General features: G+C 32.2%; 1 protein-coding gene across 1 annotated transcript; it reads left to right on the top strand.

The window, feature by feature from the left end:
* Window positions 1–21,026: 21,026 nt before the first annotated feature.
* On the top strand, window positions 21,027–52,939 carry LOC129989265 (proline-rich protein 12-like). The gene is made up of 11 exons (XM_056097671.1): window positions 21,027–21,077; window positions 23,934–23,964; window positions 24,980–25,026; window positions 31,990–32,122; window positions 32,212–32,247; window positions 33,627–33,652; window positions 35,899–35,989; window positions 38,509–38,534; window positions 43,000–43,149; window positions 48,233–48,487; window positions 52,598–52,939. The coding sequence occupies exons 1-11, from the start codon at window positions 21,027–21,029 to the stop codon at window positions 52,937–52,939; spliced, it is 1,188 nt and encodes a 395-aa protein (XP_055953646.1).
* Window positions 52,940–72,089: the final 19,150 nt, after the last annotated feature.

Genomic DNA, 72,089 nt, shown 5'->3' with positions numbered 1-72,089 from the left:
CGAATGTCAGTCAAAGTGGGTGTTAGACCGGTATTTCTGAAGTACGAGACATTCGATGTATCACTGGACTAAAGTTCGATTAAAACATGTTTTTATCTATTTGATAGCCATTCTAATACTAAAATGTCAATCATAGGTGTCGTTTTCCTTACACTGTACGTCAATGGAATACCAAAACAAAAAGTTTTTCTTGCCCTTGATTATCATTTTGAAAATTATTAAATCATTATTGGATATGTGTTTTTTGACCCGAGAAATAGGATACCAGATTTCAGATTAAAAAAAGAGGAATGTATGCTTAATTAAACTGACCATTACTGTTTTACAAGTAAATCCGACCTGATAGAATTGTCTAAATATTTTTCCTGGTTTCATTAAGTAAAAATCTAAGAAATAGACAAAATGCAGTTCTTTGACTTCAGATGATTGTAATTTTTGCCATCTATGTATAATGAAAGAACTGGAATTATTACTCTTAATATTTGTATTCGTTTTTAGTTCGTATTTTCATCTATCAGATTCCTTTTTTTTAGCCGCCTCGCAAAAATTAAATGTAAAAACTTTTTGAAAATTCTCAATAAAAAAGGTGATTAATTATTAGATTGAGATTCAAGGAGCTGCACTTAAACATATTCTCCGTTTAAATGTCACAGTTTTACATACACTAGAAAGGAGGTATTTAAAAAATCTATGTGTATAAAGATAAATGTTTTTTAACGTTTTTTTAAATGCAAATCTAAAATTTTTATCCGATCTTAATGAAACTCTGCTCACTTTTTTTTCAAAATAAAAAGGCAGACTATTGTTGAATTTTAAGTGTATAAAGATTTATCTTCTGAAAATGTTTTATAAAAAATATTAAAAATTTTTGAAAATTCAAAAAATACCTTTTTAATTACTCTAATTTCATTTCCGTATAATTTAATCTACTCTTAATGAAACAATTTTAATTGAATAAATTTTTAATATTTTTTATGCAGTCTGTAAAAATGCTTTTATTATATCAGTCAAGATTTATAACAACATTTTCTTTCATTCCTAATTTCATGATTACGTCATATCGTACAGTCGCGTACTTTTACCAGTATTAAAATTATGATAAAAAAATTGATTTTTCGCTTTCTCGTACACGGAATTTACAAAGTATTGTAACTGTCGAAAGATTCGACCACAAGGTTTTTACTAATCTCCGCATTTAAAAACTTTTCTAGTCCGTAAAACACATTTTTGGACTTACATCTATCTACGAACACTACAGCTAAACAAAAAATTTTTGAGCTATAAAAATGAAATTTGGTGTGTGATCTTTATATCAAATTTGCAGGTTTTTGTCAAATTTTAAACGAAAATTTATTTACAGTACTTTGTTTGACATCTGTCTGAGAACAAATGAATATGATAATAAACGTAAGATCTAGATTTTCAAATCTGGAATTGCAGTTTAGCATCTGCACTATAAATCTTTAACAAATTTTGAGTCATATCCGTCAACGGATTAACCGATTGTTTGTCTGCACATTTCTGTGCATGTAAATGCGATAACTCAAACGAAACAATTTCAATCGATGGAATTTAGTTGTTGATCTTCTTTCTGAAAATGTAGTCAAATTCCGATTTCAGTCAGTCGAGAAGAAGTGTCAAAAATGCTGACATCAATTTTCTTCTATAGACTGCGAAGTACAAAGCTCATATGTGCTCAGGACATTTACAAAGGGCTCTTCGATTTCTAGGGTTGAGCATAATAGTTGATTATAACAATTCAGTAGAATGAAGTCCATTTATCCATAAAGAAATGTTTGTATATCTGGAACCTCTTTCCATCTACCTCAACACAGTTCAGGGGGATTTTTTTTTTCCTCGGTGGAAGGAATGGAATAGAAGTCGCTACTTTCATTAGAAATCTTAAACTAAAAATCTTAAAATAATATTCATAAATATTAGTATAATAAGCAAAATCGTAATTTTTGTGAGAATGCAAGTTTTTTTTAAAAATCATTTATCGTTTTTACGCATAATGGTTTGTGCATACCTCAATTGCAATAGATACAGTGATATTCAATTTTTTCTGCACATTTCATGCACACCATTTTCGTGCAAGTGACGCACATTTTCATTACAAAAATAAAATAAAAAATAATATTCATAAATATTAGTATAATAAGCAAAATCGTAATTTTTGCGAAAACGCGTTTTTTAATCATTTATCGTTTTTACGCAATATATTTTGTACATACCTCGTTTGCAATGGATACAGTGATATTCAATTTTTTCTGTACATTTTCCTCACACCATTTTCGTGCAAGTGACGCACATTTTCATTACAAAAATAAAATAAAAAATAATATTCATAAATATTAGTATAATAAGCAAAATCGTAATTTTTGCGAAAACGCGTTTTTTAATCATTTATCGTTTTTACGCAATATATTTTGTACATACCTCGTTTGCAATGGATACAGTGATATTCAATTTTTTCTGTACATTTTCCTCACACCATTTTCGTGCAAGCGACGTACATTTCTTTAACTGCATTTTCATTACATTTTTTAATTTAGAATCGAAAATCGAATAATTTTTTGAATGAACATATAAGCAAATGTTCTCTAACGAAACACTTAGACACAACAATTTCAGAATAATTGATTCTTTTCCGCTGTGAACCTAATAACACTGCATTCAAGGTCAAATAAATGTGCGAAAGTACAGCAAACGATAATCCTAAAACAGCTATTTATAATGATAAATTGCCTTGGTATCGAAACGACCCCACCGGACGCTCTAGGTATATTTAGTTGTTAAATCTCCCCTAATTAACCTAGAACCAGAAACTCTTTTCTACATGGAAAATAATTAAAAGTCACGAAATTTTTTTAAATTCCTTGCTAAAATGCGGAAAGGAGAACCAACTAAACAGGCTCCGGTGTCCAATATACACCGACGGACTTTCTAGTGTTAATTGTCCCAAATCCTTTCTTATATTCCAATAGCATTTGTGAGAAAACCATATTAAAAATCAGCCATTTGGACTTCATGAGGTACAAAAGATTCAGTATTCGAGTTTCATTAACATAGATTTTTACTTATCAAGCATATAAAGAAAATTCATTTTTTATCATTAAAAACTTTTGGCCCGACATTTTAAATTTCTGCGTTTTAAACTTGCATGAGTGTGTGTGCATATCACAAAAGCGCAACGATCTAGGTGAATGCAATTTGGTATATTGTCAATGTTTAGATATGCACCGAAATCTTAGCCGGTTCTTCTGGAGGAAGTCTGTGTATATGAATACGATAACTGGAATGGGGCTAATGATACCAGGATTCCTATCTAGAGCGTTGTTCCTCCCAATTTTGATACCTGTCCAAGCTTCAAATGGTTTAAGTAATTAATTAGTTGAAAGAAGATTATAGAAATTAGATTCTAGCTTCGCATGAATTCACTATATAGAAATGAAGTAAAGGCCTGGCAAATAAAAAAAAGGAGGTAGAGGTTGTTATTTTAACTGTTATTTCATAAGAATATAACTTTGAGATTACGCAAAACGATGGATTTAGATTAACTCTAATCGAAGGAACGAAGACGCAGATTAAATAAAGGTGTTTATTTGATTTCAGAATTTAATCTACCCGCTAAACATACAAGGGAAATCTTTCAATAAATCTTACTTTATTTATCTAAATCATTCAGGTATTTTATCTGTCTTAGTCACAGGCACATAACTGTACATACAGAATGGACGATCAACCAGCTCACAAATTTAGTCCAAAATTTGATACAGAACTTCTGCTGACAAAAATTTTATATTATATATATTGCTCTTTGAGTTTTTCATATCTCGCATTCACAAACACACGGACAGATAGTTATATAGTTATAGTTAGCCTTATGACCAATGATTTTTTTATAAGATTTGCTAGAAGTCTGATTTTAATGTAAACGACACTTATTAAATTTGATTCATTTTCGCTCGGTTTGTTTTTGAATTATTAAATCGAAAGACGAACATGATTTCAAAAGTAGGTAGATTTTCTTCGATCTCTCCTTGAATCTTTTGGGAATTGTCATTAATGTTTGGATATAGTATTTTAACTCATCCAGAATGAAGCCTTTTTTTGCAACAAATCCTTCAGCCATTTACCTGTGTTATAATTTTGTGACATTCCATCTTTTCTTTTGATCAATCTAATTATGGGTATGCAAAAATAACATTTAAAAATTCAGCTAAATAGTTGAAATTTAATATTTCATTTTGAGATCGTGATTAGAGATGCTTATCGAATTTCAGACAAAATCGTTGAATATTCAAAAGTCGTAAAACGCTCTTGGGTTTCTTAACACTACAAAATAAATAGTAAAGGTAAAGACATGTTGCTGGTGCTTGCAATAAAATAGAGGGCGAACACTTCAACCGGCTTCAGAATTTCCTAATCTCATTTTTTGCTTATGATTATTAAAGGTGCTCAGAAAATTGGATACTGCAACAATGTACCTTTTCTTGTAAGAAAGGTAGAGAGAAGAGGTGGGTCTACCAGATTAGGCATTCCAACCTGTACCTTCGTCGTGACATATATCTTCTTCCTTTGATTTTAGTCCAAATGCTGGAAAAGCTTTCAGCCAAAAGTGAACATGTGCACTTTAACGTTCTAATATTGTTAGTTAAATATGAAAGGATCCAGTGACATACGCCAGATGTTCCTTTCAATTATTGAAATAATGAAGATTATTAAGCAAGACGAAAATTGCCTCATTGCGTAGTAGCTTCTGCTTTAAAATGTTTTTGATTTTCGATATCCTTTCCATATTAGGGTTCGGTTCTGAAGTAATATTAGAAGATGATAATGCCATAATATTTTTACCACGTTCCACTCCACTATTCTTTTCGGCTGTTTCTTGTTTAGTTTGGAGAACGGATTGAAGACAGGATTTTGTGGATGATCCATTGCTTATACGTACAGTAAAACTAACGAACTTCTGAGTCTAACTAACCGACTGGGTCGATTAAAAAAAGTATTATGGGGTTAATTGCCAAATAAATTTGTAACGAATATTATTAACTATAAAATATTAGAAAAATATTACATTTGCTCTTAACACCCTAGTTCACTTAGTTACTGAATTTTTACATGCAGGCTAATGTTATTTAGTTATTGCATTAGATTATGCTTTTTAATATTAGCTGGTTATTATAGTACGCTATTAAAGGTGTTAAGATATTTTAATTTCTCTAATTTCATTTAAAAATTATTACTACTTTACTCATTTTCAGGCAAAATGCGAAGAAATCCAATTTTACATCAAAAATTTCTTACTAATTTTAAAATTCTAAGAACACTTCTGAATAAAATCTAAGATTATAAAGCTGCACAGTGTACTCTCGTTTAAACTTGTTTGAATTCGCTTTAATAATATATCCAACCGATAATGACAGAATCCATTTGTGAAGTATGCTCTGAATTCTTTGGAATTTGGTCTTGGTAGAAATGAGTAAGTGAAAATTTAGAAATCTGGTTTTCTTGTTTGTCGTTTTTTTTTTTACGTTATAGAAAAATAGTGAGATCTTGCAAAAATAGGGTGCGGTTATTTTTTCACTGTATGGAAATGCTTTGTGAATCAAAATTGGACAATCTTTAAAAAATAAACTTTTTACCGTCTGTTGAATTTTAGCACAAAGAAAAAACTCGAATAACATAACTCGGTAGTGCATGTGTAAAGTAAACAACTAAAATAATTCTGATTTTTTTTTTATATGATACGCTTAAGATATTTTTAAAATTAGTAAAAAAAAGATGTACGGAAATAAACTTAATTTCTCCAAAAGGGTCATTTTTACATTACTTTAAAATTCTCGAAAGTTTTGCTCACGATCGGAATTTTTGAGGGGAAAAGTAAAGAATTTGAAAACGAATTCATTGAAATTGTGATTACAGTTTAGAAAAAATTATTATTGAGAACCTAACACCCAAGTAGTAATGACGGGCTATAAATCTGGCACATTAAGGCCAGGATGACTGCTTTATAGAGGGTTTTGAATCATTTTTCCATGATTTATGTCGAACTGCTCAAATTACGAATAGAAAATAGTCTAACAAACATTATATCATTTAGGATACGACTTGTAGGTACCCAAGGTTTTTCAGATGGAATGTGGGCCGTAAGAATCATTGTCGACCCCTCGCTCTGATTAGACATTTAAGGCAGGACTCGTAGCTATTGTCTTACACGAGTCTTGCCTTAAATGTCTTCTCCTGCCTGAGTCGACGACGATTTAGTACGAGTCTGCCTTCAATGTAAAATTATTTCATAACAGTTGAAATATTAATTACATTTTTAACCAGTTATTCATTAGAATTTAATTCTCATAACTGCGGATAACATTTGGCCCTAAAGCGAAACAACTTGGATACAAGTTATTGGTTATTTCACACAAAAACTGTGCAATTAATTACAATACCTTTTTAACCTGTAATGCTCGTTTCGATTCATTTCTATCAACACCAGTGTTTCGTAAGAATGAAGCACATGTAAACAAAGGCATATTTACGAATAGGCGGGCCGCAGTGTCCTGGTAGTAAAGTTTCGGAGCAGGTGGGATTCAGCCTCGAAACCCGATTCCGCCGAAGAATTGGCGTGTAAGGAGTCTGGTGCACACTAAATCCGTCGGTTCTAACGTTCTCCTGCTGGTTGGTGTAGAAGTTTGGAGAAGGAGGTGCCAGCTCAGGTGTCATATTCGTCATCTAACTGCGGTTCAAAATGACGAAGTTCGTCACAAAATAACCCTAGTATTGCTTTAAAACGGGACGTTAATGTAACTAAACTAAACTTGAGAATAGGCAGTTACCAAGATTCTTCTTGGTGGAAAGGAGGAGAAGCTGATAGTCGATTGAAAATTGGTTGAATGAATCGCCAAATAAATTTTAAACAAATTCTGTTAATGTTAAAATATTAAAATAATACTGAATTTTGCTAAATCTAATTGATTAGGTTTCCATCACTCAACGCTCTCTTAGTTATTGAAATATATCTAATTTACGTCACTTTATGATTAGTATATTATGCAAGTTATTAGTAGTTAATTATTACATTACCTTTACGTGTAAACTGTAGAACTATATCAAAACCAGCGGGTATCTTCTCCCCAAACTTTCTCGCATATATTCTAATAAAGGTGTTATCCTAGACAGCGCCTTAGATGACATTGGCGTACAATAACCACGAAATATTAACCTCTGGCGTGATTTTAGTATTTTTACTGAATCTGTCGTGTCATCCTTGGTTATTTGAATCCCTGGCATACGGTTAATAGTATCCGAATTTCGAATTTGATAGATTTAAATCATTGCGTTTTCAAATATTACGTTTATATCTTTTGAAAGTATAAACCTATAAACGTTCTTTTCATAGTTGGATTTAGCTCAATATTTGACAGGCGTCAACAATTTAGATATTGAATCTGTGCACCGAATTTTATTCATCTAGCCTTCTTCGTTTTATAGTTGTCATGTTAACTTATATTCGTGTATTAGTATAAATTGTATTCCAGCATTCGTTCTTCTCACAGTATTTTGATTAAAATTTGATAGAAGTCTACACATTTGGTGTAATGATCATATACCGAATTTCATCTGTCTAGATCAAAGTGTTTTCGAGTTATCTTTATCACAGACAGACGGACACCTTCCAGAAATATGTTTCTCAAACTCAGGGAGGTTTAGAACTTTGAAATTCGTCAAAATCTCGGCTTAGAATTTTTGTGACGATTACTATATCACACATACGAGAAAGTAAAAAGGCGAAGTTGCGCTGTCAGGAAAGTTAATGTGTCATTAGAAAATAGTTCACTCAGTGACGTTGTCAATGGCATTGTGATACTATGGGATTTGACTTGTATAGAGTTCATTCATACTATGAATGGAACAAGCGTGTGGCTTTTAAAATGAAAGTTTTCAATGTTTAGAACAGTTTCATGCTTAATGCATTCATTTCTGTGATTCAGACCTTAAGATGCTTAAGCCTTTACTGTATTTTAATTGTAATAGAGATGAACTTGCCTCATTAAATAGTAGGTTTGAATCACGGGTGATTCACATTATGGACAACGGATAATGCAAAGAAGTTTGAATTGAACATAGGTGTGTTTCATATTCATTTAATTCTACACTGAATAGCAGCTTTTCCTATCATTCAAATATGGGCTACATGGCATTTAACTGATTAAAATAATTTTATAAAAAAAATCTTGAACATTAGGATTTTTTTTCTTTTATAAATGATAACATCAAAATTGAACGCAATCAGTATGCCCGATGAATCAGCTGGTCACCAAACATTGCTTATAAATTTGTAAATGCATACAACTTTTCATGGAATTGTAGAAATAATATAAAATGAACTGATATCATTAACAAGCTGTTTAATTTAAATACCTGGTGAAATACGAAATAAATTTGGCCAATTTATTAAAGGAGGGACCACGTAACTTGTAATGCCTAGGATCAGCAAATAATGGAATCCTCTCTTGCCTTTCAGTGAAATTCAATTTTTTTAATCACTGATTTTTCATTTTTCTTCAATTTTTAATGCGAGATTAGACAGGGAACACATGTATTTTATAGAAAAAGTAGAGTGTGGTTCTATTCGGCGTGTTCTAGTTTGCGATAAAATTTCTATTGTAGCTACACCTGCTACTGTTATGAAATTCGGATTCGTGATGTTTAACGATTACATCCATTTCTTTAAACGAATATCTGTTTACTAATAGAAAATGTAAGAAATGCGTTTGGCCAATCCTGATCATAACGAGAAACTGACGCTGAATTAAGACCAGCGGGAGAGGTTACATCAAAACTTTCTCGCATACTCTCTAATAAAGGTGTTATATCAAAGAATGCCATGCATGGCCTTGGCGTACAATAGTTACGAAATATGAACCTGTGGCTTGACTTTAGCATTTTCACTGAATCAGTCGTGTGTTTTGGCGATGAATCCCTGGCGAACGGTGAATAGTGTCCGAAAATCGAATTTGTGCAATATTCAAATTATTCCCGAGCAACTGAAACGAAAAGTTGACACAAAACTTACATGAAATTTGGTATGTGGTTTTGTGACTAGTTTTAAGGCATTGTATCTTTGAGTAATCCCATCTACAGTCTTCTGAAATATCGCGTTACACAGCGGCAGACGGTCGATCTCAAAATTTGATTTAGTTCAAAATTTCATGTGTGTCTACAATATAGTGACATCCGTGTCTCGAATTATATCGACCCAGCTATTTTCGTTTTGCATTTATCGTGATAACTTATATCCGAACAGCAGGACAGACAACTTTCACCGAACGAATTTAGATCAAAATTTGATAAAAATCTGAAAATTTGGAGCTAAGCCAGTATACCAAATTTCATCCGTCTACCTCAAAGCATTTTTGAATTATCTTTGGCATAGACAGGATACATACAAACATAATACCAAAAATGTATATTTCGAATTCGAAAAGGACTGAAACATGGAGATGAGTCAAAAGCTCGAGTTCGAATTTTTTTGATGACTGCAATTCTTTCACTCTACCTCGTATATGAGAAAGTAATAATTAATAACGATTACTTTCATAACTACAAATTGTTACTCCTAAATTAAACAGAACATACTTGAGAAGACGCGGAACTATCCGAAGCAAATCTATTGCTGCTTTTTATTATTGTCTTTTTTTATGATATTATTTTACTTCTGTGAATTGCATTGTTATTAATATAATTATTTTCCATATCTCGCGAGGCGAGCACTCTTCTCCCAGCATGCTACTGGAAGAATGTGAATACTGGCTTTTGTGACATGTATGCCATGTTCATACTACAAAATGCTAAAACTTTTAGGAAGTAAGACTGACTTTCTGCGATGGATTGGACTGGCTTTTGCTGTAATCGAGAATTTTCGTAGAATTTTAAAAGGAGAAATTGCTTTGTTTAATATTCTTCAATGAACGAACTCCGTGCTTTTTCTCGACTTCTTTTGTGGACGTTTTGTGAAGAATTTTGACTTTTTTTATGAACTCAATCATCTGAATTTTATTTGAAACACCTGGGCCTTCTAGAATATGCTCTACTCTTAATAAAATGTTTGTATGTATTTTTTTGCTCTGCTATCAGAATCAGATTGGTTTTAATTGTATTTAAATTTGGAAGAAAAGCACTTCGCTATTCTCCTGCAAAAGAAAAAGGAGATATTTCGGTGGCCAATCAAAGCCTCCCACGAACCCACATCTCTCACATCCAGACGCCGTTTTTATGAGCCGGCATGCGACTTCTGTGTGGTTTCAATGCTGTGTGGTTTGTGTTCGGTTATTCCCCATTACATACGCGAACATTAACGATTCGCTGATATTTGCTAGTGTCTCCTGTATACATTTTCTGCTTCCAACTCATCTTGCACACCGTACCGAATAATTTTTTCCATTCAAATGATTGTTTTCTGTTAAGTTCCCTTATAAAAGTTTGAATTTTTTAGCAAAAATAGTTCATTTAAGAGAACGTTTATAGATTGAACTAAACAACAATGTAAATCCCATTTTTTTGCTAGTTATTAAGCAAACCATACTATTGTAAGGTCAGATTTAATTGCAGGTAGGTTTAAGTATTAAATTGCAAGTTCAGTTGCCTTTATTTAATTTAAAACGTAACCGTGTAGCGTCAGAAGCATTCACTTAAATTATCGGAGCACTTTTTTAAGAAAAACATGGTGAAGACATACTTCAACGATATTTCTGTGTTTAAGATTATTCGAAATTAGTAATAGGTTGGCAATATTTGAAATAAACATTAATAATTTTTGAAAATTGGCATTTAATAGCATAAATTCTTAAAAAATTTCAAATTGGCTACACCAAAAACTTATACCACCATTAACTTCATAATTTTCTCTAGGGAAAGAACTATAAGTGTGTGGTTATAATAATAAATAAGATTTTAGGACAAATCGAAGATTTATCATGAAATTTTTAGTAAATGTATGTCGTTATTATTCAAACAATAGGTTATATGAACATACATGCACTAAATTTATGTTGATTGCTATCACATTATTAAAAAATCACCACACAAGAATAATTTTGGACTCTTTTTCCTTTTATTCTGGCCATCATTGTTTAGCAGCACGCTGCCTTGCTACCGCACACACACTCGCTCACGATACACTGAAGTGTTTTTCCTTTTGCCGCAAGAGAGCAGCACAAGTGACAGGTCGGAACATTATAAATTAAAAAAAAATATTCACTCAATCTAAATTCTTTTACTTTGTTCCCTAGAAAATAGTAGAAAGACAAAATTAGCAAAACTTCATAGTAATATGATAATTATATTTTGAGTTATCTGACTTGAAGTCAGCAAAAAATAAATAAAAATATATTTGGAGAAAAATGCATTTAAAGATAGAGTTAATAATAAATTATGTGTATACATGCTTTTTAGGTTATAACTTCTTTCTTCTCAACTTGTAATAATTTTCCTTTTTAATCATCTCTTCTGGCAATTTTTGCATTTCGCAGTGAATGCCGTCTACATTCATTTATTCTGCATTTGTCGAGCTAGGGAAATGCTCTAACAGCTACGTATAATTAGAACATGAAAAAAAAAACTTTGAAAGGGTTAAATTATAAGGCCAAAAGAAATTAATTTTCAAAATGTATGTTTTTTTGAAATTCTTTGAAAGACTTGGACATAAAAATCCCTTTGAAATTACTTTTACATAGACACCCCTTTTTTGAAAATGTATGAATAACAAAGAAGAAACAAGAATAAAATGTCAAGAACAACAAAAAAGAAAATAAAACTGGCAGTGCTAATAACGCCTAATATTGTTTAGCGAAGTCACTGGAATTGTTGCGAAATCGACTCGTGATTTATTTCAGCTTCCGATTACTTTAAAATCTGCGTTTTTATTCTCGTTACTTTGATGTGATAAATTACAATTTATTATAAGGTATGTATCAAATTAAACCAAGTTACTCATTATTTATGATTTTTATTATTCAGCTTCCCTTGAAATGTTGTGGCTTTCGTTTTAAGATGAAGTATTTTAACTGTTGCATTGACGCCATCGATGAAAATTAATCACAGTTCTATGAAAAAAAAATCTGCTTCGCGATTAAAAAATGTTTGCATTGTTTTAGCTCATGAATTTTGCTAGAATCCCGTTTGTTATTTCAGATTATTCCAGCTGTCTGTTTTCGAAATCCAAATGATCTAACAAATGGGGTGGCGAATTGCTTCAGTTGCAATAAGGGTGTGGGAAAATAATCATTCCAGAAGCTTTGCAGTGTCTAATTCTAAACATAGCATACAGTTTATGCAATCATTATCGACTGCATTTTTGAATCATATTTAATAAGACCTTACTGTCAGCTTTCTGCTGACTTGTAATTTCATCAAAAGAAATTCTCTAGACAATTTTTTTGCTACTAATTTTTATTATTTTTCCTTTAATTTGGAGTTAATTATTATGACGATTTAGACTTTTACCTCGCCATGATGATTTAGACTTTTATTGCTTTTAGATAATTATCTTAACTAATTTATAATTTTTAAATTGGGGGGAAATTTAAGTACATAAATTTTTTTTTTGAACCGAGATATACAATAAAAGTATTTTATAACTCATATTGTATTTTTAATGTTTAAATGAATCCAAAACATAGTTCTTGTTAAGAAAATTTTTTTAAAGTGTTTTAAAATTAAAAAAAAAAATGCAGTATATATGGCGAACCTTTATGGATCATGTTGTGTTGTCATTATTTCTGTTGTTGCAGATTAGATGACAAATATCTTATATTAGGATTGTAAAGTGTTACTTTTAGCAGAATGAGTGCTGAATTTGAGTCAGCTGCCAAACGGTTTCTAAGCGAGTCTTCAATGTTATTTATCTCTGAAAATAATGACTGGCAGGCATAGGTAGATTGATTCTTCAATCAAGAATTTTTCAGCAAGATTTTCTCAGTTCAAAGAATTATCTGAAGTTTATTATGTACCCCGATGTGATATCAGTCTAATTCAATATGTATTTAAAAATTTATTGAAAGAGAGGAAAAGTTGGAATAGTTTGAAACAGAAAGATTAACAAGCAATATCAGTAAAATTGACAGTAACGAAATTTTAGAAACATGGAATTCGATTCCAGATACATTTAACTGTTTGAAGAAGCTGGACTCGTGCTATTTTAACCATATTTTCATCTACCTATGCCTACCTATCTTGTTGCAATAATAATCCCCCCCCCCCATCGGTGGAATTGCAATGCAAAAAAAAAAAAAAAAAAAAAAAAAAAAATCCGTTTCACCAATGAATACATCGTTACAGAATCTGCTGCTCAGTTGTCTACTGCTAGTTCAGTCACAAAACTAATTTTGAAAATCAAAATTGTTACCTCATCTGAGGCTGCGTATTTTGATGATTTGCTTGCGGGAAGAGAGATAGAGATTTGCAGCGCCATCTGTCGACATCTTATTGAACTAAAACTGTAATCTTTCTGATGCTGCGTGCTTTGATTTGCATGAGGGAGAGACAAAGATTTGCAGCGCCGTCTATCGACAACTTTTTGAACAAAAACCGAAAATTGTGGAAGAAATAGTGCTTGGAATTGAATAGTAGGTACATTTGGAATGTTCAGTTCATCCAAAGCAGACATTTCACAAGTATAGCAGTCACTATTAATAGTATATTCATATCTTCACTAGCTTGTTATTCGTGTTTTTGCCGAAATCGTGACACGTTAGCTTGTTTTCATTTAGTTATTTACGAAAATTACGTTCTTAAGCAAAGTAATAACAGTTTTAAGATGAAAACTGTCGTTTTCAATCGGTCAAACGAAGAAAGGCAATACGGATTGATATTTTCTAACGTAAGACTCCATCAAACAAATTGCTGATGGCATTTCACTTTCTTTAACGATTGAAGAATGTGCATTTAATTTTCTATTTTGAATAGAATTGAAAGTCTCTCTTTTTTTTCCTTTTCTGCTCCATTTAACACAATCTTAAAAGTAAATGTTTTCATTCTGGTCACTGTGTTGAATCATAAGCTCCGTTCATGTATGAAAAACTTAAAAAAGTAGGTTACGAATAAATCATTATAAAAAAAGGAAAAACAATAATAATAATAATAATAATAAAAAAAACTGAAGTAAAAATTCCAAAAAACAATTGTTTCATAACATTTAATTTTATAAGTAATTAGCCTGGCTTATTAATATCTTATTATTTGTTTCCCAAAGGCAAAATGAATACTATTGATCGTTTTGAGAAAATATTCTTATGGTCTGTTAGAATAAGAAATAAACATAAAACTAAGTTTTAAAAGGATACAAGATGAAAAGATGACTTTAAGTGTTATTTAGGAAAGCTAAGCTCTCCATTGATTTAGTAATTAGTGGAGAAATATTGAATTTTAAGAAAAAGTGAAAAATTACCTATCAAATAAAGAAAAGATATTTTAAGTCACAGAAGCTCTTTTATTGCATTTATTTTTCTAGAAAATGTGATGATGATGTTCCATATTTATTTAATTGCATAGACATGTGTTAAAAATGACATTTTCTCAGGTTTAGTCTTTCTGCGGGAGTTAATCTATCAGTTTGAGCTTTTGTAAGTATGATATCAAAACGTTGAAGGAAAATTCATTCCATACATGCATAATGTATTTGTGCAAGTAAAATATTTTTTATGAGGCTATGTGTGTATGTGCCAAATATGTTGTTGAAAAAGCAGGTATAAATTATTTTATTAAAAATTGATCGACAATTAAAAACAAGTAATTATTTGTGTGTTGTAATATCCGAAATTATTACTTAAAAACTTGAAATTTAGATTCTTTAGAAACGGAATAAGACTTATAGGCTGTTTTTTAGTACGTAATAAAAATAAGAAGATTTAAAAGTTTTAATAAACCCTTATTACATTTTTAATTCCTCTAACAGAAGTTTTATCACATGCAACTCAAATATACTTTAATTGAATTTTCATTCCTCGTTACTGAAAAAAAAAACAATTTGAAGTGCATTTTAGGTTACATTAAATAAGCTTTCTACATTTAAAAAGGTAGAAACAGTTAGTTAGTGAACATACATGAAAATTACTTCTCTGTTCCAGTTTCAATGCAGAACCGATTCATTCAGATGGACCTAAAATTCTCTAAGGAATTTTCATTTCTTGTAACTCGAAAAAAAAAGCTTGTAATACATTTTAGCTTATATTAAGGCCTTGAAGAGCATAACAATTTATGATGATAAATTTTAGATCATTTTTGACCACTTCAATTTCTAATATTTGAATGTTACTGTTATGAGGAATTCTTGTCGGAATAATTTCACCACATGTAGACTTAAGGATACTTATAACTAGGCCTCCGCCAGGTTGATTTGTGTGAATAGCAAAAGGTCTTCGTTGAGTTGAGAAGGCGATCTTCTGAATTATGAAAATTCTCCTTAAAGATCCAAAATTCTGTTGTAGAGAATGGGGAAATGTTAAGCCAAATTTGCTTATTTTTGAGACTTCTGCAATTTCATTGAATAAATGCCATGAAGAAAACGTCAAACACATTCAGAATAGAGAGATAGGAAGAGAGAGAAAACTGTGAGGAAAGAAAAGGTTTAAAATGAAGGAAAAGAGAAAAACTAGGTGAAAGAAACAAAGGAAAATTAAAGAGGAAACGAAAACTATAAAAAATGGAAAGATTAAGAAACAAATTTTTCACTGTAAATACTTGCATCCAACTGCATTGGGGGACAGTTAGATTTGGCAAGGATTTAAGTGCTGTTTTGATTGGCGAGTCAGATTTTTCACCCTGATTAAATAAGTTACAAAAATTTTCCAAGAAGAGTCTCAGCTGTTTTTTCAAATATTTCGAAGAGAAATTTTGATTGCAGTACCATTTTTTTTCATTAATAGCTTGAATCATAGATTCTATTTTGTCATTAAGGTTTTTTCGATCTCGATAATTAGCGCATTTGCTTTGACGCCTGAAGAATATTTTGTGGATGTTGATCGATTTAAAATTCTATGCTCCTCATCTGTTGTTATGTGACTTTGACACTTTAGCTTCAATATTTGCTGTTCGTTAATGTATAAGGGACAAACCTTCGCCGTAGCTGGATGCGCACCTTGACAATTGATACATTTTTGCTGATTCGGACATTCACCATCATGAGAGGTGCCTCATATGTGCCATACTTTTGTTTGTCGCAAGTGTTAGACGGGTAGACAAAACTGAAAAATTTTGCATAATGCCTTGGACGGTCAACAAAAGGTTGGAAGTTTTGATTTGTGAGCAAAATTTTCATTGAATCTGGCAAGAAGCTAAAAGAATGGTGATAAAGACAGGTGAAATTGAAAAAAAAATTAATTTTGTTTTTAAAATAGACGCATTTTAGTGATTTCTATATCATTTTTTACTTACTTCTTCTACTAAATTTCTTCAAGTGGTACTTTGGTAGGCATATCAAATAAAAGAAAACGAGACATTATGTTCTCCCATATTGCGTCCGTTTTAACAGGTACATATATTTATGGCTCTTTCCAAGTTTAACGGTTTTGAAGCACAAATCGGATCTTGTTTCGTAGAAATCATTTGTCCGAGCCGGGTAAATTTTGTATTTGAAATACATGAGTGTAGGTTAATTTTTTTCCGTACTATATTCTTGCAGTGGAAAAGGATTCATTTGGCGAATATTAAACTTAGCCTCAAGATTAGATATAATATTTCCTCGAATTGTTTTTGGCCGAATCTTAGAACAAGTTCGTTTGTGGGTTTAATACTTTTAAAAATATTTAATAACTTGTGGATGCATGTTAAATTTATCAGTGACTGAATTTAATGAAAGTAAATCATAATCAAGATCCTTTACAGTCATAATTCTGTGGTTGAAAAAAAAGCTGATACATCTAAATTTGAAAAAAAAGGGGGGGGATAGATCTTGCATGTTTCTTTAAAAAATAAATAGGAAACAATCCAGAAGTAAAAAGAAAAACAGCAATAATACCTTTTGGAAAATCACGTGAAATAATATTGATCAAAATTTCTTATTATAATTTGTCATTATGTTCTCTATGGAGAGTAGCAAGATGAATGATTCTGAATCAAATTATAATGTTTCGCAAAATAAAATTTTGTGATGCACTAAATTCAAAAACCATTCATTCCACAATATTCTAAGATTATTTGAAGGATTACAGAAGAAAATTATCTTTTCAACAGTTGTATCTTTTGGACACCTTTTGTTTACATTTTGATTATAGGTATTAAAATTAAAAATCTCAGCAATATTTTAAAAACCCCTTACTACTTTCTTCAGATCTTGCTTTATCTATCAAAGTTTAAAGACAATTTTATTGAAAACTTTCAACAGCTTATTTCTACTATTAAACAGCCATAAAGGTTTAATTTGGGTTTTTTTATCTGTTTAATAGCAGGAATGAATTGTTGAAAGTTTTCAATAAATTTGTCTTAAAAGTTTGATTTAGTTTTTCTTTGGCGTAAGAATCCAGCTTGGCTAAATTACGCCACTTCTACTGTATGGTGGGCATCATTTAAGCCTTTGCAATTCTCATATTCAAAATATTTTTCAATTTTTAAGAAAATGCCATGGAAAAAAATTAGATGGACTTTCTAACTTTAATTAACAAAACAATCCAACATAAGCGTTGAGAAATCGTCATGATTATTAGAAGTTAAAATAAGTTATAATTTTTAAATCATAAAAAGATGCGAAAAAGGTTCAAATGTGAAAGATGCGAAATAAAGATTACGCTTAGAATTTTGGCGTCAAATGATGAGAAAGTGGACGATATTAAATAGCCAAAAACACCTTTCTTTTTTAGGTTTACTTTAAATTTATAAAAGTAGCTTGTTTCCAAAGATCTCGTCATTGCTTATTCTGTGCGTTATTGCTTGAGAGTTTTATGCTTATGTTATTTAGAGATTTATTCTGATTACTATTTAAAAATTAAAAATGTAAGTATTATTAAATTTCTGTGTTCCCATAGATAATAAATTAATTCATTAAAGAAATATATTAGCTTTTCATGCTCGATTTTTTTAATTAGTGAAAGACAATTTTGTAAAATTTATTGCATCTTCTCCGATTCTTTTAACTCTATGCATTTTACTTAAATTGTATTGGTGATTTATTAACTTTCTATAAATCTAATATAAACATTTAAAAAATTAGTCCTGTTGTCGGATTAAAGTGATATTATTCTAAATGTTAATTTTTAACACACTCTCATGTATATCGAAAATTGCCTACATTTTTGCTTCCGATTGCTAATTGCCTTTTAAATATCTCGAAATCATATGAATTGATAGCAACAACGTATGAAGTACGAATTCTGATTTTTCAGTAAAATCGTAAATTTTTGATCAGCGCAACGATTATTTTCGTATGCCGTGAAAATCAATGCGATGCATATTATAGTATATCTTTATCCGTTCATTTTAAACAGTTTTGATTTTATGGAGCGTTTCCTAATGTTTTATTATGATGTTGATTATTGTATTGTTTTGTTGCTTCTTGTATTTATTGTAATGTTTTATATCGTATGCTTTGAAGTGAGAGGGGTGTAACATAACCGAAAGTTTAAGTCAAAAGAAACAAAATCTGAAACGTTCAAATTATCCTTGCTCATATAAAATATTTACAATTCAAAGATTTCTGATACTCTTTATCCATTTTTTCAACGTCTCCTGTTCTGAAAATTTAACACAGCTATTGCGACAATTAAAATGCCTTAATATCTAAATTTTAATGTGTTTAAATTCCATTGTCTGCGGAAGATTACAACAGGACTTAAACGAACAAATTTTTGAATTCAGCCTGTAGAAATGAATCTCGTAATTTCTATTCTTTGTTTCCGATTCAATGAAAATAATCCGGTTCTTTCCCGTTTATATTTATAAGACATCAACTCGGGTTAAGAAATTTTCTGCAAAAAGGATGAGATAATTTAAGCATAAATTAAATAGAAAATCCCTAGGTTCGACTTTACAATATGTAGCATAGGATAATCCTTTTAATGATCAATGGTGGATAATTTATGAGGATTCCTTCGAATAGCTTTGTGAATTTCGGATTTCATTACTGTGTAGGCGATGTATGCAGACTTGTGCTTATTGGATTACTTAACACAACCATTTGGAGAATACCGAACTGATTCCTCCTGGTTCAGTCCTATTTCAAAGAATTTAATTATGTCTTTTGTAGAAAGTATATACAGTTGCTTCTTAATTATTAATTTTCTGCAAAGAGGGTAATTGGATGCGCATTGCAGCTGATCGAAAATCAAAATGCTTAGTTTCAGCGAGCAGAAATATGCTCCCATGATAGCATTGAGACATTTGAAACCAGTTTTTTGAATCTAAGTATTATTTATGGTTAAGAGGGGAGAAGATCAGCAATTGATTGCAAAGACGATAAACAAAAAATAAGTTCAAAGAAATGGTTAATTCGAAATTTAATAAAGATTCTTTAATTCGATCATTTTTCTTGTTCTTTCAATTTTTAATAACCATAATGTGGAGTCATTGTCAATAACTCAGATTAATGATACTGAATTCCGGATCAAATGTTTATTATCTATTAATATTAGTAAGTTAAAATATAGCAATTAAAATTTTAATAATAGTTATATTTTTTATTACTCGCTTATTAATTCTGTATCATCTATTAAAACTATCAGAAATTAAAGATATTTTTTCTGTTATTCTTACTTTAAAAATAATTTTCCACATATTTTTAGATCTAGTTTTTCATAATTTGAATTTCTGAAAATCCGACAATTTTTTGTGGTTGTGTTAGCTTCGAATGAACCAAGTTCCTTTACATTTAACGATCTCAATGCCTTGATGGATGTCTGATTCGATAGTGATTAGATATTGGTACTTCTGATCACTATCTAGTAAAAAATGCTTACTTATTTGCTTTTTTAATTGTAGCAGAGAAGAAAATAACTAATTAGATATCATGTATGAATAGCTGGTGATTCACGTGTTGAGAAAAGTGTTAAAACAAGGAGTTTTAAACAAAACATAGGTTTTTATCTACTCGAAGCAAATTCTACATTGACCGAGAACTTTTGATGTCACGTGAATGGGAAACACGTAATCAACATGTTTAAACCAAAATGAGAAAACGTTCTCATGTTGTTAAAGTGTCAATCCTTGTTGTGGATGAACCCTCTGCACTCTGAAAAGTAGTTGGATGCATAACTGTGCACTTAATACAAGAACCTGTTTATTGTTCGAAAAAGTAAATTATTATACAATTATTTTAAGTTGAATTTCCCCGAAAAATGAATCTACGTTTTTTCACCGTTCTGTAGGCATTTTTAACAATCAAAATAGAAAAAGAAAGAGTTAAAATGTTATACCGTCGGGAATGTTTCCCGAGAGGAGTCATCCGAGTTCAAAGGGTTAATATATGAACATGCAGGCATTATGCAAGATTGACCCCTAAACCTTGAGCTTCCAAATATGTTGGGGGCTATTTGTGTCAAGTGGTAAAATTTTAGGTTCTGGCCAGAAGGTTCGAATTTTGAATACTGATTCTATAAAAGATTCATCACATAATATTATGTGTACGGTGTATGTTTTTCTTGTATCATGGATCAAGTGCCCTCTCACTGGTATGGTGAGGGTTCTCAGAGGGAAAATCGTGGTTCAAAATTATATGGTCTGCCCCCCAAGCAATTCTTGTGTTGCTCCTTTAACTTTACTAAATTCCAAAACTGTTGGAAGCTTTTTAGTAACGGGTAAACATTTTATTCGGATATTTAATAAAATTCTCGGTCAAAGCTAAAGAATAAACTTTTCATTAGGTCGGTTTTTAAACAATTTTTTTTATTAAAATATTTTTGAAATGAAAAGCAATATTTACCTATATTGAAATATCAGATGTTTAGTTCTGATGATGACTGCTCTTGTTTTGAATTAAAATCAGAGAAAATATACGTATTGTTACTGCTTGAGTCTTTACATTTTCTTCACGCAAAGAAATGATCAATGTGGAGGGCTTCCACTATCTACAAGGACACGGTGGTCTGATGGTAATATCGCAGCTTCGGAACCGGAGGGCTTCAACCTCGAGACACGATTCCACAGAAGAACTGTCGTGCAAGCGGGTCTGGTGCACGTTAAATCCTTCGGGGCCAAACGTCCTCCCGCTGGTGCGATGTGGAAATTTAGAGAGGGAAGGTGCCAGCTTGGGCGTCGATCTCGTCATCTGACCGAGGTTCGAATATCTAGGTCCGCCCTAAAATAGCTCTAGCTTTGCTTTAAAAACGTGATACAACTAAACTGTACTTATTGCTTTGGCCGAGATCCGATTGGGGGAGGTTCAAACTCGATTGGAATGAGCGTTTTTGAAAGTGCCTACAATTTTTTAACTAAGCAAGATGAAAAATTTTACTCGGTTTTTAATCAAAAAATGATTTTTTTTTCTTCTAACAATTTATCATTAGTTTGAACGCAGGTACTTCTGCATCTAACTGCAGTAATGCATAAAATTGATTATCCTTTTAATGCTTTCAAATATCATATTTCTTAACAAATTTATACTGGAAACTAGATTAAAAATGTTTTTATTAAATCAAATTGTTCCAGTGCTAATTTCTACTTGACGTTCGGAATATTTAAAATTGATTCAAAGGAAAATCTATAAAACTGAATGTTTACATTGCTTTAAAATCGCAGTGCGAAGGAATTTTCTCAAACAAATAATTGCAAGATTTGAAATAAGGTATTAGAAATCAAAAAGTCAGTTCGGTAGCCCTCCTGTAACGATGTTTATTTTTGTTGCTTACTAATCGCATACGTGTTTATAGTTTGTGCGTAAATGCTTCAAAGTAAAAGTTCTCCTTTCATTAAACGTCAATGAAGGCATGCTAACTTTGTTTGAAATTAGATTTTTGGAATCATTTTCATAATGTACTAAAACATATACGCTGGGATCATTTTAATGCAACACTTTTTGTAAAATCGATGTTCAGCAGTTCTGATTTCTTCTTCCCTCTTGAAGTACTTTTTTTTGGAATATAATTAAAAAATTAATTTCTTTTTAACCAAATTGTTACAGAAGCAAAGCCAGAAACTAATCAAGTCGCCTTTTGTAATAAAATCTGTCATGCCGCAAATTTTTAATTAGGAGGTTGATAGTAACAATGTTCTACAATTCGGATGGGAACAGTTGGAATGGGACCGATGAGTTTATGGAATTATGTAAGAAATTTGACTGAATTAGGCCGCCTTTTTTGTTTTCTAAACTGCTGAAAATCTTAGTGCCGAAACCTAATTTTATGTGTATTCGTTGAAATACCGTAACAATCGTTTGGATACTATTTGATTTATTATAATTTTGTTTCCTACCTTTCATTTGCTGCTTTGAAATAAATATTGCATTATAGGAAAAGGTCAAATAAAAAATACTCTTCTGAATATTACCAATGAAGGAAATGCCTTAAGAACAAGATATGTCGACACTTGCTAATATCTAATGTGTATTTGACTGTACGGAAAATTTGAACAATACATTCTTTTGGAACTTTTTCGAAGGTTTAATAGAAAATAAGCTTTATGAACACGAATGTTTTTTTTGAGCTAAAATATAAAGAAAAAATTTCTGCTTTTTAATTTTTAATTTAATGTTAATTTCTATTAGACCCCTTCACTGAGCATATATAATATATAAAATCCTCAAAATAAAATGGGAAAACCAATAACGCTACCCTCCCCAGCTGTTGCATCTATTTTGCCAATTTTTATTTAATATGAAATTAAGAATGAATGAATAAACTTTTGTGAATAAAAAGTAATCAAGATTCTTATAAAGGTCGTGCGAAATCATATGAAATGAATTATGGCTTTCTCTCAACCATCGTTCGATTCCGAATTTCAAAGACATTCTTTCAATATTCATTCTCTACGCTGCAGAAATCTTGAGAGCTCTACAGTCATAACGACTCAATAAAATATCTAATGCCTGGATTTCAATTTTCGTTTGATATGAAATTTCTTGATTCCTACGTAAGGGATCAAGTCATTTGGACTCTCCATTCCCATTTTCGAAAGATATTTCAAATACAACTTAGACAGTTCCCCGATTTCAACTTTCGGGCGATTTCGACGGTTTTACTTCACACATCCATTTTCAATTTTGCCATTTTTCTCCCATTTTCGTCGCCAATTGTTTCAATTTCTCTCAAAACTAGGAAGTGGTGGATGGCTGATCTTGAAGTGTCTAGGGGCCATGAGCTATCATACAAAATAAAATTTGAAACAGGCCATAGTGGCTGGCAAATTCTGGTGCATTATTTCACCATAGAACATGTGTAGTTAAGTTTTCGTTTTTTTCCCTCGATTGTTTCCAGAATTGCCGGGTGATGGAAGATAAAGGACGTTTTACATCTAGATTTCATGAACTATTGTATGGAACAAAAATTGCCAAATAGAATTAGTGGTTGTGTCTGTGTGTTCGGTTCAATTGTTTTCCATATTTTAAATATATAGATTTTTTTAACTCCTCAATTTTTTAAAATTATCTAGGAGATGGTATTTCACTGATGGAATAAAAATTTCATTAAATTATTCGGTTTAGAGTTTAGAAAATTCTCTGGAAATACAATGTATTGTCATGAAAATAAATGGAAATACAGAATGTTAAAACTCTAGCACAGCAGGGATCAGAAATGTTTGTTACACAATTTCATTTTCGCAAATCATCCAAGTTAAATAATTGTATAACTTCATTTTAATATATTTTTTTCTATCAATATCATTGAATCCCCAAATAAAATTATTTTTAAGATTTAAAAGTTCCCGAAATTTTCAGTAAAAACAAGATTCTTTTAAAAAAATTAAATTACAGCTGTTATTTATAATGTTTAATGCTTTCTTTCCCTTTTTAGATGGACCCAAACACTCCTGGCTCGTCTAAAAGTAAGTAATTGGTTCATATTTGTTAATTTTTGTGCAAGTTTTGGGAATTTGTCATTTATTATAACTATTCACTACGGCTCCCTTTAATGACTTCTAAAATAAACGTTTGCATTCCGCCGTGATTGTCAAGAGTTTGACTGACCAGATTCTTTGGTCCGGATCTTGATTATAATCGAATTAGATGAATTATTTGCGAATGAGAACAGAGCGAAGTTTGGCGACGGGGTGAAGTAATTATCATGCGGCATTACTCATTCATTAGATCCATTTTATTAGGCATCATCTAACTTCTTCGCTAAACGATATCCCAATGCAGCGGCTGCCAACCTTTTTTTGGCAGTGTGGAGCGCTGGTATACAATAAATAAATAAATTAAGGACCACTAACTAAAGATACAAGAAAAATACTTCAAACGCATATGCAAGTATGCAATTTCCTTTTTTCTGACCTTTTAGAAGGTTTTAACCACTAGTTTCACATGCGAGTTGCTTGCTCTTATTTCCCCTACTCTCCACGTATTAACACCGAAAATACTTTGTGTAAAATTTCATTGTATAGTTATATAATTTTAGAAAACTTTCACATGCTTTTTATCTCCTGTTGGGTTGGAAACACGTACATAATACGATTCTGAATGGATGTGTGCCAACGATTGCGGAACTTTTTAATTAAAATCATTGTTAGGCGCTAATCGTTGCGACATTTCGTATGTTGCCCATTTTCTGTTGCTAAGTTTCTTCGTTTTTCTATTGTTATAATTTCTCTTTCTTCTATACAATCTTCTCATCAAGGCTATTTTAAATGTTTCTCAAGCATACCTTACTTGTGAATCCCGTTTGCATTTGTGACGGAGGGGTCATAATTTTCATAAGATCATAATTTTCAACGTCAACTAGGATTTTAAGTATGGCAATTGGATTTCATTAGCAGTTACTTAAGAATTATTATAAAGACGATTATTTCTATTTTATATTATAATTTCATATTTCTTAATGTATATTTTTTTTATTTATAGATGGAAATGGAGGAAAAAAATCTCCCAGGAAGGAGGAACGTAAAAAGGTATGACGATCTGTTCAAATTGCTCCATTTTTCTCTATCCTTTATTTTGCGTGGAGTAGATTTGAATGAAGAATGAGGGCAGGTTGAGGAGGGGAGCTTAATGCTGAAACAATCTTGTTTGTATAATAATAAAAAAACAGGCGAAAAAAGAGTAATAGCAATTTGTTTGGTTGCTTATGGCTGTCGTATCATTTTTGAAGTGGACGTCATTAAAAAGGAGATCTCACAATTTGTATATCCTGTTCCATTAGCCAGGTGAACTCGGAGAAGGTCACACTCCTCTGTCTGATGGGCGAATTTCGATTCATATGTTGATTTTTGACTTTCTTCTATAAGAAGTATAGAGACGCATCGTAATCATGGAAAAGATTCGTTATCCTGAATTGAATTCAACCATGAAAAATAAAGAAGACTCATTAAATCTGTTATTTTATTCCTGGCTTGTTTATTACTTTCTCATACAAAATATTGTGATTGTCAAAAAATTCGCGCTGGAATTTTTGACAGATCTCCGTTTTTTGAACCTCTTTGAATTCGAAGTATATATTTTTGGAAAATGTCTATGATGAAAATAAAAAAACATCTTGAGCACGGCGATCGAAATTTCGTTTATGGTCTTTGCACCAGATTTGTAGATTGATATTAAATTTTGAGCAAACTCTATTCAAAGGAAATCTGTCTACCTGTCTGTCCGAATATAAGTTAAAGTAACTGCAGAATGAAAAGACCTAGATGGATAAAATTCAGTAAAAAGGTTTAACATGTATAATGTAAACACCTATTAAATCTCGAGCCAAATTCAGCAAGGTTTTGAACAACTGTTGCTATGTACTTTCAGAAGTATTTAAAAGCGATATCTCAAGAACGCAATCAATTAAATATATCAAATTTTGTATTTGATATATATATTTAATTGGTGATTTTGATAATATATTGATGAATATATATTGTAAGTATATTGGTGGTTCAGAGTCAAATTTCGATTTCAATAGGTTGGGAGAAAAAAAGAGCGCACCACAAACACAAATTCGTATTTACCTATATTCAGTGATTAATATGTACAAAAGTCTACCGCTACCCCTGGTAGACTTTTGTATATATTGATCTCCGCATATAGCTGAAGTGAAATATATAATTTTAAAGTTATTTCGCTTTTTTAAAAACAGACATATTTGATCCTTTAATTGCGATTTTGATTCCAAAGAAGGACAAATCCGGCTTTCAATTCTTTGGAAGAAACCACGCCTTCCTTTTCTAGATGTTGATCTAAGCGGTTTCTTACCAAGTCTTCAAGGAATGAAGACGGTGATGGCCCAGGTGTAAGGTCTCAGGCCGGAGGGCTTCAGGTACGAGACCCGATTCCTCCGAATAACCGTCGTGTAAGTGGATTTGGTGCACGTTAAATCCATCCTGGCCAAACTTCCCCCCCTCCGGCTGGAAAAAAAAACTATCTTTTTTTTATATTACTACACCATGGGAAAATTTCTATTTGGCGAGATATACAGGGGAGAAAAATTAATATAATTGGTTCATATCTTTAGCTTTCGCATAAGTCACAGGAAATGACAAAGAATGAATTACAGTACGCTCCCGAGTATCCGGTTCGATTTGTCCAGCTTCCTTACTATCCGGCCAAGTTTTCTTCTATCGTAATTAAATGAGACAGGCGTGGCATGCCTTGGCAATATTGACAAGGCATTAGTTTTCTGCTCCGAGCGAGTAGTATCGAGTCTGTGAGCATCTGTTGCGATCCTCCTACGTGTTCCTGATTATAACTGTATAGTATGTACAGTATTCATAAATTGTCCTTGGGGTATATTTAATGTTTCGTAAGTGTATTACAGTGAAGATCACAGAACTTAGGTTAAAATGTGTAAAATTTATCTTTTAATTTACTTTTTCTGCAATAAATTTTTGAAGCATGCTGTGCTGTATATAAACATATATAAACTACCAGTACAGAACCTTATATTGAAATTCGTGCTGCTTCTTCCCACTGCTTCTATGATTCACCTTGCAACGTTCAAATTCTACGTGGCTTGAGACAAATGGAGGGCTTAATAAGAAATGAGAAAATGTCGCGTAGCAGTGAATTTTGGCATAAAAACTTTGTCTTCAGGTATTCGTGGGCAAAGAACTCCGGCCTCTCCGCCTTTTTTGTTATCTGGTCGACCCTTCCGTCACATTAAGTTGAATACTCGAGTCTACTGTATTTTTCATTTATACGATTTTTAAATTTCTCTCGTCTGTTTGATATTTTACTATTATGTTATTAGCTATTAAGTACTTGGCTTGAATCAAAAAGTATTCTTTTAAAATCCGACTATAACCTGCCATTCCACATTTCTCTGCAAATCGTACAATAAAAAAATACCCGAAATTATTTGAAAAAGGAATTTTTACGTCCTAATCATTGACCTAATTTTCCTGAAATGTCAGGCTGATAATTTGCAATAACTTGATGCGCATGCAAAAAAGATTGGATTTTTAAAAAAAATGTCTATTTTTTTAACAAGTTACGAATCTGAGCTCTGAAACTAAAATATCATTTAACAGAGAATAGAAGAAATACAGAAAATAATAATCTTTAAAAAACGCTTCTATTGGTGAAGCTTTCTTTTGTGTTCAAATTTCTTGCACGGCATTTTGAAATTTCAAAACGTCAGATGGTAGTCTGAATGCTTTAGGGATACACGAGTCATTAAAGATTGAACCCTGTGTACCGTCAAAAACATGCAACAAGAATGAAATGCATCTTCTCACGATTTTAGTTATCATTAAGTAGGTAAAAGGTATTGGTTATTCAGTTCCAGCCAAATTGTCACATTTTGAGTTGTTTAAAATAGCAAGCTAAATACTCGGTACTAAAAAGAAATAAAACTTCTTTAAAATTGCCCATGACATTTTTAAATATTTAAAATCCTGTAATATTTCAGAGACAAAGGCTTGTGTTTAAGGCCAATGAAACAAATTCTTACCTTTCTGAAAATTTACAAAAAAAAAAAAAAAAAAAAAAAAAATGTAAATTAATACAATGCATCATTTGCCTATGCTGGGAATATCCCAATACTGGACAACAAAGAAACGCATTTCAGAAAATGTGACGCATGTCTAACTTAGCACCAAATAGATTTGAAAGTGAGCAATTAGAAGATTCAGATTGAATCACTTGGAATATTCCGATTAAAAGAAATGCTGAACTATTTTAATCTTTCAGTAGGATTTTATTTTTGGTTCTCCAAGTAAGTATAAAATATAATTTTATCTAAATTGTTGTTCGATCCGTAAATTTGTGTTCTGGCATCAAATTATTGCAATTCGTCAAATAGATCATGTGTGAAAATTATGATTAAGAAATAAAAATTAGTTATTTAAGTAATTTACTCATTTTGTTATATACTTTGCAGAGAATTGGAAATAGCAGATTTGAAAAATAAGCATTATTTCTTTAAAAAATCTGAGATTTAACAACTAATGCTACAGTAAAAAATAATTTAAAAAATAACAGTAGGTATTTGCAACATTTAGAGCAATTTAATTTTTTCCTCGTTACATTTTTGAATAATTAGCGACTTAAAAAAATAATTCTTTTAGGGGAAAGAGGCAACCTGGTGCGTGTGCATTTTCATTCTGTATACGCATATACATTAATTTTGTATATAATATGGCAGCCAGTCAAAATGAAGGAAGTCTTCTTGTATGGCCCGACTCGCTTCATTTGGTTTGCTTTCACAATGCGCGAGCTTCTTATAAGAGTCTTTAACAGGTGCAAAAACTCGCGGGATATTTCATCGTATCTTTGTATTAACTGGAAACGAAATATCAAAGACAATTTAGTACATATTGCAGCACGAAGCGAAGCTTTAAAATACAGCCTTTAAAATATGCTTTTTCATAAAATGCACACTTGATATTTAGTTAGCAAATAACTTTCTCCATCCTCTTAATAAAGGATTTTTTTATTTATAATCTGTATCTACAGTAGGATGGGACGAAAATGGCCTTAATTTTTAGATTTTAGTTTAATAGCGCAAAATTGCCTTTTAGGTTCAAAAACAATTTTTTTTAAAATTCCGTTGCAATATTCCATTATCTTGAGGTGCCCCTAAGAGCTTGAAATTTGAAAAGAAATTGAAAAATGGAACTTTTTAAAAAGAATCTTTAAATTTCTTTTCTTATATTTTAGTTTGGTAATAGTGGAGGAAAGTTAGTCTTTAGGTTCCAAAGTATTTAAAAAAAATTATGGGTAGAATTCAATAACTTGAGGTGCCGCAAAGAGCTTTAAGTTTTTGTAAAAATTTTGAGAAAATATTTTTTTGAACTTTTCGTATGTATGTTACAAAAGATGGTTTTAAATACATATATAAGCATTATAATTAAAAATTATTAATTACAAAATACAAAAATAATAAAAACCACACAAAATTTGGTAAAAACATTTTAATTATGTATTCATAATGATTACAAATGTTATAGCTGCAAATGTTTGTTTCTGCTTCACTTCCACATTAAATTGTTTTTTAAATTTAATTTTCGGCCCATTCTTCATAGTCAACTTTTGCTCTTACGCACCCTTCTCTTACGATTGAACCACACATATTTTGAGCCAAATCGGCCATCAGTTTTGCAGCTCTTTCCATTGCTTGCATGTGACAAGGAAGCCGAGGAAAGTCGAAAACCCGAGTCCCTTGTATTATTTGGTCCAGCCTCAGATGTCTTCTTTATAAAGTCTTTGAGAGAGTCATGGGAAACCTCTTTTAGCAAGGGTGGTTCAGTTACGTCATGTTCAAGCCATGAGATCAAGTCGATGTATTCTTTTTCAACGGGAATAAAAGTTCTTGACCATATGTTTTATCATTGGAACTAAAGTGTTACATAATTCGCTTACAGAAAGATCCTCCTCTGAAGCAATTTTGAGGTTATGTCTAATATAGCAGTAGCACTACATTTGTAAGTACTGAGTTCTACTTCAGGCAAATCACTAAATTTTCTAAAATCGGAACACTCCCATATTTGTTTTGTCTTCACCAATTTAGTCTGAGCCATTTTTACTGGCAGCAAAACACACAAGCGCGTAACAAATCATTACCTTAATCAGCAACGCAATAGACGGAGCGGAGATGCCAAATCAACTAAACTCGGCAAAGTTACTGATTTGAAACCAGCTCTCTCCTTGTAATTGGAAAAAGACAATTCTCGAGTATTAACTCAATAACATCAGTTACAGCGACGATTCTTGCCTTGCCAGTGCAATAGTAAAAGTGTTTTTATACATTTATTCATAATTAAGGCACACAAAAATCCTTAAAAAGTTGCACAAAGTGTGTTTTTTATGAAATTTTAACGTCCTTGCGGCACCTCAAGATGTACACCAATATTTTTTATAATTTTCATTTATTTTATCTATGCCAAAAGACAACTTCTTCGGGCTATTAAAAATCAAAAACTGGTTTTTTTTTTATTCTGCCTAATTTACAGTACTCTATATAAATACACGAGTTCTTAAAATGGATTTAGTTTTTGCGATGAATCTGAGATGTCGTTCTCGTCATCTGACTGCGGTTCAAAATTACGAGGTCCGTCCCAAAATAGCCTCAGTGTGGCTTTACAACGGGACGTTAATATAACTAAACAAAAAAAACCCAACAAAGCACCATTTTTCCCAGTAGTATTCAGCTCGTTGCGGCACAGGAAAAATATCGAAAGAGTAGTTTAGTATAAAGAGCTCTGTATTGTTATTATGGCCAGGAAACAGTCCTGATCTCATTCCTTTATTGAGAACTTATGGCACAGTTTGAAAACTCTTGTACGAATCCATCCATCAAATAAGAGAACTAATTGAATCTATATTTGTTTCCTGGCATCATGTAATAACAAAGGAAAAGCTTAGGCGTCGTCAGCTCAAAGAAACATCAGTGTGAAGCTGTAATAAAAATTAAGGATACCCTTCTAAGTACTGATAACTCACTGCAGTCATCAGCGTCTAGTGTATCTCGATAATTATTGCCATTACACTTTTTTGTATTGTAAATATTTGAATTCTATTTTTGTATTGAAATCAGTGTTAAATTGTCTTTAAAATTATATACAAAACTTTGCATTTTGTGAAACGCAACATTTTCTATAAGCATAAAAAAATTAGAAAACATAAACATTTTTAATTGTGTCAACAATTTTGGCCACCACTGTATTTGTATTCCCCTCTTTTCCCCACCTTCATTATAAGGTTTGGAGGAAATATCTCAGATTCGAGGATAGAGGATTGATTGGAAAAATGGTTCTATCGAGATCCACTATTTATATGAGCATGGTGAGTGCTAAATTTTACTCTTTAGTATGGAGCGATCGTATGGTTTGCCGCCTCAAGTGTTACCTTCATTATCTGCCCATGATTTCAACTGGTCAAGTTCGCCCTGAATCAGCCCTCATTTTGCTTCAAAAGGGAATGCTCATACAGATGATTCATGAAAAAAAGTTTCTTAATAACTAAATATTTTTCAATGTAATTTTTTAGGGAAAACTTTTGTTAAGTATTTGACCAATAAAATTAATTTGAGGGTATGGGGTGTCCTATTTTTCTAAAATATTAACTCTAAAATACATTAATATGAGGAAATTTAGTATTATCGGAATAGAAAAAGGTGAGATATGTACATTCTACGCGTATAAAACGATTACCAAAGTTTTTTTACTAAGCTTCTCGGATCTGATTCTTAATATAACAATTAAGATAAACCAATTTGCTATTGCCAGAAATGAATTTAATTTTACAGTTAGACTAATATTTTCTTAAATTTCATTGCAAACGCACGATATTCTTCAATCTATTTATTTTTAATAGATATTCGATTTCATTCTTCGCTTCTTATAAATGGTTTTTTAGGTTTGTGTGAATCTGTTGTTAGGCTAATGTAGACTGTTGCAATCATATCATAAATAACTCTGTTAAACATTCCGTTTCAGTTCCTTAAAAAAGGTACTGGCAAACTGGCGTACAAAGCCAGTGGAGCTGTAAGACCATCTGCTCCACCCATAAGTTTCGAGCCACACAGGACAGCTGACAGACCTGTGGAGGAGCTTCCACCAGTAATGGAAGGTACGTTATTGCCCATATTCTCAATAAATTTTGTTGAAATTCACTATAAATCATTTTAAAAGGAAGTAATTCAATGTTTCTCCATCTAGGTCCTTCCTTGAAAGCTATTTTCCATTATCAGGAAGGTAGGTTCTATTACTTGAAAGTCGGATTATATATTATTATAGATTATATAGTCAGATTATTATGATGCCTCTTCGATTTTTAAAATTTATATTGAAACAGTACAATACCAATTTCATATAATAGGATTCTTATTGACGGGAAAACGAAAGTAATTTCCTACTTGAAACGAAAATCTCAAAATATTAAATCCATAGAAAAACTATTAATAAGGAATTCTTCAATATCCTTTTGTGAAACTACATTCAAAGTTAAGGAACGGCTACGATGGCCTGGTGGTTAGGTTTTGGCTTCGGAACCTCAGTTTTTTCGGGTTCAAGACCGAAAACCAAGATTCCACCGAAGAACCGTCGAATAAGCAGGTCTGGGGCATATTAAATCTGTCAGTCCTGAACGACTTCTCGCTGGTGTGACGTGAATTTAGGAGAGGGGTCTGCCAGTTCCGGCATCATCCTCGTCATTTTACTGCTGTTCAAAATTAATTACAAGGTCCATCCCAAAATAGCCCTAGTGTTGCATTAAAATGGGATGTTTAAATAATTAAACTAAATTGTGAAATTACATTCAAATACCACCATATCTGCATCAAGAATGTTCGCTTATTCATTCCAGCTTCCCAGGTTAGCCATAATTCCATTTCCAACCCCAAAGTAGTCAGTAGAAATTAACGATTTAGGAACGAACTCCAAGCTCTTTCTGCGTCTTTCGTTGTTAACTATTATACACTGAATCGTTAAAAAAATGCTTCATATATTCCAAGAATAGTTTATGGGTACATTATTTTTTTATTCATGGCAAAATATTTCGCTACCTTCGACATATTATTGGTATGTCCTTTTCCTACAGGTGCATCTACATACATTTCGTCTACAAACAGCTTCAACCTCAATAGCGCGATTTTGAAATGTCCGAACCGTTCTTTCCATGTCGTGGTATCTCCTATATGATTGTATGCACATCATGGAGACCCTTCTCCTAATTAGTTATTTAATAGATAGGAATTGGTCCCATTAATAAGAAACAAAGAGTATTAAATGATTTCGGCCTTGATATTATTAGTTTTTAAGTCTGCCAGTCACTGAACTGAACGCATCAAAATATTCCAAACGTAAAATTTTGAGGATATTCAATTTGTCAGATGTTATGTTCTTCCTTTAACGTTCCATATTAAATATCTTATTTGTTATTATCAGTTATTCATACTTAAGCAATAAAATAATTTTATTCGGATCTGACAATGGTAATTTTTTCATAATTGTAGGAGGAATGAGAACGACTTCGCCACCAGTTGGGCCCTCTTGTAAGTCTAATTATTACTGTAATTTTCCTTTGCTAAACTATTAAATAAATGACAGTAAAATAATTCTTTTTCTCATTACAGACTCCCAACCTGGCCCCTCAAATATGGTAAGTACTTTTAATCACTTTATATGTTTTGCAAACCATTGCAGACTTTTTTTTTCAAACTTTAGGACATTCGTGTTTGGTTGATTACCGTGTATGGTAGTGACTTATTTATTATCATTTCAGTTTAACCCATTAACTACTGGTGTTGCGTTGACGCAGCGGTCAATATAAATAAATATAAAAAAATAACGATTAAACAAACTTTTGAATGCATTAGTTTTATGTTAAAGAATAGTTCTACTAACAAATCAGTGAAAAAATTGACTTAAATTAATTATTTTACACCTAATATCGATGTTTGACTTTTAGCAATTTTTTTGTTCAAATTTCCAAACTCATTTTTTCTTAGAAAAAATAAAAATTAAAAACAAATTGGGGTTTGGTTATGAAATACATTGGCCAAGGACACTCCTTGTCAGTACATTCCACAAAGCAGGTGTTTTTTGTGGGGGAGGAGGGGACAGCAAAAACAGGTGTTGCGTTTGCGCAACGTCAGCGGAAAGGGGGTAGACTGTTCTTCTTGAAATATTTCATTTCAGTACTGTGCGTCTTATTGGTAGCAACTTTTTTATCCTCTGTAGTTTAAAATACGTAGAACAAGATATCTTACGTTAGATGAAGCTTTGGAAAAAATTTTCGAACGAAATTCCGATGACGAAGATGCAGATGAGACCGATATTATTGTAATACCTCCAGAAACGGCAGATGCTAGTGATGAAGAAGGCAATGAAAATATTTTAAATAACGATAATGAAATTTTTACCTAGAGATACTGAAGGGGAAGTTGAAGTTCATGTAAAGAAGTTAGATGCTTCCAAAAGTTCTGCTAAAAAACAAAAACGGAAAAAGGAAGAATTACGAGGGATAAGAAAGGAACCAATTGATTGGCCTCAACCAAAAGAAATGAAGAAAAAGCTGCAATTGATCGTATCAAACAAATCGCAGAAGATAAAACTAGTGCAGATATTTTCTTTTTTTTTTTCAGTATGAAGAAAACAAAAAGATACTTGTTGTTCGGTGGAACGACAACTGTTGTGACAACAGGGTCAACGTTTGGAAAAATTGAACGACTAAAAAATGTTTCTCGATACTCTAAAAATCAGAAGAAGAAAATATTAGTAGCCCAACCTCACTGCATTTAGCAATATAATTAGAAAATAGATGGTGTAGATTTGTGACAATTTTGTTTCCAATTACAGAATTAGGGTCAGTGACAAAAGTTGGTGGTGGCCGATTTTTTCAAATTTCATCGATGTTGCACTAACAAATGCTTGGTGAATATCAAGAGTTTCTGACGAAGGAAGTAAAAAGTCACTGTTGGATTTTAGACAAGAGGTTGTGCTTCATCTGTTACAGACGCAAATTCAACCTTACAAAACCAATATCCGAAGGACATCTAATTGTTAAGTCTACAGACAGCAGAAGACTACGTTGCAAGTATTGCCACAGCCGAATTATTTATCACTGCAATGTTTGTGAAGTTGCTTTACACCACAATTGTAGTGAAGCATATCATACTTGAAATTTATATCGCCTTATTTTTACATAATAAGCTTGTCAACTACATTTACTTGTTAGTTTTTAATAAATTAAAATTTTCAAAGAAGTGTTTTGACTATTTTACACCTTTTAATAAGCTCACAAAAATTTCTAGCTTTTAAAACGTGAAGAAAATGCGGTGTAGTGCTCGGTGATAGCGATCAACATTCGTACCTCTTTTCCGCTGACGTAGCGCCAACGCAACACCCTATATTTTTAAAGTTAAGAGCAATTTCCTTATTTTTACATTAAATTATTATTATATGTGGTCAAAATAATAACTTGTATTGTTTGCATCGAAAACAAATAATGATTTTGTGTTTTGGCGTTTAATGGGTTAACTTATATGATTCCGTCCCATCCAGACACTTTTTATTTTAAGATTGAATACTGGAATCTTTGCTATCAATATTTTTGTGGATAGTCTTGACTACTTTCCCAACTCTTCCAGTTCTTGGCTTCTTTAAATGAAGAGAAAATTATTTAAATGCCAGGCAGAAACTAAAAGAATACGAAAGGCATTTTTCGTTCTTCTACTGTAACTCTTGATGTCGAAGTATTTTCTTCGTAAACCGCAACATTTCTTGAATTTTTTCAAACACCATTTTATCACATTGCTGGTTTTAATAATTTGTCTTCTGCAAGCAAATTTATGTGTATATAGTGAAATGACAATCTATTTAAACCTAGAAATTTTTCTCTTTCAGCCAGCATCTCCCGAATTTAGACCACCCACACCCGAACCAAGACCATCGCCACACGCCATTGACTCCCCACCCCAGGAACCCTCTGCAAGCTGTAAGTGAGAAATTTGGTTTTCAGCTTTTTCACATTTTTTTAAGACAAGCCTGATCTGCCAAGTAATTGGAGATCTAATAATGTGTAGGCTACCGAAGACATTTTTATTGTAATGTTGAATTATTTTTTACTTTTTTTTTTCCCAAGTACTGTTAGGGAAAATGTAGCAGCTGTTTAATACAATACAGAATGCTTAAATATTCGCAGGGCTTTGTTTTCCTCGGAAATTACAAATAGTGATTGAAAATTTAAATCCAATACAGTTATAAATGTTCGTTGTAAGCCCCTCCAAAAATGCAAACGATATCAAGATGCGTTGTAGAGGGGCAAACATTGTTGGGGTGCAGTTCCCATAAAATAGTATAATAATTTCATATTATCATTATATATATCACAAACATTTCATATAATGAAATACATACCGATCTGCATCTTTGCTTCATACTAGACATGGGACCGCGGTGGCCTGGTGGTAAGGTCTCGGCTTCTAAACTAGAATGTTTCAGGTACCGAACCCAATTCCACTAAAGAACCATCGTGTAAGCGGGTCTGGTGCATGCTAAATCAGTCGGGCTTAAACGTCCTCCCACTGATGTGGTGTGGGAGTTTGGAGAGAGGGGTAACGGCTCGGATGTCCTCGTCATCTAATTGCAGTTCAAAATTGACACTGCCGTCACAAAATAGCCTTAGTGTGATTTGAAAAGTGGGACGTTAATATTAATAACTCACACTAGACATTGAGAAAAAACCGTGGGATGAGTTACCGCACCGCTCCGATATCCTTCGCATTTCTGAGGGAAGGGGGGAGATCACATTGAACACTTTTGACTTCGTTGAATTTAAACTTTCAAACGTTAGTTTTAATTACCGATGAACAGCGATGCTGTACTTTATATTCTTTAATATCCCAATTCTGCCGGTCTATTAAATTTATAAACAACCTGCAGTATTGTTTCCGAAGTCTTCCGAAGAATCAAAATCTTGTACAACAATTTTTTAAGGGAATCGAAATGGAATATGGAGTAAATATTTACGCAGCTGTTATTCTGGTTTGTCTGAAAGAAGAAACATGACTAAATCAAATAATGCATTTCTTGCAAATTCTTAAGATATCTTGAAACTTTTTCGCAACGATTTAATCAAAATTCTAAAGAATAAAGCGAGAATGTTACTTTTATCTGAAGACAATTTAGCCACGGTACATAAAACGGAACTTTTTGAAACCATTATTTTACTCATGGCTTGTTTATTACTTTCTTGTAAACGAAGTGTGACGCGAATGTATATAAACGTCAAAGATATTCAAACTCAAGATTTTTACGAATCTCCAAGTTTTACCTCCCCCCCCCGTCCGCCATTTTATTTGCCTGTGACAAAGATAACTTAGGAAATGCGTTGAGATAAATTGATGAATTTGTACGGACTTTACACCAAATTTATTGAATTTGTATGAAATTTTGTTGGAAGTGCGCTTAGAGGATTTCTGTCTCCCATTTGTTCGAATGCAAGTTAACACGATATACGCAAAGCGGAGACAGCTAGATAGTTAAAATTAGGTACATATATTGACCATCTATAGTTCAGCAACCTATCAAATTTTCAGCCAAATCCAAGGAGTTGACTGTTCGTCTCGGAACTTGGCTGTAAATGCGAAGACTCAACCACATCGAATTTGGTACGGGATTCTGTGACTACAAATGCAGTGTTGGGAAATTTTTAATTTCATTCGGTTTGGACAAACGTGTTGAAAACACGAATTCGAATTTCGGATTCTATTGAGCGCATGGCAGGAATTAATTGCTAAAAAAACTCTTCGAGGATTACACGATAGATTCAGTAAAAGTACTAAATGTAAGCCAAATTTTAATCTTTCGTAATTATTGTACACTATTTCTATGCAAAGTGTTATCTGGGATAACACCTGTATTGTATGCGAGAAAGTTTTCTTGATCCCACTCTCACCAGCTATACTGTTATGAAAGTTTTAACTTGTGTATCAAGCAGTAAGAGTCTATGCAATTACATGTACGTTACGATAAAATGCCCTTTGGTCTGTACATCATGAATACACTGTGTGTAATGTATATAATACAGCTGCGTCCTTTAGAAAACGATTTGGTTTGGCATCACCCTAGTGGGCGAAAACACGTATTAGCATATTTCTTGTGAAAGTACCACTGGATGGCAATCTTGCTTTCAGCATTCCGACTGCATTGACTCAAGACTAATTTCATATAAAATGAATCGCATACCGATGAGGTTAGTATGTTAATCTCGGCTTAAGCCATACTCAATTTTATTGTTCCATTCTGTAATATTGAAAGCTGCTTAAGAATGGGAATATTTAATGAAGATTATTTTTCAAGGGATTTCTACTGCTATTTATAGAAGTTACGAGGCATTAAACCCAATTGATTGGATTTCGATTGATATTTTTGAATAACGATTTTGTTCACATTAATTTAAATTTCCCATTTGAAAATTTTAAGTTTTAAAAAATTTATTTCTTCTTTCCACAGGGGCTACCATTGCTTCCTTGCGAGAGGTATGTAGCAGTTTCATATACTTCCTTTAATAAAACTTGAAGCATTTTCTTAAAGCCTGTCTTTGCTTTTCGGCATACCACAATATAAACAATAATATTACGTAAATAATAAGCAAAGTTTCATTTATTTGAATTCAGAAAAAAAAAAGCTTATTACTCTACTCATTAAAATGAAAGGAATTCGAAAGAAATGTTTAACTGATACTTGTAATTGACATCTCTACTATAAAATCATTATTTAGCGTCATTTAACGGACATTTATAGTAATTTAAAACAGTATTGATTCGTTTAGTTCATTTTGAAGTATTCAAAAATTTATCTGAACTGTTAAGTCAGTTCAGTTAAATCGAAATTCATATATGTAATAATATTTCAAAATCTAATTTCAATTCTTATTGTCAACATTTTATCTTAATTTAGCTCGCATTAAATTCTAAAATGTTCTTATTCCCTGATCCAATTCCACCTTTATTTATTTAATTCAACACGAGTTCTAAAATTGCTAAAGTCAACAAGTTCGCATACTCCGAATCAAGGGATAAAAAAACTGTCAAGCCAAGCGAATTCTTTTTAAAAGACACCTGTATTTCCTTATCCTAAATCAACACGTGTAAAGAAATCCCTATCAGAATCTCATAGTATAAATATCGGGGAAAATATTTTCTTTCTCTCTTTACGCTCATCTGCTCTTGCATCGCTTGTGAAGGGACGCCATTCCGTTAGTGCTTCTTGTATTTAAATTATGCCTCCGGGTATGGAATATTGCGAAGTTTAAAAAGTGAAAGTATCTTTGTCTTTACGGCCTCTGCTTAAAAAATTATGCGCGCGCTCACACACACACACACACACACACACACACACACACACACACACACACACACGGTGGGAGTAGGGTGTATATGTTCGACTTTCACGAAAATGCAAATATCTTATCCCCAACGTTAAAGCACTATAGGGACAAGAAGTACCATCCATTATCGAGTATTCAGTGCCATTAGCATCTTTCATATAACTTTGTTCCAGGTTCCATAAATCTCTGAATAGATATAAATAGTCAGATTTCTTTCAAATTTGTTGTCATCATGCGAAGAATTATAAACAAAACAGGCTGCAGCTAACCAAACACAAATAGTTTGATAAATAACAGATAGCAGGGAAATATCTGCAATTTATGAAATTATGGCACGATTTAGACATTTTATATCTAAGCTGCGTCTTAATGGTGGCTTAAAAATTTTCTGTAGACCTTTCAATTCAACTAAAAAAAACGTTTTTTTCTATTTTAGGAGATTACAATGTATCGCCAAGAAATAAAATTCTGGCGAGAGAAATATGAAGAGTCACAAAACCACATAACTCGACTAAAGGTATGACATTTTATTTGGCGTTTTATCATTACTTTTCATTAAAAAATTGTTTGCAGTTATTTTTTGTGGCCTCAAATATTTTTATTTTATCTCTGTGAAAAGCTTATAATGATTAAAATAGCAAATAATTAAGATGAATTGAATGATTAACACAGCAAATTCCTGAATTGTGGATGGAATTTATTATACGATGTTATGTGCACTTGTATAACTGATGTCGGGAAAGTTAATCATGAGACCTTATTTTTTTTGTTTTGATAGATGCCTATAGCATGAAAACGTGTTATCCATGTTTTAAAACAACTTCATTTCTATTTCAGGGTAACTTTTTCATGAGGGAAAAGTGCCAAATTTTCTGAGCTTAGTAAAATATTTCATTTGCAGAATAAGAGGAATTTCTGGTGTCTTTGAAATTTTCTTTTTCACTGTGTATCGTATGAAAATGATGGATATTTACACAAAGAAACAGTTAAATTTTAAAAAAATGATCAACATTCCTAAATTTGGAAAAACTACAGAAAAAAATGGCAAAATAAATGAAGAAAATACAATCTCGCATCAGAAAGAACAAAAAGCAAAAAAATGTCGGAATTAATCTGTGATAAGTGATCAATTTATTCACGCCAAAAACACCACCAAATTCTACAAACGCATGTGCAGTAAGCGAAAAAAAATACAGGCATGTTACTTCAGGGCAATTAATTCCCACGGACCTATTGCTTCCTGTATTTTTTGCAATGAAAAACTATTAACAGCATAAAATTTAAAAAAATTACCTTTTTTCATAATAACAAACATTTTTTTAAGTATTTTAGGCTGATTTTATACTATCATATTTCACTGCTGAAATGAAACTTTGCATTGTTGTTATAAATATGTCATCCTGCCTTTTCCCCCCATCGTTCTCATTACGATACGAAGATTCTGCTTATTTTTGTGTGTTGAGTAGTTTCGGTATAAGATATGCTTTTATAAATGAAAGATTTTGCGTCCTTGCAATGAAGTTTTCACCTCAGAATCAAGCAATAGCGGAAAATTTTAAAGTGTCTCCACTTTAAAATATTGCTTTCTCTTGTAATGTAATTGTATGTATATACATGTAGAAAAAAAACTTAGACAAATGCAAAGTATAAAAAACAGAACTGATGTAAGACTTTTGAAATAATATAAATTATTTGTCTATCAAAATTTGAACCGCAAAAAACTGAGAAAACAGTTGAAATTTTCAGTAATCATTAATCCTGGTGAATCAAATGATCACCAAAGGTGGCTAATTAGAAATTTTTCTTAGAATAATATTCCAAAATTTAACGAAACTTGATCTTAATTTCAATAGGTTCAATTACTCGGTAATTCTTAGTAATTTAAAGGAAAACTTCAAATTAAATTATCTTGAAGTTGCTTAAAAAAAATATAAAGGCCTATAGACAGTCACCTACTTTACCAATTGATAATATAGCTTGAAAAGAAAAAACAAATATAAAAGTAACGTGAAAATATGCTTAAAATAACTCTTCATAAACAACATTTCATATTTTGCGTTTATCGCAATCAATTTCCGTCAATTACATTAACTGCAAATAAAAAGTTATTTTTTTTCATGTAAATCGCATTTCCCTTTATCAGTAACCTTCGTAATAGTGAGAAGGCATTTCTTTTCATTTTCATTGGAAGTTTGGAGAGGGGTGTGTGTGTCATCCTCGTCATTTAACCGCAGATCAAAATTATGAGATCGGTTCCAAAATAGCCCTAGTGTTGCTTTAAAACGGAACATTAATATAAATATAAATAAAACTAAATAAAAAAAATCCGATACGAGCTGGAACGAAATTGGGAAAGCACATTGTTCACGATTGAATCTCAAATGGATCTTTATCGAAATTCCATCTGTTGATAGTTTTGTTGTAAACCCTATACTGCAGTTGACAAGGAAATATATTTTTATTTCAGCAACATTATTAAAAATACATTAATAATATTGTAGAAATAAAATACGGATTCTCTGCGTAATCAAGTCGAATATTTAGGCAATCACAATATTTTGCATTTCGGATTCGAGGAAGCGAAAAAAAAAAACCGTATTGATTAATGATATAATACATTTATTTATTATGTTTTTAATAATAAATAGAAAGGGGAAAATCCCTCAATTTATTTATGTGCAATTTATTTACGTATTGAGCGAAAAAAATGATTAATGATTAGCTAGAAACAATCTCAGTGAGATAAATATTTTTTCTCCCCGCACAAAAAAAAAAAAAAAATGAAAGTAAAACAACTTAAGATGCTTCTTACGATTATTTGCGATTTGTAGCATACAGAAAAAAATCTAAATATATATTTTGAAGGCTTTTTATCAGCAAATTGAAACCACAATTCGATCTCGAGATACAATAACAAGATCACAATCCAAATTTCATTCATTTAAATCATTGAGTTTTGGACTTAATACGCGAAAAGATAAACAGACTGTCGATAATAGATTCAAAATTTGATAAGGAATTGTACTTTAGATGCTAAAATTATATACCAAATTTTATCCAACTAGCTTCTCGTTTGGCAGTTAATATGTCCACTTATACTGACATACAGGCAAACTTTCTGAGAATGGATGTCGTTCAGAATTTGAGGAGTCCTGCAAATTCAATGTAAATATCACCTATCAAATTTCATCTGTTCAAAACATTTGAATCGTTGTCTACAAATAAGCAAAACACCCAAAAAGTGCTTTTTGAACAGTTCTACTTATATGGAAAAATTAAGACAAAATCTGTAATCCCAATGGACGATTGAGTGTTGCTCGTAAGGGTAATAATGATAGCATTTAGTAAAACAATTTATAATTCGTTATCTTGAAAAACAAACACACTAAAAAAAACGCCATCCCACCGAGTTCTTCGACATTTTTCTGATTATATTATTGGTTGTTATGAAATATGCATTTTAATCATTAACTGCTTCCTGCCTAACATTTGTGCTGTTGAGTGAATCGTTTCATTTTGAGTTGCGATTTAATTGGTGAAATATAAATGCGAAGTATCTAGATTGCGAAAACGTATTTTTGATATCAAATATGAATATCTTTTAACATTTCTAGAGAGCAGTTGAAGTGGCTGCAACGAGGAGCCCCCAACATATCCCAACCACTCCTTCTCGCAAACGGAGAAGCGAGTTCGGAGAAACAAATCAGCCAGCTAAAAGAATGGCTGGAGAACTAAATGGAAACCAGCCATCAACAAGTCGCATTGTGAGTATAGTTTCTGATGCAATTTCATATGTTTACCTAGTTGATTTTTTTTCAAAAGGTAGAATGTTTACACTTATTAGTATGTAATAAATCTTAAATGGTGCCGTTTGAGAGCGAAATTGATATTTAAACAGCATAAAACTTAAATTGATAGTTAAAATAAAATTTGTCTGTGCAACTTGTAGATGTTAAATCTGTATGCTAAATTTTACCACTCTAGCTCTTGCCGTTTCGTTGTTATTATTTGCCAGCTCGGTTGTCCAAATATAGGATTTGAACTAAAATTGATTTTATTCAAATTTCGATAAGTATTTATAAATTCTGTGTGAAGGTCATACACAAAATTCAAAAAACTAAATCATCTTTTGAATTCTTTTTGTCAAGACATAACGCCAAAAATCTTTTTCGAACTAAAACATGGATATTCATCAATCTCTAATGTTTAAAGGTTTTGAAGATTGCAATATTTTTCTGTATATCGCATATCAGAAAGTTAAAAAGAAAAAGAAAACAAGAATAAATACGTGCATTGATTCAGGCAGAGTGCGTTTTAACGAATAAAAAGATAGTAAACGAGCCGTTTTTGCATTTCATTTCTTTAATGCTGTATTCCTCTACGCATTATTTGAAAGGGTCAGACAATGGTGGAGTCCACTTTAAAATTTCTTCTAATAAAAAAATGTAAAAAAAAGGCCTTTAATCTGTGTAGTAAAATAACATATTGCTTCAACGGCCAAAGTTTAAAACAGGGAAGAGTAGTACAGCGGGAAAAAACGGGAATATATTTTACATTTGGAAAATACTGCTTTCATTGCGATAAAGGAAATCCAAGATAGACTGAGCTTTTACAATCGATTTGTTTCTGATAAAAAAAATTGAGGAATATTTTATTGATGTTTAATAATTTTTATCAAATGATGACGAAAAGGTAGTATATCCTTCAAACTGGAAATGTACTTTTCTTAAATTCTATATAAATTACATTCACTGTATACATTTAATTTGTAAAATATTTCAAATTTTTCATTTATAATTCGCAATATTCAAAAATTAACGGATATAAAAATTCAGATAAATCTGTGCAATATTAACAGAAATGCAAAAGGTTTTAGTCGCTGTTTCAGTGCATGCAAAGTTAACCAGTGCCACATTAATTTCCTTCAATTTCTTATTTCAGGCATAAACTCGGTAAATTTCCCATGAGAAAGTTAATTTTTTAATGAATCTTAAGATTGAAGAAATTCGGGAAAATAAAAATTCACACTTCATTACGAAGTAGCCAACTTTGAATACGAGATACTTCGCTGGGAGTAATGATCGTTAAATTTTTAAATTATTTTCTGCAACTTGGTATTTATGGTTTCTTCAGCAAATTATTAAATTCAAATTTTCATATTCATACAACTCATATTAGCCTTGCAACGTTCCTGTCATTGTTCTATGCATATCCTACTTTCTTTTCCGGCTTCCTAAAATTTGAATTTGAAACAGAAGTGATAAAACTTCAATCAATAAAAAAAAAATGCTTTAACTGAAATTAAACATGTTTGTAAAAACGGCGAATGCAGAAAATAGAATTGTTCAAAAATGATGGCTTGTGTGTACTACAGAATAATTTTTTTTTTTTTTAAATATGCAATTTCTCAAAGGATTATTCAAAGAAAATTTTTGATTAATCATACAATTCATTTTAATTTTCTAACCAATTTTAAATAAAAATTATTGTTTCAGCTTGTATATTTAATCTTTATTTATATGTATAATAGTTGATTTATTTAATTTGCACCTATGGTATACCAGACTTTGTCGCTATATTCCTCACTGTTTATATTCAAGTTCAAATTTTTAATTCGAACTTATGTTAATACGATGACAACACGTTGATGAAAACTAATTTTTTCACATTGACGCGCTCGTGCAGATTAAATTTTCTTTTTTATTTTTTGAGAATTTTATTGTTGAAAAAATGGTTAAAATTTATTTTTAAAAATTCGTAAAAAATCGAAATTTAATGTTGAGGTTAATGCATTGCTATCAATAAAAAGACGATTATTTGAGCTTTAACTTGCGTCAAAAATTAAAGTTCCGCTGTAATATTTTCGGAAATTATAGCGGAAAAAGGCCGAAATTTTGCTTAATTTGTAATTAAAATTCCATTAAAAAATTGTAAAAAAAATCGCACCGAGATGCACATCACCGGCCTCCAAGTCATACGCGTGCTACACTTGGTAGCTGTAGGTAAAACGTTCTGACCTGTAGAGCGTTTAGAAGTCTTATGTGCACTACAGAATAATTTTCATTATTTATAAAGTCTTACAGAATTATTGAAAATAAATTTCACGGATTCAGTGAAAAAATCAGATTTCAGTTTTATTTTTAAAAGGATATAAACGCAATAATATTTTATTGTTTTTCTGTTCATAAATATATTTAAAAATGTAGAAGTTTTATGAAGTTTGAATTTTAAACAATCCTTTGGTCCTAAGGAATCATATTCTGCAAGATATTCTTGCCACTCCAATTTTTTAAAAAATAAACGTTTTTATTTTCTGCGTTCAAATCTGACCGATTTATTAAGTTTTAAATATTGCAATATTAGAACAATCAATATTTTCATATTTTAGGGCCAATCACCCTTGAGAAACTCTGGGAGATGATTGGCTTCTTTGAGACGGTCAATGATATGTTTGATAATCAACTCTTTTTATAAAATAATGATGTTGAAATTTTCAAAAATCGGTCATCTTTAATGATTGATTTAGTTGATTGGAGTGCAACTTTTTTTTGATTGAAAAGATTATATTTTAAGCTTCAACTTGATGCAAAAAATCAATTTGAACTATAATATTTTCGGAAATTATAACGAAAAAAACGTCCATTTCGCTTAATTTTTAATTATAATTCAATTTTTTTAATGATGTCAATGCTTTAATCTATTAAATTTCGATCTTTAACAAATTTTTAAAGAAATATTTTAATTATATTTTTCAACAATATAATTCGCACAAAATAAAAATAAAATTTAATCGGCCCGAGCATGTAAGTGAGAAAAAAATAGCTTTAATCAACACGTTGCCATCACACTAACAGAAGTTTCAATTAAAAAATAAATTAACTATTACTGCAAATTAAATATATAAATGTAATTTTTAGCATATGTCTGTATGAAGTGAAAAGAAATTCGAAATATAATACGTTCTAAGTAGTAAATGTAGGAAATGTTTTCTATGATCATTTACAATGTCTATATTATTAATTCAATAAAAGAGTTAAAGGCAAACGTGGTTTAATATACGTAGCATAATCACTCGAACCAGCATCCATCAGCTAATTTGGGGCATATATCTGCTGACAAAATGTTCTAAATGAGCAGAATAATTGTATTTTTATAACTTGAGTCAATAAATGCTCCGCTGAATTACGAATTTTAAATTTTCATAGTTCCTCTGCTTTTTGAATAATATTTAACAAAATATTCCTCAAAAAACATTTAAAACAAATTATTGAACTTAAATCAATCACTAAAACTGACTAATTTATATAATTTGAATATTACTCATCAATAAAAACTGGCAATTTTAAATCCCTTCATCGACCGCCTCAAAGAAGATACGAAAATCTTCTGTCAGAGTTTCTCGACAGTGAATAGCCTATGATTATGAGAATGCTGATTGTTCAAATATTCTTGAATAAAAACTTATAAAATGGGCCAGATTTAATCGCAGAAAAAAGAAATGTTTATTCTTTTAAAGTAGATATTTCAAGAGAATTTCGCCGAATGATTACTCAGGACAAAAGGACTGTATGAAATTTAAACTTTTTCTTAAGTATAATTACCGACTGAAAACAAATAAAATATTTTATTTATGATTTAAATATTTGAAAAGAAATTAAAAACTGAAGTTTAGGATGAAACAGATAAATTTTTGTTAAATCATTTTTAAGATATTATATAAATTACGAAAATTATTCTGCAGCGCACGTACTACTTCAAAGCTGAACGACTATGCTTTCAATTTTTTTTAATAAAAAAACATGGTTGGTTTCAGTAAAAAAAATGTTTTCATGTTAATTGCAGTTTAACATTTCCACTCTGTTTTAAAGTTTAAAATGTTTGGCACTGGCAGAAATAGAGACAAGTAGTACAATGAACAGAACTGTTTGAACAGCCAAAATAATATTATGATTGAACTATATAATTTTCAAAATCTAAAGCAGAAAATATTTCGCAAAAAAAAAAGAAAATCTATTCTGAAGCCTTGTTTCCTAAAATATTACGTAAGCATTTTAGCGAGCATTAATACCAGCCAACCGGCTGGTCCCCATAGGTGGCTAGTAATTAGTTTTTAAATATAATCATTTAAAATAACAAAATATTTTTGAATAAGATTAACAATAAATATTATTAAAATAAGCTGGAATATAATTTTTTTTGAAACTGTATAGAAATGAAATGAATTGCAGATGCTTATTTCCTGCAACATTCCTTTAACTGCGAACATCTAACAGTAAAAAAAAAGAAAAAAAGAAGAAAAAAAACGCGATTTATTGCCAATATTTTTTTAACAAAATTTGGGTATCAGGAATAAATTTAGTTTAAAACGTAATTAGATATTGCTATTTCAACATTTTGAAGCTCAGTTGACGCATGCAAACTGACTAAGAAAGAAGCAGATATTTAAAGTCGAGGCAAAAAGGATTCACAACATGCATATCTTGGAGAGGATTTTGCACCTAAAGAACTTACCTTTAGAAGCGATTTCTTTAGGAGATGTCATTTAATTTTTCTTGAATGAATTAAAATTTTTAATTTTGAAATTTCTTTTTGAATGAATTGGCAAGATCTCAAATTATTCCATGGATTCCTTACAGTTTATTAGATTAGAGGTTTATAAATGGTTTCAATTACATTAGTCATTTTGGTGTCATCCTGCTCTAAAAATGTTTCTAATGAATGTTAATTATGAATTGTATAGAACACTTCACATTCTTTCATATTTCATTCAATTGAATGTGTATAATATTTCCTTATTATATTATAAGATATTTTTTTTTGTAATTGATGAAGTATTCATTTTTTTAGGATGATGTTTCAATGATCGAACCTACTCCACCGCCACAACCTACTCCATCGCCACAACCTACTCCACCGCCACAACCTACTCCACCGCCACAACCTACTCCACCGCCACAACCTACTCCACCGCCACAACCTACTCCACCGCCACAACCTACTCCACCAACCGCACAACCTAGTCCTAGACCACGACCAGCAAGAGCTCCACGAAGGAGAGTTCGACAATTTCCACTTGTTCCAACTGCAACATATGATGGACCGGTGAGTTTACTGTTTGTTGAATTCGTATTTCATAGTATCACTGCCGAAATGAAGACAAGTCATTCACCTTTTATTCACAAAAACTTAACTAGAGAAAAATCAAGAAAATTCGTTAGAATTTTAAGAATATTTGTTCTATATAAAGCAGATTATCTGTATGAGTGAGTGAATCTGCAGTTTTTGTCCAACCTAGACGAAATTTGGCTCATGTTATCTTTAGCAATTGTCAAGTTCAAAAATTAAAATTTGAGTTAGTTAAAAATTGCAGTTCGATTTTACTTATGTGATTTCTGACAAAAATACTTCAAATATTTGTTAACAAATATTATAAAATTTATATTTTGGGTTAATCACCTTAGACGATCAGCTGTTTTCCAGACATATTGGTTATGTTTAAATTCAGTTCAATCGTTTGGATATAGCTTCATGTCCCTGATTTTGTCAAATTCAGATATTAAAACCATACCTTGTCGTTTTAACGTTTTGTGTTCATAGTGTTTATTTTTTAATGGAGCCAAATACCATGATATTATAATGCTATTTGAGGATTCCATATTCGCATGTTTCTCTTGTAAATTTCTGGATTTATAACTTCACTCTTTTTAATCAGTCTTGTATAGTTTTCTAAAATTCTTTCTTTAGTTTTCAGTAAAAGAAAATTCCCACTATTATATTTGATAAAATGATAAATACTCTTTGATTTTTAAGACAGTAATGTAAGCTATGTTGGAAATCAAATAAAAAATGCATTTTAAAATATCGAAATTTCAGAGAATTTTCATGACTAGCAAATTTGCATCAATTAAGGAAAAGTTTTATTAAATTTTGAAATTGTGTAGAATTTATTTTTGTGCAATAATATTATTGAAAGTGGTTTCGAAGAAACGGCAAAGTTTAGTTTAATTTCTAATGAATAAGATTTATAATTTTTTGAAGAAAATCACTCTAAATTGCAAATTTTCACCTACAAAAGATTTGCGTGGTACACTTTGTCTCCGAGGACAAATGGTTAGTTCACTTACTCTCTCTCACTCCATATTTTTTTAATGGACATTTCCTTTTGCTTCCGAATTTAACTACAGAATTCAGCATTATTTTAACTTTGGAATACGTCGAATGTAGGCAACATTTTTCTGTTAACAGTTACAGTGAAACGCTAAGAACATTTTTATTCTTTCATATTGTGTTCAATCATTTAATTTTGCAAAGTCTTTTTTTAAAAATATGGTTTTAAGATTTTGTAGATATTTAACTTTGAATTAATTGCTTTTACTATTGAATTTCATATGTACGAAATGAGATATATAAATTTTCATTGTTTTATTACATTGTTTGCTGTTTTATTATTTGAATTGCATCTGCAAAGAAGTCCGTAACTAATTTTCTAAAAAGTTCTTATAAAAGCATTACGAAATTTTGTGTATAAGTACTTTTCAATCGAAGAAAAAAAGGTTTGGTTCTTGTATTAAAATACAAATTTTGGGACAAATGTAATGAAGGGATATAATATCACTAGGAAGTGAATAGATACATAGTTAAAATTATATGGATGCAAATGATTAAAAGAAAATTTGAAATTTCATCTCCTTTTTTTCAAATAATTTTAAGTGCATAGGAACGGTCACTCACTCAAAACTGAAAAAAAAAGTTTAAACCAAATCGTATAAATCTGAATTTAGAGCACGAGTTTAGAAGAATTCACAGTTTCTGAGAAAGTGATCCACCTTGCATTATTCTGGTGTCGTTCATTTTACAATAAAAAAAAAATATCATTCGAAATGGATTAGCATACAGAGGTTGGACAAAATAAGGGAAACATCTTGAAAAATTGACAAAATATATTTTAATATGGTGTAGGACCACCTTTTTGAGGCAATTACAGCCTCAATTCTCCGAGGTAATGATTGTGAATGGTTTCCAAAAGAATTTTAGCCTATTCTTCAGTTAAAACACCTAATTCTTTTAGAGACGATGGCGGAGGAAATCCACTTATTGCTTGACTCTCTAAAATCGACCATACGACCATAAATGCTCTCTGTTGAGATCTGGGGGTTGTGGTTGCCACATGAGATGCTCAACTTTATTAGAATGTTCCTCGTGCCATTGTTTAACAATTCTAGCTGTATGGATTGGTGCATTATCATCTTGAAAGATGGCGTTCCCTTCCAGAAACAGTTCTTGAACCATGGGATGAACTTGGTCACCCTAAATTCCTAGGTCTCGGCTGTTAATTCTTCCATGAAGGGAAATCATTGGCCCATAGGATTTCCAAGAAATGGCATTCCAGATCATCAAAGAATCTCCGCCATGTTTAACAGTTGGGAAAAGGCAGTCTGAATGAAATGCTTCTTTCGGCTGTCCCCAAATGTACATTCGGCCGGAGGTTGGAAATAGAGTAAACGATGATTCGTCAGAAAATTACATTTTCCCACTGCTCGAGGGACCAGTTCTAGAGGCTTCTACATCACTCTAAACGCTTTGAAGCATTTGTCTTTGAGAGTAGGGGCTTTCTAATTGCAGATCTTCCGTCGAATCCAGATTTTTGTAGCTTCCGACGAACAGTTTTCGTGGAAACTGGGTTCTTGCAGGTGTTCATTGAGCTCTGCAGTAATTTTAGGTGCCGTGGTCTTGCGATCCTCTCTAGCAATTCGATTTAGAGACCGACGGTCACTCGGAGACAACTTCGATTTTTGGCCAGATCTGTGCATTGCTCAGGACGTTTTTCCTTCTTTTTCAACAGCAGTCATTACTTTTGAGGCAGTACTTCTTGAAACGCCAAGCATTCGGGAAGTTTGTTACACTAGCGTCTGCCATACGAGCACCAACAATTTGACCTTTTTGAAGTCCGAGAGGTCTGCCATTTTTAGAAGGTTATAACCTCTTTTCAAAAATTTCTGTAAAAAAACAGTTATCTTAAATAAACATATCAAATAACGAAAATAATAAAACTAAAAAACATTGAAATATGTCAAGTTTTGATTGTTTATAACATGTTCAAAGATTATGATGCCAAAATGTTAGGTAATTCCATTATTTTGCCCAACCCTTGTGTAACATTAAAATACAGATAAAAAATATATTATATCGTGAAAAAAATAAAATCGAATTTCCTGCAACACTAATAATAGAATGCAACATATCGCAAGTAAATGACTTCAACCTTATGAACTTTGCTTTTTTTCCCCCATGAAATCGTTGCGTCTACAAAAAACCTTTTAAAAATGTTAAAAATTGGAATAAAAATTATACTTTAATAAATTAATCATGGATATTTGTTATCAGTGAATGGTGTATAAATAGTTCTGAAATTTGGAAAAATATAGTGCAAATAATATACTTAATTTATTAGTGAAGCTATAATTGTTTTTTGGCATTAAAAAAATCCTCTTTTTTTTTCTCTTACTATAAAAAACATGCAGACACCTTCGAATAGCAATATTTTTTCAAAATTTCATTACATACAATAAAATTACAAACTTTGAAATTTTCTAATGTTTCATTTGTTACAGTGATCAAAATTCCGCAGTTGCTTTCGAAGTTCCTGCGAGACTCAATGAATGAATGAATAAAATTTTGATCATTTCATTGTATCGATTGTTTTAAGTAAATGGAAGTAAACCCTGAGTTATGACGGCCGGGTCGCTGGATTCGTAGGAGAACGCCTTGTTAAAATTTGTTGATTGCTGCCAAGTATTTTAATAGATCTCGTAGACCGCTCAGTAAAAAGTCCGCATAGAAATGAGCTGATGGAATTTAAATTTGGTTGTATATACAACATTCCACTGCACGATAAAGCAAATATTGATTTTTTAACGATATATTATTGCATTTTTTTTAGTTATCGTTTCCCAAAGTGACGTCCTTGATTTTGGGATCAAAGAAACGGTTACTCCTTGCATTTCCCTAAGAATGAATTTAAATATTCATTTTTATTGTAGAAAATTAGATAAAAGTTGAATGCAAATTAGAAAATATAAATTTATTATCCCCAATTCAAGCACTAAAAAGTCCCATTTAGATTGGATCTACATCATTTCGTTGGTTGTAATATATTTTGTATGATTTTTTTTTTTTTTAAAAATCTGTGCTAAACTTATGATTGTTTTTCAGCCCAATAACGATGCGGCGATCGAAGAAAGGATCCAGGAACGTCTCCGGCGTTTGGCGGCCAAGGACCGCCTCGACGACCTCTTCGAGAGGATCCGAGACGCCAACCCGGAGGTAAGAGTCACCAGGGCTTTATTCGATAGAAGAATCAAGGACCTGGTAGGCGATCAGAGCCGTGCCGAGCTCGGCATCAATTTAGATGCAATTCCGGCAGCGGATTCCCCCGAAGAGTATTTGGTGCTCTGCCGATATGCCTTGGCCCGTGATGTGGCTCTCTGTGCAAAACGGAGGCAAATCGCGGACCGGGACATATCGGTAGCCATCGAACACCTTTGGGTGGCTTAGATCATTAACAACAACTTTCTGCCTGTCGGAATGAGCACTAGTTCCTCTGAATTTTAAATTCATTTATTTACATTATAAGCAAAAACTTTTAATTTGGCTTAATTTATTAAATATCTTTTTACTTAATTTTATATTAACTTGATTTGGCTTATTTTTTCTCAATTTCTTTCATTATTCTTTATTTTTTTATATCAAAATTGTTTTGCATTTCATTCGAAATTCTTGTCAATTTTGTTTTCTATTTCGGAGGGCTAGCGGCCGGCTCTCGCGCTTGTTTTGGTTGCGGAGAGATAATGCGGTTATTGCGGAGAGATTACTCTGCGAATCGGATTGTCCTTTGGTTCTTCTATTGGAGACGGCTCTGGTGACTTATTTTATGTTTTTATATTTTTAGAAATTTCCTCTGTATTAGTACCATTGCTCAATTTACATGTATGGATCCCAAAATTGCTTCACCGCATTTTTATAAAAATCATCTAGAAAGATGCATGCCCGAAACGGATCTTCTTAATAGTAGCCATCGCAGCAACTTGCATTTTCATTATAAACTGGGGGTGGTTCAGAAGAGCACGAAAAAACATCGTTCATTTTGTTTGTCATGTTCATGAAAATAATAACCTCTCTAAACTCTGAGAAAATTACGAGAGTGAACGATTTAAAAGTACAAACGTCTTATAAGACAAGATTCTGTTCGGAAAGTTTCTGCAGGAGGAAGAGTGCAGGTTGACGCTTCATGTCGGGTGTCATACGAAGGGTTGGAAGCGAATCCCTCGTCTCTATTGCCAATATTTGATGAAATTTATTTCCTGATATCTTTCATACACCAAACATATTAATTAAAAACATTCTGTAATGTTCATTTCTCCCGTATCATTCAATAAAAATACGATTTGAATACCGTCTTATTGATATAGAATGATTGAAAGAATTTTCTAGGCTTCTTTATCCAGCTTACTTGAAGTCAGTAATTACATTTTCTAATCGGCGATTTAAAAAAAATGTATCGTGAGAAAATGTCAGGAGAAAATATTTAATCAACGTATTTCTATTGATGTAACTTTCGGCATTTTATCCTTTATTAAAAGTAGAAATATTTAATCATCGAAAAATGGCAAAATCTATTGCAGATGTTCCTAAACTATTCTAGATTTTCAGAGCAACAATTGGGCCTGTGCGAGGTTGGTAATTTCCAAGTATTACAGTTTACTTTTTTTTGCTATTTAAAACATGATGAATATCATTCAACTTCCCCTCATTTGAATTTTGATCTTTATTTCAACAAATAATACGAATATCGACTTTTCTCAAAATTTCTTAATTGGCATATTCATTTTCTTCCGATTCGCACCACATGCTAATACATTCTGTGAAATGTTCCAAAGTAAAGTGATATTGATTTGACAATTACATTTATTTCATTATTATAATGAAAATACTCTAAAAATTGGAATCAAATTTAAATCATTACCTCAAAGGTACCATGTTTGCATGAAATCGCAAAAGATACAGAAAATAGTAAAGCGTTTAATAAATTTATTTAAAATACAACTTAAGGCCTAAGATCTGAATCAGTTGAATACCAATTTCATTTGGAACGAAAAAAGATAACACCAGTAAAACTGTTAAATCTGCTGTTACTTGTTCGCTTGTTAAATTTCCTAACTATTTGAAATAATAAAGTTCCAATGTATTCAATAAGAAAATGGGTAACGTTGATCTGTTCGTCATTAATAAATCATTCCCAGAATAAACTGCTTCAAAGAGATTAAATTTACAATCTCTGAAAGGTTTACAGATGTGTATACCATAGCATTGTTTTCATTCAAATCAATTGTTATCAAGCCATTAAAAGGTATTTGTGATGAAGGATATTTAGAAGCTGATGATAAGTTTCTAACTCTTCAATATTCGAATAAGCATGGTATTTAATGTTTAAAAATATTGTTGCGAATTTTTAAAACGAGTGTTTAAGCAGACATTATGCGCCTGGAATCTGAGGAGCATAACCGAATAGTATGGGGTATTGAGATAAAAGTAAAAAATTCGAAACATTATCGAATTGAAATTTAAATTTTACTTTCTATGGCAGGATTTTTTTGTAGGAAAATATTTTTCTTTAAGATGTAGATTTTTCAGTTCTTTGTAGTCCCTCTAATTTTGTCCCTAATATCAAAATAAAAATGCATTTTGAATTTTTAGAACGAATGATTTCATAGATTTGAGATAAAACTAATTTTAGCATACCGAATTTGCTTTTAAATGTTTAAAGTTTGTGACCACATAATTTGAGAAATTATTCAAATATTTGAGTTTACACTGGAATATTAAATTATACAATTTGTGAAGTGTTTCTTTGGAAAGTGGAAAATGAATCCTCTATAAATTTTTTTTTCAAGTGTTCAATGCTTAGTGAAATTCTGCTGTATATTTTATGCATGTGTTTTTTAACCCCTTGCCAACGAACTTCTTGTCATATTCAGGGATACAAATTTCGCAATTTGTCACAAATTCGTATTTACTTGAAACGTCTTTAAATATTAATTTTTATTTCAAACTTCTTTCAAATTTTTAAATAAGATATATAAATCATTGTTTTCTAAATTTCGGTTTCTGCCCATGGATGCAATATGAAAATTTACTAAAAAATGGCTTCTTTCTCGTTTTTTTAAGCTTAGAGGGCTTTAAATTTGTATTGAAGTTGGAGTAGGTGGCAAGGGGTTTAAAGGATGGCAAATATTCTATTCAGAAGGAAAATGAAAATGTAATTTGAGACTTCCAAAGTATTTTTCGAACAAAACGTAATTTTTTTTTAAATCCTTAATAAATCTCAAAATTAAAATTTAAATCCTAATTTTTAAAAAAAAATCTATTTTATCTAATGAAATAAAGGACGTCCCGTGATTGAATGATTAATTTGCATTGGACTCTAATTTCTTACTGATTTAAATGCGTTTGAACACACTTGAAATTAGAAGTTGAACATAGGTATGCTTATAAACTTAATTGTTCAAAACGATTTATATTCGAGTCTTTTCCAAAATTAAACAACAGCAAAAAAAAAAAAAAAAAAACGTTGTTAAAAATTTGAAATGATTAAAATTTTATTTCCATCCGATAATACTTAAAATATATTTAAAAAAAAACATAACTTGGAGTCTCAAATTATTTGGTCAAAGAATTCGTTTATTATAAAATCATGAATATTGAATATTTTTAGTTAAGTACCATTTTATTCTTAAAATGTAAATCTGATTTATCATTTGTTTGTTGCATCATCAAGAAAGTGGTGATTTATATGTAATGCAAATACACTTGTGCGCAAATTTGAGAACGTAATGGGTAATTTATCTTAATGTAAGTGGAAGGTATAAAGAATTAATATTGCTCTGCTAATCAAGTGACGTTACTAGTATCTAGCAATCAATGAGAAAAATAAAGATGCAGCTCTCTTCTGTCATATATGCCAAAATAACCAGAACAAATAAGTCTTTTGAAAGAAAGCCTTAACATTGAATGTTATATAGAACAGAAATGCAAACAATGCTTTTCCAAGAAAATAATTGGACTCAAACGCGCCTCTCGCACAAATTAAAAAAAAAATCAAGATGAATCCGGAGGTCAAATCTTATTTGAAGAACAGACTGCTCACAATCACAAGCACTTGCCTTAATTTTAAACAAAGGCAAATTAAGCACTTGCCTTAAGTTTCATGCTAGTAACATCATTTCTCGTCTGGCAAGGAAAGGAGGGTGTCGAGGTTTGGAATGAGAAATAAAAATCTCATGCTGTCTTTCATGTAGCTAAAAGGACTTTGGTTGAGCATTTCCACTTCCGTGAATGGACCTACAAATACGGAATTATTGTTGTTTTTATGTTCCCCTCTATGACTATCGGTATTGGAAGATAGGCATGGGGCAATAACAAATCTTCATGTCACTCAGTATTGGTCATCATCAAACAGAAGGTTGTTCTGCCGGAAGAATGGACTTTTCAGCCGAGCGCAGGATTGGAAACGTATCTACCAGTCCGTGCTCTTTCCTCTCTGACTATCAAATTTCCAAAATATGCATGAGGAAAAAACAAATCTTCACACGTCCTTTCACAGCATTGCTCATCATCAAACAGAAGGTTGTTCTTCCGAAAGAATGGACTGCTCAGCCGAGCTCAGGATTGGAAACGTATCTACCAGTCAGTGCTCTTTCCTCTTTGACTATCAAATTTCCAAAATATGCATGAGAAAAAAAACAAATCTTCAGACGTCCTTTCACAGCATTGCTCATCATCAAACAGAAGGTTGTTCTTCCGAAAGAATGGACTGCTCAGCCGAGCTCAGGATTGGAAACGTATCTACCAGTCCGTGCTCTTTCCTCTTTGACTGTCGAATTTCCAAGATAGGCATGAGGAAAAAACAAATCTTCACTTCCTGTCACAGCATTGCTTATAATCAAACAGAAGGTTGTTCTTCCGAAAGAATGGACTGCTCAACTGAGCGCAGGATTGGAAACGTATCTACCACTCCGTGCTATTTCCTCTTTGACTATCATATTTCCAAGATAGGCATGAGGGAATACACCACCGATGTTTAAATAAAGTACACATTTGGTAAAAGGATAAAAGGTTGAAAGGAGAGAAGCGATTGCCTCGCATCATGGACTTGAAAACTTCGAAAATTGCGGACGTTAAAAAAAAAAAAAAAAAAAACCTTGTGGGGGAAAACTGTAGAAATATTATGGATTGTGAAAGAAACTTTTTGTCCATGCCTTTAAGTTCCAGTCTCTTCCATGCGTCTCCAAGAACTTTGAAAATGAATCCTGGTGCTGTAGCGAACGAACATTCACTTGCCACCCTTATTATTATTCCTCATCTTCATGCTCACGGATGTTTATTTTCTATAAAAGAACTGTTGTAACCAAGAACGCTGTTGGAAATGTTTCTAATTTGTATTTGTCCATTTAGAGGCTTGATCATTGAGAAACTTTTTTCATAGAGTACTTCGTCCATTTACTACCATGGAAAAAAAAAAAACAATATTCAATCTTGGTAGTAGTAAATTTTTTTCAGAAAATTAAAAAAAAAAATGTTTTCTTGTGATTACGTCGAATTTCTTACTGCCATATTTTGGGTACATGAAGACTGCGATAATTTGTATAATGAACGAAATCTTCATGTTATGGATCAACAATTCAGTTCGCATTAATATACGATCATACAAGGTGAAATTCATCAAAGAATGCTTCGTGTCATGTATAATCTGTACTCAATGAGCAAAGAAAATTTATTAAAAATTTAAATTTTGAAGAATTTGAAAAAATTTCAAATTTATTAAAAATTTGAAAAAGTAATCATGAAAAAAGTAAATATTCACTGTTTTTAAACGAAAGATTCACCACTTTATCGCTAATCTTGTAGAACTGAGAAGAATTTCATTGAAAATAATAATAATAAAAAAAACAATAAAAAAAAACAGGACTTTAAAGCAGTGTTGTTTTTTTTATACAACCATGGCTGAAGTGCTTAATATTTCTAATTATGGGACGTGTTTCACTAAATCGCGAACGCATAGGATACTTTTAAGAGAAAAAATTATTTTAATGGTACCATACATCGTTCTTAAATCTTTGCGCACAAGTGTATTTCGTAAGTACATAATTAATAAATGTGTCTAAACTTCATGAATGTTTAATTTTATATGAAATATATATAAATTGTTCATTTATTTTTTGTCGACTGTAACTTTGAAAAATGATAAAAAAAAAAAAAATGTCGAAAAAATAAATGTTGAATGGAGAAAAAAAAGTTGAATTTTGGAAAAAAAAATTATAATAAATTAAAAAAAAAATGAAAAATTAAAGAAAAATATTTAAAAAAATGCGAAAAATTAAAGGAAAAAAAAAATGAAAAAAATATGAAAAAAAAATGTAAAAAAAATGAAAAAATAATAGGAAAAAAAATGTAAAAAAAAAGGAGAAAAAAAATGTAAAAAAAGAAGGGGAAAAAATATGAAAAAAAATGAAAAAAAAAGGAAAAAAATATGAAAAAAAATGTAAAAAAAAAGGGAAAAAAAATATGAAAAAAAAAGGAAAAAAATATCAAAAAAATGTAAAAAAAAGGAAAAAAAATTTAAAAAAAATAAAGAAAAAAAAATGAAAATGAAAAAAAACTAAGAGAAAAGAAAAAATAAATAAAGGAAAAAAAAAAGAATTAAAAAAAAACAAAACTGCTTTTTTATTTGTTTTGTATCTTTAAATATGTATTTAATTATGTGTTAAATATGTATTTTTCTTTGCGGATGTTTATGTGATTCATGGAAAAAAATGTAGTAAATATAGACTATTTAACGTCCTTCTATCAGAATAATTGCCATTCCTTTTTTACTTAATTTTTGCTATTTACAATGAAATATTTTTGTTATATTCGGTGAAGATAATTAAATTTCTTCTAATTTAATCTTTGAGAGAGTGTGAACAGCCATCTGACCTTATTTCAAACGAATTCTTGTTTAGCACGTTTTGTTGAAATTGTAACACTTGCCTCAACTGTTAAAATGATTTTTTAATTCAAAAATACTTGAAACACGGCTAATATTACAATTTTATATGCTCATTGTACTATAAAAGTAAATTCTTCATAAAATCCTTCGTTCATAGTAAACTGAACTAAAAGTGTATAAATTTGGAACATTCGAAATCATATTAGCCGATTAAAATATTAGTTTTTAATTTAAACTTCTTTACTATAAATTTTCTCTTCCAATGAAAAACGTTCTCTCTTCAATACCTAATTACTTAATTTTGACTAATTTAACATTGTAAAAATGGCAAAGATATAAATATCGGGTATTCAGCAGTGTATAGGGTTTAAGAATTCTTTACTCTTAGCAAATAAGATATACTCCTGATTGTAACTTATTTTCTATAATATACGAATGGCTCTCATCGTATTGAAAACGAAAGAAAACTTCTTCTTGGAATAGTAATCGAATCGAAAGAATTCTGAAAGCGTAAAAATTATTCTTTGTTGATATCAGAATTTTCGGTTCTCCTGGTGAACATTAAAAACCCAAGATTCTATACTGTTTCAAAACTGTGCAAAGATTGTATCTAGTCGCTGATGTTTTGAATTGAATGTGTAAAAATTCTGTATGGAGAACTTTCACCAGTTATCATTTGTACAACTTTTAAATGTGATGGTCTTGAATATATTATGCAAAAATATTATTAAATCTTTATTATAAATATTTTTTTGACTGAGTTGCAGAAAGTCATGATATTCCAGTGTAAATGTGGTTATAAAATATAGGTTTTTACGATGCGATTAATAACGGAAAGCAATATAGTTTATCAACTATAGATATTTACAGGCTTGGTAAATTTAATATTTATATATATAATTTAATGATAATTGTCGATACGAATTTTCATCTTTTTATCTCAATACTCCAACCTTCTTCGTGGAAAGGAAGTTGGTTTCGGTGGAGGCCATAATAACAATGTGGAAGCGAATTGCTTCCATTCTGTGACAGGTTGAATAACTTAAATGAAAAGTGGGCAGGTGAACAAAGCTGTAATATGGATTATTTTGTTGTGTCAGTGTCCAATTTGTTGCAGAGTAGTGTCATTTTGATTACTCTGAATGCTAATACATGATGCATTTGTTCATTTTTATGGTTTTTTAAAAAAATCTAAAATTATTGAAACGAATAATTCAATTACTAGGCTTCATTTTGCTCTCATCGGTCTACAGTTAGTAGCAATTGGATTTGTATATTAACGTTGATATTTTATACCAACTTTTTATAAAAGTTCAATATAAGATGAATGAAAACAATGCTGGTTGTCTGGAAATATTGGGAGTTAACTGCTTCAATATATAACTGCAAGAATCGATTATTCATTGGAATTAAAATGCCATGAAGATAATAGGCTTGTTCTTTTAGATTTACCCAGTATTTGATTTGTATGAGGAGTAAAACAAACCTTTTCTCTTAAAATTAAGACATTAATGATTGAAAAATTTAGCTCCCTATTATAAGTGACTTATTATAATAATTATTTCAAATTTATATTTGGAATAGTAACCAATTCGTGTATAGTCAAAAAATGTATTTATATTATCTTGAATAACATGAGGAATACAAATGTTTGACAATCTGGCTTTCTACTAAAATACATAAAAAAAAAACAACAAGAAATGAAATGACACATATTTAAAATTCTTGAGTTTTAAGACGGTTTTCATCTGTCCATGTTAATTATACTTCATTTAGGTTTCGGACAAATAAATGCATTGAGAAAGTATTAGCATTTTATTAACTTGGTGTATGACAATATTAAATCCATTCTTTTCTAATTTCTAATACCTTGGAGGCAAATAAATTATCGTCAGAACTTTTAATTGATAGAATATAGCTTAAGAGGCCAATCTCATTTGAATTAAAAATTAAAACAAATAAACTGTTAAATCCTGTTAATGCTTTACAAAATGCATATTTCCTCATCTTGGGGAAGTAGATACACATTCCTCAAATCATATTATGATATCAAATGCTAATTTATTTAAAATTTGTAAATTTTTCATTGTGAATAAAGGAACGTTTCAACTTTAATCCTCTTTCCGTAATTTTATGATGCGGATAATTCTGTAGGCCTTTTCGAAGTTCAGAATATGATTTAAAACATCAAAGTTTTATTCTGACTAATTAAGAAGTTTCTTTTAATATATTCCAACAGTCTTTCAGTCACTGTAGTTACTCGCCTAAAATCAACTTGGCAATATATTCAATTTTGAGAATTCATGTTGTTGAAACATGACCATGGTTCTATAATTCTGACTATTATTTCCCATGATTATAAAATCATTAACCCTTCAAAAGTTCAATAAATAGATTGTTTTTTATATAAAGTAATGTTAATAAGATAGACTTCAATTGAACTTCCAGGAATACATACGAGTCACAATTATGCATAAGTTAATTGGCATTAGAGACAAAATGAGGGGGTCTGATGCTTCATTTAAGGAAATAATTTACATTTTCTTTCCACTAGAATTTTCCTTTTTCTACGTGAAGGCCATTCATTTGTGCTGACGTCATTCAACTTGTAATAAGAAAAAAAAATTATGTATAATTCTACAGCCATTTGGTGCTGATAAATCTTTCCATGATTGTTCATACCCTTTCAGCGTAAAAATACTCTTCTTTTTAGAAGAATACTAACATAGATGATTTCCCTGTTCGAGTTCGCTTTTAAGAAAGATTTCTCCAAAATGTTTCCGTTTTAGCAAGCGGAATAAGGCATTGTGCATGGTCTTTGCTTCTCCCAACTGAAAGTTTCTCAAAATGCAAGATGGCTAAACTAATACTTTATGCGAAAAAAATTTATCTGTAAAGAACCTAGTAACTTTACGTATTTGTTGCTGCATGGCTACTGATGAGGTGAAACTTGAGTATCCCTTTTACATCCTAAATTAGGATTCTTAAATTGTTTTCCACGAAGGCAGAATGAATTTCAAACGAATCTTTAAACAATGCGATGCATGATCAACGAATGAATATCCTTTGATAGATTTTTGAGGTGATAAACAAAGACAATATAAATCATCCAGCTTTCTGCAAATTCCATTCTCTGCAGTCTTCATTTGAAACGCCTAGAAATGCAGCCTTATCCATCGCATTGAGAAATACTTTTTGCTATTGAAAATTATAAAGAGAATTATCTTTTCTCCATCATGAAATTCTCGAGGCTTTTTATAAAGATCATTATTTAAAATTAGTAAATTAGATCTCTGGCATTATTTTGTTTATTTTGAAAGCTATAAAACAATATTTATAGAAAGATACATACTTCTATAAGTACAACTGCGTTTAGATGCATTTGAGTGCGTATATTAGTTTTCAAGAATTGAACTTGTAAAATTTGTTCATTGAAAAATCTAACGACGAGCTTGACCCTGAATTGTTCAAAAGAAATATCAGATGTTGCTGCAGTGTAGTCGCTTATAGGTCGATTAATTTGAAGTCTCTAATAAAATAATTTTAAAAAATCTTGAGCATGAAGCTCCTATTCATCTTGGAGGGAAAAAAAACTATCATTAATGCAACTTTTGATAGCTTATTAAGCATCGAATTTAAATTTGAATGTTTTATTTTGAATGGTTCTTGTATTTCAAGAAATCAAACTTTTTAACAGCTTTCCGAGATGTTGATATCAGAACTTGAGGATAAACGGGCATTGTGGTATGTTGCAAAGGCAAGTGACAATCTTATTTGGAATAACTGAAATGCCTCAGAATATATTTCTTCCGATTAAGAGCGCTACTACAGTAATATTTAAACTGACTCATCGATTTAAAATTCAATTTTGGGATCCAATACATGTATTAAAAGAGCATTTATCACTTTTAAACGAATTCTTTCAAAGAAATATTTCAAAATAAGATTATCAAAGTACCAAACTGATAAGTTTAAAGTTTTAAAAATATCATGCATTTTTCACATAAATCACAAATTTTTTATCTCAAATTTTCGGATGTCGAATATCAAAGCTGGGGCTTAGTGAAGAAGTTCAAAAAAGGATTCAAAAGCTTCAGTTGAAAGCATTGCATATTGCAGCTTAAAATTTTGAGCTATCCCCTCAACTGGTGGCTGACTGAACTATCGTCTCAAATGGTGGCTGACTGAACTATCGTCTCAAATGGTGGCTGACTGAACTATCGTCTCAAATGGTGGCTGACTGAACTATCGTCTCAAATGGTGGCTGACTGAACTATCGTCTCAAATGGTGGCTGACTGAACTATCGTCTCAAATGGTGGCTGACTGAACTATCGTCTCAAATGGTGGCTGACTGAACTATCGTCTCAAATGGTGGCTGACTGAACTATCGTCTCAAATGGTGGCTGACTGAACTATCGTCTCAAATGGTGGCTGACTGAACTATCGTCTCAAATGGTGGCTGACTGAACTATCGTCTCAAATGGTGGCTGACTGAACTATCGTCTCAAATGGTGGCTGACTGAACTATCGTCTCAAATGGTGGCTGACTGAACTATCGTCTCAAATGGTGGCTGACTGAACTATCGTCTCAAATGGTGGCTGACTGAACTATCGTCTCAAATGGCGGCTGACTGAACTATCGTCTCCAATGGTGGCTGACTGAACAATCGTCTCCAATGGTGGCTGACTGAACAATCGTCTCCAATGGTGGCTGACTGAACTATCGTCTCCAATGGTGGCTGACTGAACTATCGTCTCCAATGGTGGCTGACTGAACTATCGTCTCCAATGGTGGCTGACTGAACTATCGTCTCCAATGGTGGCTGACTGAACTATCGTCTCCAATGGTGGCTGACTGAACTGTATTCTCGACTCTTGGCGGAGTGAACTGTATTCTCGACTCTTGGCGGAGTGAACTGTATTCTCGACTCTTGGCGGAGTGAACTGTATTCTCGACTCTTGGCGGAGTGAACTGTATTCTCGACTCTTGGCGGAGTGAACTGTATTCTCGACTCTTGGCGGAGTGAACTGTATTCTCGACTCTTGGCGGAGTGAACTGTATTCTCGACTCTTGGCGGAGTGAACTGTATTCTCGACTCTTGGCGGAGTGAACTGTATTCTCGACTCTTGGCGGAGTGAACTGTATTCTCGACTCTTGGCGGAGTGAACTGTATTCTCGACTCTTGGCGGAGTGAACTGTATTCTCGACTCTTGGCGGAGTGAACTGTATTCTCGACTCTTGGCGGAGTGAACTGTATTCTCGACTCTTGGCGGAGTGAACTGTATTCTCGACTCTTGGCGGAGTGAACTGTATTCTCGACTCTTGGCGGAGTGAACTGTATTCTCGACTCTTGGCGGAGTGAACTGTATTCTCGACTCTTGGCGGAGTGAACTGTATTCTCGACTCTTGGCGGAGTGAACTGTATTCTCGACTCTTGGCGGAGTGAACTGTATTCTCGACTCTTGGCGGAGTGAACTGTATTCTCGACTCTTGGCGGAGTGAACTGTATTCTCGACTCTTGGCGGAGTGAACTGTATTCTCGACTCTTGGCGGAGTGAACTGTATTCTCGACTCTTGGCGGAGTGAACTGTATTCTCGACTCTTGGCGGAGTGAACTGTATTCTCGACTCTTGGCGGAGTGAACTGTATTCTCGACTCTTGGCGGAGTGAACTGTATTCTCGACTCTTGGCGGAGTGAACTGTATTCTCGACTCTTGGCGGAGTGAACTGTATTCTCGACTCTTGGCGGAGTGAACTGTATTCTCGACTCTTGGCGGAGTGAACTGTATTCTCGACTCTTGGCGGAGTGAACTGTATTCTCGACTCTTGGCGGAGTGAACTGTATTCTCGACTCTTGGCGGAGTGAACTGTATTCTCGACTCTTGGCGGAGTGAACTGTATTCTCGACTCTTGGCGGAGTGAACTGTATTCTCGACTCTTGGCGGAGTGAACTGTATTCTCGACTCTTGGCGGAGTGAACTGTATTCTCGACTCTTGGCGGAGTGAACTGTATTCTCGACTCTTGGCGGAGTGAACTGTATTCTCGACTCTTGGCGGAGTGAACTGTATTCTCGACTCTTGGCGGAGTGAACTGTATTCTCGACTCTTGGCGGAGTGAACTGTATTCTCGACTCTTGGCGGAGTGAACTGTATTCTCGACTCTTGGCGGAGTGAACTGTATTCTCGACTCTTGGCGGAGTGAACTGTATTCTCGACTCTTGGCGGAGTGAACTGTATTCTCGACTCTTGGCGGAGTGAACTGTATTCTCGACTCTTGGCGGAGTGAACTGTATTCTCGACTCTTGGCGGAGTGAACTGTATTCTCGACTCTTGGCGGAGTGAACTGTATTCTCGACTCTTGGCGGAGTGAACTGTATTCTCGACTCTTGGCGGAGTGAACTGTATTCTCGACTCTTGGCGGAGTGAACTGTATTCTCGACTCTTGGCGGAGTGAACTGTATTCTCGACTCTTGGCGGAGTGAACTGTATTCTCGACTCTTGGCGGAGTGAACTGTATTCTCGACTCTTGGCGGAGTGAACTGTATTCTCGACTCTTGGCGGAGTGAACTGTATTCTCGACTCTTGGCGGAGTGAACTGTATTCTCGACTCTTGGCGGAGTGAACTGTATTCTCGACTCTTGGCGGAGTGAACTGTATTCTCGACTCTTGGCGGAGTGAACTGTATTCTCGACTCTTGGCGGAGTGAACTGTATTCTCGACTCTTGGCGGAGTGAACTGTATTCTCGACTCTTGGCGGAGTGAACTGTATTCTCGACTCTTGGCGGAGTGAACTGTATTCTCGACTCTTGGCGGAGTGAACTGTATTCTCGACTCTTGGCGGAGTGAACTGTATTCTCGACTCTTGGCGGAGTGAACTGTATTCTCGACTCTTGGCGGAGTGAACTGTATTCTCGACTCTTGGCGGAGTGAACTGTATTCTCGACTCTTGGCGGAGTGAACTGTATTCTCGACTCTTGGCGGAGTGAACTGTATTCTCGACTCTTGGCGGAGTGAACTGTATTCTCGACTCTTGGCGGAGTGAACTGTATTCTCGACTCTTGGCGGAGTGAACTGTATTCTCGACTCTTGGCGGAGTGAACTGTATTCTCGACTCTTGGCGGAGTGAACTGTATTCTCGACTCTTGGCGGAGTGAACTGTATTCTCGACTCTTGGCGGAGTGAACTGTATTCTCGACTCTTGGCGGAGTGAACTGTATTCTCGACTCTTGGCGGAGTGAACTGTATTCTCGACTCTTGGCGGAGTGAACTGTATTCTCGACTCTTGGCGGAGTGAACTGTATTCTCGACTCTTGGCGGAGTGAACTGTATTCTCGACTCTTGGCGGAGTGAACTGTATTCTCGACTCTTGGCGGAGTGAACTGTATTCTCGACTCTTGGCGGAGTGAACTGTATTCTCGACTCTTGGCGGAGTGAACTGTATTCTCGACTCTTGGCGGAGTGAACTGTATTCTCGACTCTTGGCGGAGTGAACTGTATTCTCGACTCTTGGCGGAGTGAACTGTATTCTCGACTCTTGGCGGAGTGAACTGTATTCTCGACTCTTGGCGGAGTGAACTGTATTCTCGACTCTTGGCGGAGTGAACTGTATTCTCGACTCTTGGCGGAGTGAACTGTATTCTCGACTCTTGGCGGAGTGAACTGTATTCTCGACTCTTGGCGGAGTGAACTGTATTCTCGACTCTTGGCGGAGTGAACTGTATTCTCGACTCTTGGCGGAGTGAACTGTATTCTCGACTCTTGGCGGAGTGAACTGTATTCTCGACTCTTGGCGGAGTGAACTGTATTCTCGACTCTTGGCGGAGTGAACTGTATTCTCGACTCTTGGCGGAGTGAACTGTATTCTCGACTCTTGGCGGAGTGAACTGTATTCTCGACTCTTGGCGGAGTGAACTGTATTCTCGACTCTTGGCGGAGTGAACTGTATTCTCGACTCTTGGCGGAGTGAACTGTATTCTCGACTCTTGGCGGAGTGAACTGTATTCTCGACTCTTGGCGGAGTGAACTGTATTCTCGACTCTTGGCGGAGTGAACTGTATTCTCGACTCTTGGCGGAGTGAACTGTATTCTCGACTCTTGGCGGAGTGAACTGTATTCTCGACTCTTGGCGGAGTGAACTGTATTCTCGACTCTTGGCGGAGTGAACTGTATTCTCGACTCTTGGCGGAGTGAACTGTATTCTCGACTCTTGGCGGAGTGAACTGTATTCTCGACTCTTGGCGGAGTGAACTGTATTCTCGACTCTTGGCGGAGTGAACTGTATTCTCGACTCTTGGCGGAGTGAACTGTATTCTCGACTCTTGGCGGAGTGAACTGTATTCTCGACTCTTGGCGGAGTGAACTGTATTCTCGACTCTTGGCGGAGTGAACTGTATTCTCGACTCTTGGCGGAGTGAACTGTATTCTCTACAACTCATGGATTTTTTTTCACTTTGAAGTCTAGTTTCTTCGCAAGCGGAGCTTGTTTTTTGCTTTTTAAAATTGAGCTTAAGGAAGAGGCTGTTTTTTTTTCTTCTTTTTTTTTGTGTGTGTAAGCTCTAGAAGGAGCCTTTTTTTTTGGTTCAAATAAGTAACATTCATTGAATCTGATCAGACGAGATCTAGTGTGAAATGTGCAGGATTCCCATTTTTTAGAGAAAATTCTGCAATAGAGACGAATATTCCTTAGTATTGCAGTTCAAGTGAAATTTTTTTTTCGTAGGTCACGCGGCACAGTTTTAAAGAAACATCTTTTAGTTTAAAACGCTAGTTTAATTTGAAGATGAAGTGAAATTTTAAATTATGGCTTGAATGATTCAGGAATTTTCTGTATCAAGTAGAAATAAGTTTGAAATTTATAATTTTAAATGTAATTTTTAATTTAATTCCTAAGCGAAAGATTAATTTAAGGTTATTTTTTAATTTGCGAATCTGGTGAAAATTATTCTTTGTCGTAGCTATTTTCCAGAATCCGACGAGAAAACCAGAGGAAAGGTTGGGACGGAGACTTCTTTATAACAATGCTGTAACGCTGTCAAAATGGATATCATCTTCACATCGAGACGTTGCTGCTTTTTTATTTGGCAATGAGTTAAAGAATCAAGATGAAAATATTTTGATAAGATGTTAAAAACGTTAAGCTCAATCAATGAAATGAAAATAAATTATAACGGCACAACTCGTGTGGATCTTACTAAATGTAATTATAATTAATTCTGTAGGATTAGATTAGATTAAATAGGTTAGATTAAAATAGATATGGTTATATTATACCTTTAGGATTAGATGTATAAATTTAGTAATTTAGGCATAGGTATTTAGAAAGATTCACACGATTATAAGTCCCTTTTCCGCTTTTTGAAAACCAAAGTCTTTTTCTGAAACGAATATCGGCACGTTAGTAGTATTTAAAATCGATTTTTTATCGGCAGCATTTATTAAGAAACTTTACTTCAAAGCTAAATTGTATCTCCTACATCGAAATGAACTTTGAAATGAACGTCGAAATTCATTATTATAATTTAATGGTATTGTTCTCCGTATTGATAAATTTTATTTTTTGTTAAAAACTATACATTTGTTGGATTATTTAATATCTTGTATAATAAAATGAATCGTCATTCTATAAAATATATAAAATTAATAATCGCATCGAAGAATTTGTAAAAGTGCTCTGAAAATTATGTAAGGAACTTGGTGCATGATACTTGGTACATAGCATAAACAAATTTTAAACAATTTGCAAACCAAAGTTTATGCTAAAATTCTGCTTAAATTGTTGTTTCAAATGTTTGATTGTATTTCATGGTAAAATAAACTTTCATCATAATTTAATGTGTTTCTTTCATAACTGTTCTATTAAAATGAATTTGCTTAAACTTATGTTTTCGATAACTTCACCATTTAGCATATTATTGAGTCATCTAATTAGTATGTAAGGTAAGGGTATTTATTGTATCTGATTTTAGGTAATGTTCCGATTTAAAGAATGTGTCTATATTTTTAAATGCCGTAATCCTTTACAAACCATTTGATTTTCATAAATGTTCACCCTATCTGTCGAATTCTGGGTTATTAGAGGAAGGAACGGCACTCAAGTATGCAAGATGTTTCTTCTCCGGTAGATACAACTTTCGCTTATCAATACTTTAAATCAGTACCAATCGAACCGTGGTTTCCATGTTGTTTCATTTAAGGCTGTCAGGAATATGCGAACTTGAAAGGAAAAGATCGAACTCATCCTCTATGATAAACTTAAAATGAATTGATTACCATCCATGATTTCAATATATTTTAATGAAACAGATTCTTATGTTCCAAGCATTTTAAAAATCTTGAAATTCTTCCGCAGGGTTTAATTAAATACCACATCAGTATTTAATGTCTGGTTTTATATATTAGATATATATGTTAGTGTCTTTACGTAGATTATGAAATTTCAATTTGGATTAAGAATTCCTAAGGTAATTTTTCTATTGCCGCGTAATTGTTTCTACCCTTTTTCGATTTGAGATTCGAATCAAAAGTTCTACTCTTAGAAAGAAACAAGTAACTTAAGGTAACTGTTATTAAGTTACTACTTGTTATACAAGATCGAAAATGCCCCCCTCCCCAGCTAGGAGAAGAATTTCTAACGGGTGTGATGCAAGTAAGGGAATTATAAAGATGAAAACAGTTTTGCTTATTCGCTGTTTTCTGAAATGGAACACTAGGATTTCGGAAACAATTCCTAATTTTATGGAAAAAATCGTTTGGTTTGGAAAAAATCTAATGTCTATTAGTTTCACCGGTTCTAAATTTTGAGATGTCAAACATAGACACGGACGATTTAGTGATTATCTATCATGTTTGAAATTCGGTATTATGTAATTCTTATCTTTAGGAAAAGTCCTTTACTTTCCCTTCAGTAAGTAAATTTAACCATTCAATAGGTAAGTCAACAAGCTATTTAATGATCCTCGACAATTAAACACATTTATCGTGTAAGAGTGTGGACTGCAGTGTAAGAAATCAAGAACATGATAGATCAGAATGATTTGTTTTAAGGCAGGTTGGCTCTGAAAACTTAATTTCTTGATAATATTTGAAATTTAAAGAGTTGGTTGCCCAACGTATCGAATTAACAGGCTACGAATATTCAATACATTAGTTATCTAACGGAAAATATGTCTTGGTTTCTCTAGTAAAATTGTAGCACTAACGGCTAAGCGGAAAGATGTTATTTCGACCATTTTAAACAAATTATTTCCTGAAATAATGAATGGCGATTTAAAATCAAATTTTTCCGTATATCCGAAACTGCTTTTTTATAAAAGTGCGATAGGGTATGTTTTTATCAACGGAAAGAAACTGCAAATATCTAAGTTCGTATTTTTCCAGAGGACAATAAAATTTTTGATGTGTTTTTGAAAAAGGATGAAATGTTTGCAAGTTCACTGCAAATTTACGTAGAGTCGGGATGAAAAAAAATTAGAATTTTATATTCCGAATTGTTTTACCATAATCATTTAAAGTGTAATTTTGTTACATTGGATAATATTTGTAGAAGAATTATCCCAAGAAAGAGAAAAATACTCTTTAATTGAGATAACTTAAAGCTGCAATTAATGTTTCTTTTTATGCTGCCATTAACCGTTTGGTGTCAGAATTTTTCCAGTCTCGGAATAAAAATGATATTGTGAAGGTTAAAATGATAGTTTAATAACGTCGGAGTACAAATAATAAAGCACAGTCATTTCCTTCAGAACTAGTCAAATAAACTAGTATTATTTTGTACATGTGGAGCTGAGGCACCCCCTACCCCCTTAATGTGTGTGTCAAGAGAGAAAAGTTCTTAATTCTGATGGCTTGAGTTTTTTTCGCTTGTTATCCATCTTTATATTTCCATATTTTTCTATGGCTCATAGATTGCATTAAAAGTTAAATTTATCGACTGTTTTGACCCTTTACAAGTTAATGGTAAGAAAATCCGATAGCTAAAAAGCGTTTTCAATTAAAATTATAGTTGATATCGGTTTCGAAGTATCTGAAAACCAAACAAGACATATTTATAAAGAGCGATCTTAAATAATTAAGCAAAATGCCTCTGTGGTAGCAAATCACTAGAGCTAGTTGGCAGAGTTCCTGATGTTTTATTTCATGGGATCGACATTTTGATCATTAAATCACTCATAAATTGAACAGTTTGAATTATCTTATCTGTACTTATTTCAGCTGAATGAGAAACAGCGCGAGAAAATACCGATAAGTTGAGGATTGTTTAGAAAAACGGCGAGTTTGGAGATTTGGCATTTGAAGTCTTGTCTGATTTCATAAAAGGAAGTTCCCGTCATTATAATTGTAGAATTGGAAAGAAATACAAGCTTCGACCGATTGCGCTAACTCGAATCATAGTTTCCGACAGTTTTGGTACTTCCCAAGCTATTAAAATTATTGCACCTCAAACCGTACTGCGTAAAAGCGACTCAGTTAATTGGTATTAAAATGCACTAGCTTCATAAGAAATTTTAATATCGTATTCTATAAATTCATGCTCGTCTTGTTTGAATGATCATATTAAAACACAAGAAACTGGTGCTATAAACATTTTCCTCTCAAGCTTTTAGTGATAAACTGTCGTTTGGAATTTTTTATTGATCATTGAAACCCCGATCTATCAGAA

Source organism: Argiope bruennichi, chromosome 10 (genome assembly GCF_947563725.1).
Source record: "Argiope bruennichi chromosome 10, qqArgBrue1.1, whole genome shotgun sequence".
Taxonomy (NCBI): domain Eukaryota; kingdom Metazoa; phylum Arthropoda; class Arachnida; order Araneae; family Araneidae; genus Argiope; species Argiope bruennichi.
Note: the sequence above shows the minus strand (reverse complement) of the source record. Positions and strands in the feature narration are given on the sequence as shown.

Excerpts from the sequence above, each read along its gene's own strand:
- LOC129989265 (XM_056097671.1), top strand. The coding sequence starts at position 21,027 with ATGATCAATGTGGAGGGCTTCCACTATCTACAAGGACACGGTGGTCTG. Across the intron at positions 25,027-31,989 it reads GGAAGGAGGAACGTAAAAAG|TTCCTTAAAAAAGGTACTGG; the intron begins GTATGACGATCT and ends ATTCCGTTTCAG. Across the intron at positions 33,653-35,898 it reads AACCTGGCCCCTCAAATATG|CCAGCATCTCCCGAATTTAG; the intron begins GTAAGTACTTTT and ends TTTCTCTTTCAG.